The sequence below is a fragment of the Archocentrus centrarchus genome, unplaced genomic scaffold (assembly GCF_007364275.1).
Source record: "Archocentrus centrarchus isolate MPI-CPG fArcCen1 unplaced genomic scaffold, fArcCen1 scaffold_89_ctg1, whole genome shotgun sequence".
In the NCBI taxonomy this organism is placed as follows: domain Eukaryota; kingdom Metazoa; phylum Chordata; class Actinopteri; order Cichliformes; family Cichlidae; genus Archocentrus; species Archocentrus centrarchus.
In genome coordinates, this window is record NW_022060298.1 from 12,840 (window position 1) to 65,129 (window position 52,290).

General features: G+C 44.1%; 2 protein-coding genes across 2 annotated transcripts in view; one reads left to right on the forward strand and one right to left on the reverse strand.

Moving 5' to 3' along the window:
* Positions 1-7,524, forward strand: part of LOC115777964 (butyrophilin subfamily 3 member A2-like) — an 11,989-nt gene extending 4,465 nt beyond the window's left edge. The window contains exons 2-5 of the mRNA XM_030725990.1: positions 569-919; positions 5,423-5,701; positions 5,795-5,896; positions 6,784-7,524. Coding sequence (XP_030581850.1) covers positions 569-919; positions 5,423-5,701; positions 5,795-5,896; positions 6,784-7,121 — 1,070 coding nt within the window. The 3' untranslated portion in view covers positions 7,122-7,524. The remainder of the gene's footprint in view (positions 1-568; positions 920-5,422; positions 5,702-5,794; positions 5,897-6,783) is intronic.
* Positions 7,525-24,255: 16,731 nt separating this feature from the next.
* LOC115777963 (uncharacterized) lies at positions 24,256-45,636 on the reverse strand. Its single transcript, XM_030725989.1, has 9 exons — positions 45,520-45,636; positions 40,720-41,070; positions 39,648-39,977; positions 39,469-39,570; positions 37,356-37,682; positions 31,610-31,939; positions 28,939-29,241; positions 27,816-28,166; positions 24,256-27,663 (listed from the first exon to the last, which is right to left on the reverse strand). The coding sequence occupies exons 1-9, from the start codon at positions 45,554-45,556 to the stop codon at positions 27,602-27,604; spliced, it is 2,193 nt and encodes a 730-aa protein (XP_030581849.1). The 5' UTR covers positions 45,557-45,636; the 3' UTR covers positions 24,256-27,601.
* Between the last annotated feature and the right edge of the window lie 6,654 nt (positions 45,637-52,290).

Consider the following 52,290-nt stretch of genomic DNA (forward strand, 5'->3'; position numbering starts at 1 on the left):
TACAGGGATTAAATCCCGGAAAAGAATTTGGAAACCGAGTTTTCCAGACGTCTGTTTCCAGTGATTGTGGTTCCGTTAAACTGCGCTTTGATCACCTCAGTTATTTTTCTGTTGCTTCTTCCTTCACCTGAACTTGACCTCTGTGTCACAGCGTTTACACCCGCACAGACGAACGCTCGTTATTTCGCTATTGACGTCTATAATAAATGCGCGTCTGCATTCTGTTGTACGGTTAATAATGATAATAATAGTAATAATAATTGAATTAGTGTAACATTTTTACACTTAAAAATATTGAGTTTATTTGAATGCCCTCAAATTGGTTACAACAAAACAGCAGAAATAAGTAAATGTGATATTTTCAGTTACATCTGAATGAACTATTTCAGCAGAAATACTACATAAATTGAGTAACTGTAAATAAAAATACTATGTGAAGTAGACTGAAAACCTGAGTAGAAGGTATTACAGGAAATAAGTAAATATTATTCAAAACATCTGTAGAAAATGACTGCAAATTTACCTATGACTTACTAATAATAGGGCGTAACAACTGATTTCCTCACAGTTTCCCAGCATGCCCTGGCTGTGGTGATGGAGGTGTATGCAGGAGAAAAGTCCATCCTGCTGCCCTGTCGGTTCCCAGGTCATATACCTGAGGACGATCCTGCAGTGATGTGGACTCGCAGTGATCTCGACCCCAAATCTGTCCACCTGCTCCAAAAAGGAGGAGATGATCTTAGAGGACAAAACCAGCGTTACAGCGGACGCACATCAGTGAGGTCTGATGCTCTAAAAACTGGAAACTTCAGCCTCACTCTGAGGAACCCACAACTGACTGACAGCGGCAGCTACACCTGCTCCATCAGTGATGGAAGACAAGAACAGAGACTGACAGACATACAGCTGCAGGTCAAAGGTCAGCAACAAACCCCAACACCTTCTGTATTTACAGGTCAAAGTCAGTGTTGCCAAGTCCGCTTATTATAAGTGACTTTGGGATTGTTTTTTTCTAAAGCCGCCTGCAAATCTCGTGAGTCGCGGGTTGTGGTTTTTTGGGCTTGTTTTTGAACGTGGAGTTGCTTATTTGGGCTTGACTTTCTTTCCGAGTGAAACTCATTGCTTATCTCTCGGGGCCCCATAATAAAGCAAAGGACGAGTGGTAGGTAGTTTGTCCCTTCTAAGCCCCCGTTTCCTGGTTATCGCTCCTGCCCAAGCTGACCGGGCGCACACCCAAACAAACATTCATAACAGCCCAGAGTGAGGAGGCAGCGCAAGAATGAGCTCCAGTAAGTGGGAGAAATATAGAAAAAAATATAATAAAGAGTGTGAGAAATAGAGGCACTTACAGAATGGATCCGAGCTCAGATAGGAGCATAGGCGTAGGAACCGGGGGGGACGGAGGGGACGTGCCCCCCCCAATATTGGAGACAGGTGCATTTGTTCCAACCAAAAATTACACAGTGGAGGAGAAATATACTTGATTTTGAAATCTTTAACTCGCATGCTTTTATTTTGAAGGCAAAACATGCGCTCCTCCGCCTCCCTCTGAACGGCTCTGAGTGTTTGGGAGGCAAGAGACAGCGGCAGGAGTGAGAAACTCTTGAATGAGGTAAAACGGTCTGTCAGGATCGTTGCCATTAACAGAGCCGGACCGAGGCATAGGCGACATATGCGGCTGCGGGCCCCCAAACTCACATTTGTAATGAAACTTTTTTTTAATATGCTAGTACACTGGTAACAATTATCTGTGCACTGGTAACAATTATCTGTGCACTGGTAACATTTATCTCTTCACTGGTAACATTTATCTGTGCACTGGTAACATTTATCTATGAATTGGTAACATTTATCTGTTCACTGGTAACATTTATCTGTGCACTGGTTGTCACGGTGAGGGGCTGTGTGTGGAGGGAAGGACCCAAGTGCCGACATAAACTAAAACTTGTTTATTTGCAGGGACTTGAAAAATACAAAATACAAAAATCTCAACCAGGGCAAAAAACAAACAGAAGCCTGGGAGAAAACCAAAAGCCAAAACACACAGCTAGGAGGGAAACACTGGGGAGGACAATGACTACGACACGACAACTAACAAAGGCAGACTAAGGGTTTAAATACACACAGGGGAATTAGGGCAAGTGGAAACAACAGGGGACGACAGGTGAACCAAATGAACCTAATAACAAAGGGGAAGCACAACTAGATACAAAACAAAGGGAACACGAGACTGTCAAAATAAAACAGGAACTGACTACAACAGACAGACGCAGACCTAACACTGAAAACTTGACAAAGGGAACATACACAAAAAACAACAAGGGAACCTAAACAGCATACTCAAACAATATATAACTATAAGAAACACTAAGGAACATAACCTAAAAAGTATAACAAAGGCGGCCACACACAAGAAACTCAAAATGCTGGGCCACCGGCCCAGGACCATTACAGTGGTAACATTTATCTATGAATTGGTAACATTTATCTGTGCACTGGTAACATTTATCTGTGAATTGGTAACATTTATCTGTGGCCTGGTAACATTTATCTATGAATTGGTAACATTTATCAGTGCACTGGTAACAATTATCTGTGCACTGGTAACATTTATCTGTGCATTGGTAACATTTATCTGTTCACTGGTAACATTTATCTGTGCACTGGTAACATTTATCTGTGCACTGGTAACATTTATCTGTGGACTGGTAACATTTATCTGTGCATTGGTAACATTTATCTGTGAATTGGTAACGTTTATCTGTTCACTGTAACATTTATCTGTACATTGGTAACATTTACCTGTGGACTGGTAATATTTATCTGTGCACTTGTAACATTTATCTGTGGACTGGTAACATTTATCTGTGAATTGGTAACATTTATCTGTGAATTGGTAACATTTGTCTGTGAATTGGTAACATTTATCTGTGCACTGATAACATTTATCTGTGAATTGGTAACATTTGTCTGTGAATTGGTAACATTTATCTGTGCTCTGATAACATTTATCTGTGCACTGATAACATTTATCTGTGAATTGGTAACATTTGTCTGTGAATTGGTAACATTTATCTGTGCTCTGATAACATTTATCTGTGCACTGATAACATTTATCTGTGCACTGGTAACATTTATCTGTGCATTGGTAACATTTATCTGTGCATTGGTAACATTTATCTGTGCACTGGTAACATTTATCTGTGCATTGGTAACATTTATCTGTGCACTGGTAACATTTATCTGTGCATTGGTAACATTTATCTGTGCATTGGTAACATTTATCTGTGCACTGGTAACATTTATCTGTGCATTGGTAACATTTATCTGTGCACTGGTAACATTTATCTGTGCACTGGTAACATTTATCTGTGCATTGGTAACATTTATCTGTGCACTGGTAACATTTATCTGTGCATTGGTAACATTGTCTGTGCATTGGTAACATTTATCTGTGCACTGGTAACATTTATCTGTGCACTGGTAACATTTATCTGTGCACTGGTAACAATTATCTGTGCACTGGTAACATTTATCTGTGCTCAAGCCAGTTTGCCCACGTCCTATGATTATAAATCATATACATATTTAAATTATACATGCAATAATATACGTGTACACAACACTGTTTTTCCAAAAAACATTTGAAAAAGAAGAAAGTAAAAGATTAAATAGCATTTTTTTAATGCTTTGCTTAGAGTATTTATGGATCTGTCAGGTTTCTGATATCTGTCCCCCCCAATAGGAAACTCATTCCTATGCCCCTGGATGGGAGAGAGTGGTGCTAAAAGTGGGTTTGCACTATATGCAATGCATAGGGGCGCCGCACAAGAGGGCTGCGCTAAAACGATGCGACGAAATTATTTCTCTAGGCGTATTTTCTGTATTTAACAGCTGTGCATATGAAATGATCAGTAACAGAGGAATGGTGCTGATTAGTCACCCCCTGTGCTCCTTCACCTCCCCTCCTCCTGGCCCCCCTTCAAAAAAAAAAAAGAAATTCTGTCTGCATACATCTCTGAAAGTAGCTGCGGTCCTAATGGGAGACGTGCCAAAGGCATTCCCCAGATGTTGCAAGTGTGAAATATGTGCTCACCATGCTGATTTAGTTCAACATGCTGATACAGAGAAGCACACACACACAAAAACTGTGCACCCTTCTCTTCTATGAGGCTAAGAACCATGGGTTTGACTGCTCCAAAACACAATGAGATAAAACAAAGAAGTGAGCTATACTACTATAGAGATATACTGTTTAAAAGCGGCCTCAGGTTTACACAATGTTGTGGGTTGGCAGTTGGGCTTCTTTTGGGCTTGTTTTCATAGAGCTCGTTGCTTGTTTCTGTCGCAAGATCTGGCAACACTGGTCAAAGTCAGTACTGTAGACAAAGGTCAGAGGTCAAACTGAAGGGAACATTTCCTGCAGAACTCAGCAGCAACATTTAGCACAGACTGAACCTCAGTGGAAAGAAGAAAGCAGCAGAAAATCAGATGTGACTGCTACAACTTGTGCAGTCTTTGCTCCATGTGGAGGATCAGAGTCCTGACATTTACAGACTGTATACAGAGTCAAACATGGAGCTCTGTGAGAAGAACTGCAGCTCAGAGACATCAGCAGCAGGAAGTGTTTGGATGTTCAGACTCGAGGAGCTGCTGTGAAGCTGATCTCTGTGAACAGAGACGCAGCTTTAACTTCTAGAAGCTGCAGCAGAGCTTCATCCAGGTGGTCCTGATGTGAAGGAGACTCTCAGGTTTGGATGTGTCCACGTCAGGATTACTGTGGTGTGTCAGTCAGAGAGCAGTGCAGGTAACAGGAGGAGGACTGCAGGCTGACAGCAGAGATGATGTTTGCATGAGATTTTTCTGCTGTGGAGAACTGAAGTTTTCAGGTTTTATTATCAAAGATGATCACAAACAGCTGATCACACACACAAACTGTTCAAACACAGACCGACACATTTAGGAGCTAACAAGCTTTCCTGCTGCTGGATAAGCTAACCACAGGCTGCTGTCCACACACAGGTGGAGCTAACACTGCTGTACTAGCCCCACCTGTTGCTCCATTCAGAGGCTGCAAAGCATCCTTCACCTGATTCATTTAATCCTTCAGTTTGTTGGTTTAAACAAAACTGATCCATGAAGGTGATCGTTTTTTCCTTTTTGCAGAGCATGCACAGAGGTGTGTGTGCTGCACTCAGGGAGGCTCAGCACACACACATCTGTTGATTTATTTACAGTTGATGGTTTTCTGTCAGCCAGTAACATCAAACTGTCAGGATGGTTTTTATAGAAGTCTGTGTTTTTATTCTAACAGGGTCAGAGGTCAGAGGTCAGGAGAGTAGATCCTCAGCTGGGCTCCAGTTCCCATCAGTGTGACTGCTGCTGCTTCTACAGCTCATATTGTGGTTTATTGTCCTCTCAGACCAGCAGGTGGAGGTGAAGGTGGAGGAAGGCTCAGAGTCTGTCATCCTGCCCTGCAAAACAACACCTGACCTGCCCGAGGACACCAGGGTGGAGTGGACTCGCTCTGATCCAGACCTCGTGTACATAATCCAAATGAAGATGAATGAAGACCTGCTGAGAACTGGAGACCGCAGTCTGACCCTGAAACAGCCCACACAGAGAGACTGTGGAGAATACATCTGCACCATCTACAGGGACAAAGACATCCTGAAACAGAAAGTAGTGCTGCAGGTCAAAGGTCAGTGAATCCAATCCAGACCAGAGGTCAGTGTAGGAGAGTAAGATCCACAGTTCAAAGGTCACATTGTTATTGTTTTATGTTTCTCCACAGAACCATTTCTATCCTGGGCCACAGCTTTCCTGGTTTTACTGGTTCTTGTTCTAGTTGTTTCTGGAGGTCTTTTATTTTGTTTCTGGCACAATTTCATGTCACGTGAGTCTCTCCTACTACATTACCCATAATGCCGATGGTTAACAGGTATCCTGTACTGTGCTGATGTTTGCAAATCTCATAAACAAATATTCACAGAAAACATCACATTAAACTGAGAAAATGCTTCATCCATCCATCCATCATCATCCATCCATCCATCCATCCTGTATTTCCATGAAATATTAAGAAGCCTCATTTTAAACATAAATAAAATATAAAATGAATAAAATATTTATGAGATCCAAACAACCTCAGCTTTTTAATTGGGGTTGTGTAGCGAGGAAATGATGTGAAACAGGAAGAAAGACAAAGACCACACAAACTGTATGAAAAGCTGCAGCATAACAGCTCAGTTGATGTCTGACACACACACATACAAACACACACACACACATGTCAGCATTACAGCAGCTGGATTTTTGCCCCTCCCCCTCTGCCTTTAAACTCCAACCAGCAGGTGGCCTTTGCCTCGTTAGCGTTCCTGCTGGTGACGTGAATCCAAACAGAAGAGAGCTCCAGTTCCCCCCAGAGAGCCTCCAGGACTGAGAAGAACAAGTCAGCTTCAGCTTTGGAGGCTACAACAGCAACAAAACACCAGTGAACACAATGTTCACACATGTAGTCATAAATGTGTATGCTGCTGTAATTAATGTATAGGCAGTGCCGACCTCTGCTATTCAGAGTCTTCAGCCTTTCACTGTTACTACTAAAAGCTGAACACTTGTGTTGTTGCTGCTCTTGTGAAGTGCGGCCATATTGAAAGTGAGTCGTGACCCCACAGCTGACCTCCTACATCTCTGTCCCTGTTACCTTCTGCTCTGATCTGCTTCTGTCCTCCAGCTGCTGCTGCTGTCTGTACAGCTCATGTTGTGTTTGTACTCTCTCAGTCTTTCAGGGGAAGGTGGAGGTGGAGGAGGGAGCAGAGTCTGTCCGGCTGCCCTTCAAAACCACAAAAAACCTGCCTGCTGATGCAAAAGTGATGTGGGAACGTTATGATGAAAGAATGATGGTCTACGTGTTCTGCAGGGAGCCTGATGAGACAGAACAGCACGAGGATTACAGAGACCGAACAGAGATGAATGAAGACCCGCTGACAACCGGAGACCTCACTCTGACCCTGAAACAGCCAAGACAGGAAGACAGTGGAGAATACAAATGTTTAGTCTGGAGGAGGGGAGACTTCATCAGGAAGAAATCAGTGCTGCTCACAGTCAGAGGTTTGTAACAGGTGGAGGAGGGAGGAGAGGAAGCACAGGTGGATCCTCTGCAGATGAGGAGCTTTTATTGATGTCACTGCAATCATCAAGATCACATGATGGTGTTAAATTGTTATTTTTTCTTGTAAATATGGATTTAATTTATAACCTGAGTTTTCCTTCACCCGACCTTTGAACCTGTTCCTACCTTTAGTCCTGATGGCTCATCATAGTAATAAAGGAGCAGTCCACATATTCTGCCTATCAGTACCATCCCCTCCTGTTTGCAAGTCCAGTCGGTCTTTGCTGTATAAATAGTCCTGCCCTCCACTCTGTATGGTCCTCCATGTAATTATCCACATTTCTCATCTCTGTCTCACCATCTGTGCAGTCGGTACTTTTTAAATAAAGCTCACTTTGTTTTATTGATCATTTGGTTCTTTGATCTCTGGGTTTTCTTTTTGTATAGTGGATGGAGTCGTGATAATTAATTCACTGAGACTTTGTTTAACCTCTTATCACACGGGGACATTACATTTGGTCCCCTAATACTTCTGATAAAGTCTTTCACACTTTGTTAAACAACATTTTTGTGTTATGCTGTAAAATAAACCCACTGTCCCAAAATAAGGACAAACTTTTTGTTATTGATGATGATAATCATGGTGAGTTTTTATACTAATCATAAAAAGCTCAGAGAAATTAAAGATACATGAAGACGAGAGCTTGGGTCTGAGGAGGATCATCACTCCTCCACGTTCAGCACCGAGGTGAAAACTGTGGGCTGTAAACAGTCTTTCTGTCACGGATCAGTTTCCCGTCACACACAGAGACTTCCTGCTGAGGTCAGAAGTTCAACAGTGAGGTTTTCGCTGTGCATCAGCAGCAGGTGTTCATCACACTGCACCCATCAGCAGTGGCTGCTGGAGGCCTGTAGACACATAATGATCAAAACTAGCACCATTGTACACACACACACACACACACACACACACACACAGACTAGTCCTTCAGCAGGGAAGGAGCAAAGCAAGTTTAAGGGCGTCCCAACAACATCTCACTGCAGCTGCATGTGATGAAGTGAACAGCTGGCAGCTCTGGAGCCTCTGGAACTCATCTTTGATCATGACAGTGAAACAGAGGAGGATGAGTCTGAAGATGAAGACCATCCTGAGTCTGAACCAAACCAGAGAACTGATATCCATTTTTCCTCTGAGACATTCACATCTAAAATGGTGAAATATGGTGGTCTTCATCCCCAAATATACACCAGGCAAAACTGCAGAAAACATAATAAAGACAGTCCCGGGGCCCACGGGGACGACAGTGACTCTTGTGACAGACATCAAGTCAGTGTTTGAGCTGGTCGGGCCCAATTCAATACTGAAAATCATACTTGAAATGAATAATCTAGAAGGGAGGCGGGCTTTAGGGGAGAAGTGAAGCTGGATAAAACATGAGTATGAGTACTCTGAGAGAAAGATGGAGATTTTAGTCCAGCACATCCAGTTATCGCTGTCTCTGTCCTCACAGTGATACTGATGATGTCACCATAAATAATGTCAGTGTTTATGCAGATGAACGCTCTGCTATGAGTTTTGATGTTGATATTGTATGAATGAGGAAAGGAAACAGAGTCAGGTAGCTGCTTCAGGAGGAGGCAGAGAGGAGATGAGGTTCAGAGTCCTCGGTCACAGAGTTGAGCTCTTCACAAACTCAGTTTGTTCAGGATCAGGTTTAAGCTGCCAGCAGCTGCAAACTGCAGATTTACTGACTGACTCTGTGGGAAAGTATCAAAGCTGAACTGAATATTACTGTGAGGGAAAACTTTATAGCGGAGAACTTTTTGTTTGTGTGACGAGACCAAAATATTCAGGAATTTGTTTCATGTCTGTTCAGAGAGTCACAGCAGCCATTTATAGACGCATGTTTACATCAGGTCTGTCACATTTGCAGAAATAACAATAAAATAACAATAAACCTGAACTCATTATGACGCGTTACAGGAGTTCACAACAATTCAGCGTAGCATGAGGACAAGATGCTGCCTGTCCAGCAGATGGTGCTCATGTTGCATGAAACACACCAGGCCCAGAGGGGAAGGATTCATGCACAGATCACACATTAGGGAAAAATCAGTCCTGTTGTGTTGTTTCTGCAGATTACAGCACGCACACATGTCCACACTCATCTACATTGAAACCTTACTGATGTCTACTCTCTATGAGTTGTGTTAACTTTAACTGGTTCAACAAATCACTTTACTGAACTGCTGAAAGCAGCCAGTGCTGCCCTTCATGCCCATTTGTCTGTGTGTGTGTTTTCATCCATCTCTGTCCTGTTCATATGTCTCAGTCTCAGGTTTGTTTTATTTTGGCGGTCTTTGTCCCGTGTGTGCGCTTGGTGTCAGTTTCAGCTGTTATCTCTCTGAGTCCCTTGTGTGTGTAACTTCCTCTCTCTTTATCGTGTCAGCCCCACCTGCTGGTGTGTTTTCCCTCTTCCACGTCCTCCTCTGATTCCACCAATAATATTATTATTATTATCAGCTCATAACTGTATTTTTGATGGAGTTTCAGCTCAGTTAGATTCTGTCTCAGGAGTCCTGAGTTTGGCTCCTAATCCTGTTTATGACACGTTAATAACCAAAATATATAAAATAATAAAGACTTTGGTTCTGTTCTTCATATTATGGATTTGTTTGCATTTTTTTTGTTTTTTATGTGTTCCAAATAAAGTGTTTAAAATGTTAAAAGAAGGCTTTTTTTAAATGCACAAAATAAAGCAGGTATAAAGATTATCATAAAAGGGTCAATATCAGTATAAAGTACCTTTTGGTGTCCTCATCAGAATCAATAAATTATTACTAACATGTTACAAAATAATGAAAAATTTAGGTATTATTATAAATGTGGATACACTGACACACACACATCAGTAGAACAAGTTTCTTAAAATTATTTTCACTAATTTTATACCATTTTCTTTGGTTGGATGGATCTGTTTTTGCTATGTCCCACACGCTGCTCTGCTCCTTTCAAGCAGTGTAATAAAGTATTAAATGGCACAAAATGAAAATACTTTTTAAATGTTCTTATTACTCTTACCAAATTCTTGGGTTAAACAAACCATTTTGATTTTTTTGTCTCCATTTTTATTATTTTATTTAACATTTTGTGCCCGTCCCTAAAACTACTGTCCACCCTGTCATCATGGAGTAACTGCCCCTTTAAGAAACCAACTAATGAAATCAGTAACATCAACAGCCTGAATCTGTCTTTCTTCAGTGGAGGTTCAAACAGCTGCTGCAGCTACAGTGAGCAGCTCCACTTATATTTCCTAATTTTCATGTGATTATGTTGGTAGTTAGATGTGGTCAACCTTAACATGTCCACCCTGTCAGAGGAAAAGCTGATTAATAGAAAAGGTTTTCAGAAAGTTTAAATATATTTTGAAAACAGCATGTGGTCTCCTTCAATAATCAATAACTTTGGTAGCTGATGGTCCACCATGTGTTTCTTAGCAGGGTTTAATCCCGGGATCCGGGATTCCCGGGAAATGCGATCAGAACCATTTCCCGTTTTCCGGGAAACATTGAGACGGGAAAGCGGGAAAAAAGTCGCGCGAAAGACAAGAAAGAAAAGAAAAGAAAGCTTCAGAATGTTAAATTTAAGGAAATATTGAGAGAAGGGTTCGTTTAATGCGAAAAGCATTTCTCTTCATTTCAGGCACGTTCAGCCTTCATCTCAAGCGTTTTAATAGAGGTATTACACAGTTGTACTTTTTTCCTCTTTAATTTGTTGAAATCTTAGGCAATGTGTTTACCCTAAGGTATTTTATATTATTATATATTGTTATATTGCATTATATAGCCTATAAAATATGCCTGCCCTGAACAATAAAGAAATATCTGTTTAACTTCGAGTGTTTCTTTTCCTCGTTTGCAGCCGCTTACTAACAATCATGAATTAGGATACGGGCCTAATGTGTGAAGAAAGTATCATGAAATAGATACTTTAACATATTTCGCTTTTAAAATGGAGTTGAGTAAAATGTATATTTTTTAGGCTATAAGGATTGGCCAGTTTTTCAAAAGACGATTCACAGCGAACCTACTTTAACCCTCAGACACGGCGATATATATTTGCTGTTGCCAGAATGGCAATGACCAAGTCGTAGTGCATTACTCAAGGCCCTGTGTTATGTCATATTATAGTGTAGTACGGTAGTTAACTTTTCAATGACTGTTACAGCGTTCCACTGGTGGAACGGTGTGCATTGTGGACAGCACAAGTGGCTGAGCCTTTATCAATGCTGTGGAGATGAACCGTATTGCTTTGCACCAGCAGTTGTAAAATATCTTGGTATAATTCCATGTACAATGCAGGAATATTTGAATTATATTTGTTAAGGGAGTGTTGAGGAACGATACAACACCGCATAGCTCAAGCACTCGAATGCCGAGATATTGCATTAATCAAGCCAACGTTGCCCCCTACTGGGCATAACAGGACATAGCTGGAAAGCTACCTCTACAATATCAAAATAGGTTAAGCCTGACACAGGCTACAGAACTGTTCAAAATAAAACAGGAAGTGATCAAATAGAGGGCAAACAGACAGGGAGGCACAGAAACACTGAAGCAAAACCACATCAGAGAGCAAGAAAAGACTCTTAGAACTGTTCAGACCAGCAGAGGGTTCAAACTGTGAGGAAGAACTACAACAGCAATGCTCTAGTCTGACCTCAGGGTGGCAGTGCTGTGTCGGTGCTGTAATGGCTTCACTCAGACTGCAGGAGATACTAATGAGCGTTACAGTAAACGAGCCTCAAACTCCAAATCCTCTCAACTCTGCCTGATTACTACAACGAAACTAGTTGTGATATATGTAGGAGAGTATAATGGAGACAAAGATGTTGCAGGATGTGTGACAGAATGATGCTGATGCTATTAAACAATCAATACCAACATCCTGACACACTTAGAACAATGTGAGAACCATCAGCAGAACACAGAAACAGGCTCTGAGAGATGGAGCTCATGTAATTCAGATTTAGCTGTTACAAACCAAGATGTTATTTCCCTTTGAGATAAAAACCAAACACAAGTTATGAACCCACAAAGTCCCTGAAGGAACCTACAGAACAGGAGCTCAGAACTAAAGGCATGAAACAGCAGCAGAAAGAACTCGGTATCAGGAACTGCAGACCCAGAAACAGCTAAATATCACTGCAGAATACAGAAGCACAATCCAAAGAGAACCAGAACACAACATTAGAGAAATCCCCACAGACCAAAGCAGAGGTCTCTGTTTGTTAACATAAAATATCCCCACAGGCTTAAAGTGTGTTCATCACTCTGCTGGAATTTCCTGTTTATCTCTGTGGATGTTGGAGCCCCAGTGAGCTTCAGCAAACACACCCACAAGTGTAATAATGAGAGGGATGCTCTCTCTGCCAGGTTATGTTCACTGATCAGATCCAAAAGAACTGATCAGCCGACAAAGTAAATAATTAGGACCATAATGTCCCCATGATGGCACGGTCCACTCAGACTTCCTGTACACAGGTGAGCTGCTCTCTGAGGCCCCTCCCTGCTCATTGATCAGCCTCAGATCTCCTCTAATCCATAAAACCTCATCACAGAGTCAGAGAGCAGCTGTCTCTGTCAGTTCAAGAGGAAACTTTAAATGTGTATTTATGCCATAAACATGTGTCCCAGCCTCATAAACATGAGTGGATAATGTTAAAGCCTCCCCCAGACAGACTGTCAGGGCTCCTCAGTCTCCACATGCATACTCCTCCTCCTCCATCCTTTCCTGACTTTTATGGTAATAATGTGAGTGAAGCTCCCCCTTGGTCTCACAGATGCAGTTCCAGTAGGTTTCTCTGTTTCATTGTCACAGACAGACTCACAGACAGAGAGGTCAGTGAGCAGGATCCTATCAGGATTCATTTCAGGAGTTCTCTGATTATTTTGCTTTGGATTCCATCATGAGGAGCAGATACTCTGAGGAGCCTCTTGGATTCCTGACAACAGTAATTGATCTGAGACCTTCTGTTTTACACTGTTTGAACTACTCAGTAATAGATGTTCATGTTAACCAGGTCACAAGTATACAGTGAGATAATTTTGAAGTCCTTTGATGGTGATGATGCTCTTTAGTGATGATTGATGATCAGAGAGGTTATGTTGGTGTTGTTCTGTGGAGATCATTCAAGAAATGAATCTTTTACACACTCAGAGCAGCTGCAGAGTCTCCGCTTTTCTAATGACGCACTTTATGATGGTGCTGCAGTCCAAACGTAACACATCGCTACGTAACACGTCTTTACATAACACGTGGCTACGTGACACGTCATTTCGATGCGATTCGATCAGATGTGGACACTTCGAGCATTGCTGTTCTAGAATGTTCTAGTGTTGGATCAGCAGAATTCAAGAACACAGAAATGGCTGCTGGAGTGTGGCGGCGCTGCACTCCGCTGTTACTCCCCATGTTCGCCTCTGCAGGTGAGCTTTACCTGTTGAGACCAAACGCTGTTTCTCTGTGAGATACAGAGTAAGAAGTACAGTAGAATTAATTTCATGTTGATTCAGTTTGTGCACGTGTGTGTGTCAGTGTGTGTGTGTGTGTGTGTGCGTGTGTGTGTGCATGCGTGTGTGTGTGTGTGTGTGTGTGCGTGTGTGTCAGTGTGTGTGTGCATGTGTGTGTCAGTGTGTGTGTGTGTGTGTGTGTGTGTGTGTGTGTGCGAGCGTGTGTGTGTGTGTAGCTGCTTGAGAAGTGAACAGTTGTACTTTGACCTTTAACCTCTCTGCTCTGTGATGTTTCCTCTTTCAGAGAAGAAAAGCATCACAGCTGATCCTGGAGAGAACGTCACTCTGACATGTCGAGGGCCAAACAACTGCATGATTGTAGAATGGAGCAGAGCTGACCTGAGAGATAAATTAGTCGTTGTTTATCGGGATGGTCAGTTTGTTCCAGATGAGCAGCATCCATCCTTTAAGAACCGGATGGATCTGCAGGACAGACAGATGAAGGATGGAGACGTGTCTGTGATCCTGAACAATGTGACTGCAGCAGATAGTGGAACATACGAGTGTCGTGTCCAGAGGGATGGGTACGGTAGCATGCAGCTCATGGATATTATCACCCTGAGTGTTGTTGCTCCTCCAGGTGAGTGAGCAGTGTTCAGTGTGCCTGTGATCAGAGGTGAAGCTGCTTCCTGGTTGTTGATGTTTGTTTCTAAAGATGTTGTTGATGAGACTTTGCAGAAAGCAGCTGGTCTGAGTGATGTGATCAGAGTGCAGTAGATAATGTCTGACAGCAGTTTGAAGAGGACATGGATTCTGTTCTGTTCTTCACTCATCACCTACCTGACAGCTGTTTCTACCTGCAGGTCCAACAGGAGGAACCACAGAGGATGGAGTCAGCAGAGGACTGATAGTGTGTCTGTCACTTTTTCTGATTGTTGTTGTTGCTGTTGTTGTCTACTGCCTGTTTAACATGTTTCACCTTGTGAGTGTCCTGCTGCTGTCACTGAATGTGGGGAACATGTGAATACATTTTTGTCCTGAATTAGATTTCATATTTTACACTCACCTCCTCCATGCTGCCAGTGAAGAAGCTCCAGTGTGTGTTTACCTTCAGTAGTTTTAATGAATACAAGTAGAACCATAAAACATTTGGATTTGTGTGTCTGGCCTTAAACATATTTGCTGATTTTTATGTCCATTCTGTTTTTTTCCCTTCAGTCCGAATAAATTCATCTCAAAGTCTGAGCCCATTCTGTATTAAAAATCTCAGGTGATTAGCGTGCATTGATCGGCGCTTTGCAGTGAAATGATTTAGCCCATCATCTACGCAATAACACAGTGATGCACGGAGGAGGCAGCATCGTGCTGTGGGTGTTCTTCAGCAGCAGGGACTGCTCAGGGGGGAGTAAAGTACAGAGCTCTCCTCAAACCTGTGCTGCAGTGTTCAGATCCTCAGACTGGCCAAAGGTTCACCTTCCAACATGACATGACTGTCCACTGAGAGGCGCCATCCAAGCGTGAGAGGGTTGGAAAGAAGAAAATCCCCAAAATGCAGCATCATAAATCAAAGACTCGAGCCTGTATTTACATCTAAGTTCAGAGTAAAGGGTCAGAATACGTATGGAAATATGATGACTCTGGTTCATTTGTTAATATAAGTAAAAAAAACTCCTAAAATTCACTTTTAAATTTGTCATTATGGGGTGTAGTGGAGTGTAGATTAATGATAAAAAATAATTATAGATGTATATGGAATAGGGTTTAATCCCCGGATTCCCGGGATTCCCGGGAAATGCGATCAGAACCATTTCCCGTTTCCCGGGAAACGTTAAGACGGGAAACCGGGAAAAAAGTTGTGCGAAAGACAACAAAGAAAAGAAAAGAAAGCTTCAGAATGTTAAATTTAAGGAAATATTGAGAGAAGGGTTCGTTTAATGCGAAAAGCATTACTCTTCATTTCAGGCACGTTCAGCCTCCGTTTAAGGCTTCAGCCTTCATCTCAAGCGTTTTAATAGAGGTATTACACAGTTGTACTTTTTTCCTCTTTAATTTGTTGAAATCGTAGGCAATGTGTTTACCCTAAGGTATTTTGTATTATATAATTTTATATTATTATATATTGTTATATTGCATTATATAGCCTATAAAATATGCCTGCCCTGAACAATAAAGAAATATCTGTTTAACTTCGAGTGTTTCTTTTCCTCGTTTGCAGCCGCTTACTAACAACCATGAATTAGGATACGGGCCTAATGTGTGAAGAAATTATCATGAAATAGATTGCTTTAACATATTTCGCTTTTAAAATGGAGTTGAGTAAAATGTATATGTTTTAGGCTATAAGGATTGGCCAGTTTTTCAAAAGACGATTCACAGCGAACCTACTTTAACCCTCAGACACGGTGTTATAAATTTGCTGTTGCCAGAACAGCAATGACCAAGTCGTAGTTCATTACTCAAGGCCCTGTGTTATGTCATATTATAGTGCAGTACGGTAGTTAACTTTTCAATGACTGTTACAGCGTTCCACTGGTGGAGATATAGTGCAACAGATGTCCCCACGACAGCGTGGCTGAGCCTTTATCAATGCTGTGTGGATGTCCTGGCCTCGCTAAGCACTGTGACTTTTAGCAGTAACTCAGCTATACAAGCTAAACACTTTCCCATCCATCCACCAAGAAGCACTCCATTTGGTTCTTTAGCAGGGTTTAATGAGAATCGTGTAAAACTGTAACACACAAAGGTACAGAAAATGAATGCCAGCTAGGCTAACACATTGGGCTAACACAAGTAAAAATGTCTATCTTCCCATAAACATGACAACGAGTTACAAATTATGATTTATATGACAAGCAAATTAGAATAGTACTTACAGCCGATGCCGTTTCTTCTTTTTTTGCACTTAGATTAAAGAAAACACAACAAAAAAGGCTTCTTTCAGAGCACACGGATCAACCGGCCCTCTTCCTCTCTGGTAAACAAGCCACAGCAATAAAGGTAACCACAAGATGGCGTCAGCGAACTAGCAATAGACAAAACTACAACATTTGCCACTAGGTGGCCCCAGCAGATGAACCCAATACTGAACAACATTAAATTAAACAGGTTTCACTACACTCCCCGCCTGGCGTCTTTAAGAGATGCCACTAAATCAAATGTCCACCTTACTAGGTGTCAACAGAAGAATCAATTCTGAGATTGGTCGGCTGAATGTCTTTACACCCTGATGTCTTGCAACTTTAACATCCACTTTCCTCACAAGCCCGTCCTTGCTGGGGTATGTCTTATCAACAAGTCCCATGGGCCACTCGTTGCACTTTGCAGTGGAGTCCTTCAGGAGGACAACATCTCCTTCCTTGAGATTTGTTTTCTTTACGAGCCACTTTTGACGACCTTGAAGGGTGCAGAGATATTCTTTCCGCCACCTTGTCCAAAAGTTGTTGGCTAGTATCTGAACTCTCTTCCATTGACTCTTGAAGACGTCCTTCTCTGTCAGGTTGTCTGGAACTGGAGGAGGCGCTCCTATTTTCTGAGTAAGAAGCATAGCTGGAGTTAAGACCAGTGGAGCTTCAGGATCTGTGGAAACCGGCACAAGGGGTCTAGCATTAACAATAGCTGTGACCTCTGCCATGAAGGTCACCAAGACTTCGTGGGTGAGCTGAGGTTGCTTCACATCTAGGAGTAGAGCATCCAGAATGCGGCGAGAAACCCCAATCATTCTTTCCCAAGTCCCACCCATGTGGGACGCATGGGGCGGGTTGAATTTCCATGTGCACCTCTGTTCTGTTAGATAGTCTTTGATCGTGTTATTGGCATCTTGCGGTGATAGTTTCAGCTCATTACAGGCGCCAATAAAGTTGGTCCCTCTGTCAGACCTGAGTTGCTTGGCTGGTCCGCGGAGTGAAAAGAATCTCCGGAGAGCATTGATGAAGCTTGAGGCAGTCATTGTTTCCACAACCTCAATGTGGATGGCCCTGGTAGACATGCATGAGAACAACACTGCCCACCTCTTGGTGTTTACCTGGCCTCCTCTTGTACGTTTTGTCACAATCTCCCATGGGCCAAAGACATTCAGGCCCACATATGAGAATGGTGGGTCCACTTTGAGCCTTTCTTCAGGTAGGTCAGACATAAGCTGTTGTTCTGACAGTCCACGTAGTTTTCTGCAAAACACACACTTGTGAATGATGGTGCTTATGAGCCGCTTACCTCCAACCAACCACAGTCCACTGGTGCGAACAGCTCCTTCTGTTAGATGCCTTCCCTGGTGTTTCACTCTCTCGTGATGATGACGCACTAGCAGAGTTGCAATGTGGTGTTTGTTGGGTATTATGACCGGATTTGTCTCGTTTCCTTGTAACATAGAATGCTGCAAACGTCCTCCAACTCTCAGGAGCCCCTCATTGTCGATGAATGGATTGAGTCTGAGAATAGGGCTGTTCTTTGATAGACTTTGATCTTTCCTGACTGCAGAGATTTCCCGTGAGAAGCACTGTTGTTGCACTGTGTGAATGATCAGTCGCTCCGCTTTATCCATTTCTGAAGATGAGATGTTGTTGCAGTAATGCCAACCTCGACAGCTGTTACTGTTTTTGTTTGAGAAGCTTTGAGTGATGTGAATGAGTCTGGCAACCGCTTTCAGGAGAGATTTCCAATTGGAAAAATCTTCAAAACGACTTGAAAATGGTTTGTGAGCTGATGACTCTGTTACCACATTGGCGACGTTCACCCTGACCTCTGTGTCATCATCTGGATTGATAAGCAAGTATTGTTCGTCTGAACCAATCTTTGTCGAGTCCGTGTCTGTGAGGAATCTTGGTCCAGTTAACCAGAGGGTGTTGACAAGCTCTTCTGCTGCAACTGATCTCGAGCCACAATCTGCTGGATTGAGTTCAGTGGGCACAAATCTCCACTGATTAGGCTGAGACACTTGTCTGATGCGCTGCACTCTGTTACTGACAAAAACGTAAAATCTTCTTCTCTCATTGTGAATGTAGCCTAAAACTACCTTGCTATCTGAGAAGTACCTGACAGCATCCAGTTTTACATCTACCTCATGCATAATAGTTTCCGCAACTTCTACTGCTAGGACAGCTGCACAGAGCTCTAATCTTGGGACTGTTAGCTCAGGCTGGGGGGCGAGTTTTGATTTGCCAAAGATGAACCCCACTTCATGATGACCATCATCATGGGTGACTCTCAAGTATGCGACAGCTGAGATAGCCTGTACTGATGCGTCAGAAAAAACACAAAGCTCAATTGTCTTGGCTTGACTCACTGGAAATGTGACGTATGTTCTTGGAATATGAAGGTTTTTCAAAACTGAGAGGGACTCTTGCCAGCGTCTCCACTCTTCGTATTTACTTTGAGGCAGAGGAGCATCCCACTCAATATTGTCTGTAGTAATGTCTCTGAGAATCATTCTTCCTCTTATTGTGATAGGTGCTAGAAAGCCCAACGGGTCAAACAAGCTATTTACCGTAGACAGCACACCGCGTCTGGTGAATGGTTTCTGATTCTCTGGGACCTTGAACGTAAAAGTGTCTGTCATGAGGTTCCAGATAACCCCCAGGCTGCGCTGTATGGGGAGATCATCTGTGAACAGGTCTAGATCTTTTATATCCTTGGCTCTGTCTTCACCTGGGAAGTGGTTGATGACATCGACACTGTTTGACGCTACCTTGTGAAGTCGCAGGTTGGAAACGGATAGCATTTCTTGAAGCTGCTCTACTGTCTTTGTGGCCTCAGCTTCTGATGTGAAAGACAGCAGTGCATCATCCATGTAAAAATGTCTCTCCACTAACTCTGTTGTTTTGCTGCCATAGACTTGCTCCATTTCCTTTGCTGCCCTCCGTAGGCCATAAATGGCGATTGCAGGTGATGGACTGTTCCCAAATATGTGAACTCTCATGCGGTATTCGACCACTTCGTTTCCTGGCTGATTGTCGCGGTACCACAAAAACCTGAGCATGTCTCTGCACTCTTCTTGAACCACAAAGCAGTGGAACATCTGCTCTATATCTGCTAAAACTCCGATTGGGCCCACTCTGAATTTCATCAGAACTCCAAGTAGACTGTTATTTAGGTCTGGACCCTGCAGCAAAACGTCATTCAGTGAGACGCCGTCAAACTGTGCAGATGAATCAAACACAACACGTATTTGGCTGGGCTTTTGCGGATGATAAACTCCAAAAGTGGGTAAGTACCACCTTTCCTTTTCTTCTTCGAGTGGTGGAGCAAGCTCGGCGTGATGATTATTAAACAGCCTTTGCATAAACTCGAAAAAGTGCCTTTTCATTTCAGGTTTCTTCTGAAGATTGCGTTCTAGAGAGGCAAAACGTTTCTCTGCATATTCTCTGTTATTAGGCAGCTTGCGACGAGGATGTCGGAATGGGAGAGGGGCGACCCAGCTATTTGAATCATCTTGGAGAAAGCCTTTTTTCATTATTTCCAAGAAGCGTTTGTCTTCAATAGAGGGAGCTAACTGGTGATCATGAATTGTTCTGGAAAACACTGAAAGTGTGTCTGATGTTCCTGTGTACAAGTCTCTTACTTTTATTTTGTTCTCACACCCTAAAAATGTAGAAGGTCTGCCACTGTCTGCCACTGTATGTCTTCATGCTACTCACTGTTGGAGGCCCATGCATTCCATTGACACAGACATCACCTACTACCACCCAGCCGAGATCCAATTTTTGTGCAAATGGTTCATTATTCAGTCCGTTTATCTGCTTCCGTACTTCGTGCACTCTCAACAGGTCTCTTCCTATCAGCAGGAGAATCTCAGCATTGGGGTCGAGAGGAGGGATCTCTGAAGCTATTTTGTTCAGGTGCTTGTGGTGATAGGCCACTTCCGGTGTCGGGATTTCTTTCCTGTTGTTAGGGAGATTGTCACATTCAATCAATGTGGGAAGCTGCAGACATGTTTCCTTGTCTAGAGACTCTATGACATAACCATGGGCTCTTCTTCCATAGGCTTGTGTTGCACCCATACACGTTGTGATGCTGTAAGAAGCCTCAGTGCCATGTATGTCAAACTTATCAAAAAACTCACTTCTTGCCAGGGAGAGATTGCTCTGGTCATCCAGAACTGCATACATCCTCATACTCCTCTGCTGTTGGCCTGAGGGATACACATTAACCAGAATAATCTTGGAACACGATTTACCACTTTGTCCTATGCCACAGACTTTAGTGCAGTTTGAGCTTATTTCCTGTTTCGTCTCTTCCTCCCCGCCGTCCTCTGCACACGGTGGGGCCTGACTTGAGGATTGAACAGTGCTTGTTCCACTGAAATGCATGGCACTAACATGTTTGTCACTAGCACATTCCAAACATTTGATTGGAGCTTGACAGTTTTTGGCCGTATGACTTGTAGAAGCACAGCAGCGATAGCAGATCATGTGTTCTTTGAGAAGTTTTTTGCGTTCATCAAGAGTCATTTTAACAAATCCTCTGCACTTACTCAATGGGTGCGGTTTGTTATGGATAGGGCATTGTTTTTCTGGGTTAACAGGGATTTTCTCTGTTGATTTGACAGGAGTGCTTATTTGATCTTGTGTGACATTTGTTTTATTGACAGCAACTGGGTGTCTGACTGGTGTACATTTTTCCTTTCTCTGAGGAGCACACGCGGATGAGAGAGTCTTAAAACTTGGATCATTCCTTATTTCAGCTTCTGCGCACACAAATTCTTGGAAGAAGGAGAATGGTGGGAAAGACACGTTATGTTCTCTTTTAAATCTAGAACCTTGTGACATCCAGCGTTCCTGTAGAGGGTAGGGGAGCTTCTCTACAATTGGCTGGACACCTCTAGCCATGTCCAAATAGGCTAAACCACAAAACTTATCACTTTGCTTTGCAATCTGGAGCTCTTGTAGAAGATCTGCTAGCTCTAGAAGTTTGCGGTTATCTTTGGATTGGATTTTAGGAAAGGCTTCAAGTCTTGAGAAAAGACCATTTTCAATTGCCTCTGGTGAGCCATATATTTTGTCCAGTCTTGCCCATATTGCTTTTAGTCCATCCATAGGCCGGTTAACATTAACTGCTCTTATTCTGGCCGCATGCTCACTTGACTCCTTGCCAAGCCATTTCACCATCAGATCGACTTCTTCACTAGGTGTCAGCCCTAGTGGTTCTATAGCACTGATGAATGAAGCTCGCCATGCTTGATAATGTTCTGCAGTGTCATCAAATTTGCCCAGACCAGATGTTATGACTTGGTTGCGTGCTAAAAACCTTGCCAGATCAAATGTGGGATTTCCTGAGTTTACATTAGAGGTAGGGACAGCAGTTTTCACATTAACATTGTGGATTGTGTCACCTCCATGGTTGGAGTTGAAGTTGGGGGATTGTTCGATGTGTCCTCCTGTCATGTTTAGCTGATGAATGGGAAGAGACTTGAATTCATCTGATGCTGCGTATTGTTGCGTAGTTACAGCAACGGGCATAGGTACTGTATATTGTTGCATGTTAACAGCACTGGGCATAGTGTTAGGTGGGTGTGAGTGAGTCCCCTCATCCTTGTAGTTGTACTGACTGAAGTAAGATGACTGCTCTTTTACATAGTCTTCTGTCCTTTTCAGTGTTTGTATGGCTACAGGGCTGCGCTCGGATGTCTCACTGTATTTTCCTTGTTCTATGTCTGCTGCTACTGCCTCAAATACTTTTGCTTCAGCATTAGCAGCTGTAACTTCCCTTTGGAGAGTGAGTGCACGCAGTGATGCCTCAAGTTTTACCTTCTCAATCTGAATATGTGTCTCTTTTTCATGAAACTCCAATTTAGCTTTAGCTGCTTCAGCCTTAGCTCTTGCTTTAGCTGCGGCCAAGCCGACTGAGGAGCATGTAGATGACCGTGAGGCTACGGAACGGACGTGGTACACTGTATTTTGATACATGTCCTTATTTGATTGCCCATCACTTGCCTTCTCTTCATTATCTTTGTTGTCCATGGCTCAGAAGTTGTCTTTTTCCTTTGTCTATTCTGCATGGGACGGCTTTTTACTGTCCTGGCCTCGCTAAGCACTGTGACTTTTAGCAGTAACTCAGCTATACAGGTAGCTAAACACTTTCCCATCCGTCCACCAAGAAGCACTCCATTTGGTTCTTTAGCAGGGTTTAATGAGAATCGTGTAAAACTGTAACACACAAAGGTACAGAAAATGAATGCCAGCTAGGCTAACACATTGGGCTAACACAAGTAAAAATGTCTATCTTCCCATAAACATGACAACGAGTTACAAATTATGATTTATATGACAAGCAAATTAGAACAGTACTTACAGCCGATGCCGTTTCTTCTTTTTTTGCACTTAGATTAAAGAAAACACAACAAAAAAGGCTTCTTTCAGAGCACACGGATCAACCGGCCCTCTTCCTCTCTGGTAAACAAGCCACAGCAATAAAGGTAACCACAAGATGGCGTCAGCGAACTAGCAATAGACAAAACTACAACATTTGCCACTAGGTGGCCCCAGCAGATGAACCCAATACTGAACAACATTAAATTAAACAGGTTTCACTACAGTGGAGATGAACCGTATTGTTTTGCACCAGCAGTTGTAAAATATCTTGGTATAATTCCATGTACAATGGAGGAATATTCGAATTATATTTGTTAAGGGAGTGTTGAGGAACGATACAACACCGCTTAGGTCGAGCACTCGAATGCTGAGATGTAGGTTTTATTGCATTAATCAAGCCAACGTTGCCCCCTACTGGGCATAACAGGACATAGCTGGAAAGCTACCTCTACAATATGAAAATAGGTTAAGGCCGACACAGGCTACAGAAGGCCTAATTAAAATCAAATTAAAAAAAACTTTTTCCCGGGGTTCCCGGGAAATGGCTCGTCTTTTCCCGGGATTTGATTCATGTCATTTTTGGGAAAAATATTAAACCCTAGTTCTTAGATACTAAATTAATCCAAAAATGTCCACCCTGTCACCAAACCCTGCAAGACAGGTTGGACTCTGTATTGTATAGTTGGGATTTTATTTTATTTTATTACATATTTTGATTAGATGGTGATAATTTAAGAGTTCTTTGAACTTTTTTTTCTCACATAAGTCTCATACTTCTATAAAGGTCAATCATTGGTGAGTTTTGTGTTGTCTTTTTAGAGCAATGAGTCCAGGTGGAGCAGAGACAGCACGGCAATGTTGGGAACACCAAGATGCCCCAGACAGAGGAAGAGATGAAGACAGAAACACTGGAAAGAAGAAGAAGAAGAAGAAGAAAGGTATCCCTCAGCCCAGTGAGACGGGAAGGGGACACACACACACACACACACAAAACAGTGGCCCTCCACTGAGATGACTGAACCAGCAGTGGTTTGAGTTTGAGACCGCTGCTTCAAAGACTGTTTGTACCAAAGTGGTGGATCCAGTGTGAAAATGCCACAGTAGCTAGTAATTAGTGTGTCCTTCAACTTTGGGTCAAAACTTATTAATACAACCTCTACTTGATGAAATGGTCTGGCACACACACGCATGCTCAGATGTGTCATCAAAGACAAACTCGCTTTGGTTAATTGGACACATTAATTTGGAGTTCTGGTGACAATTTTTATACTTTATTCTTTTAAAAAATACAATTCATAGAAAACAGTAAAAAAAACAAAACAGGGGAATATCACAGTGTACTCAAATACACATAAACATACACAAACACAGTACGAGGCATTTCAGAGAGTTTGGATCTTTGCATTTGTATAAATGAAGTCCAGTTTTGGTTCTTTATCCATCACAGCTTTAATATACAAACAGTCCACAGAAAGGTGGTTTTAATGGCACAGCTGTTATTTTCTATATGCAAACCTGTTTATTTCCAATAACGCCTCCATGCTGCTCATTGTGTGCTTCTTTTATTTATTATTTCATAAATTTCCATTCAGTAAATATGATATAGTCATATATCAGGATCATCATAAGTACAGTGGAAGGCTTTTCAAATATATCGCCCAGCTTTAAACGCCTCTGTTAGCAGAGCTCTGACCAAACTGTGGTTACTGCTGCTGGAGAAAGAGGGACAAAAGTTTTGGCAATCAGTTGTTCAAATTTTCTGATCTTTCTCGTGTGTGTAAGTAAGTAAACTTTGATTATTTAAGGCTTTTCAGAGACAGTCACAAAGCGCTGTACATGCTAAATGCAAAACAAAACAAAAACAGTAATAAAACACCATAATAGCTAAAAACTAATAATTCAAGTTAGGGAGCACAAGTGGCACAGCCTTGGTGCCACTGACTGAAAGCCCCCCCGCCAGTCCTTAGTGGTCTGCGGGGAACAACTAACAAATTCTAAGCCTGCGAACAAAGACAGTGAGAAGCAGTATATTTTACGAGAAGCTGGAGCCTGGCTGTTTAATGTTCTGTATGTGAAAATGAAAGTTTTAAAATGAATCCTAAAATTAAGTGGGACTCAATGTAAGGAATGTAAAATCGGAGTAATGTGCGCTTGCTTGCTGGAATGTGTTAATAATCTGGCTGCAGCGTTTTGTATTGCTTAGAGACATTAAAGAGATGATTTGTCCAAGCCAGTAAACAGGACATTACAATAATCTTAACACAAAGACACAAATACATGAATTATTTTTTCCAGATCAGCCTTGGAGACCATATGTCGTAACTTAGAGATGTTCCTTAAATGAAAGAAGCAGGACGGAGACAGAGATCTGACATGAGTCAAAGCTCAAAGAGGAATCGATTATTACACCAAGATTACGGATGCTGGACTTAGTGGTGGGACAAAAAGAGGCAAGAGCCTGACTGATTTGCAGCTATAGATCAGGAGGGGCTATCATCATAGTCTCAGTCTTATTGGCATTTAAAACAAGGTAATTACTGTAGAGCCACTCACTGATCCGGGTTAAACACTGGACTAGGGTGGACAACCTATCCAGCTACTGGGGCTTTAAAGACATATAGAGCTGAATGTCATCAGTGTATAAATGGTAAGAAATTAACTTAAAAGTTTGAATGAAGCCAGCTAAAGGGAGCATGTAAAAAGAAAAATAATGGACCCAGGACTGAACCCTGTGGGACCCCACAGTTTAGGGAGGCAATGGTGGAACTAAATTTGCTGGTCCTAACAGAGAACGTCCTATCTGATAAATACGAGGAAAACCAGTCTAGTGCTGAGCCAGAGATAGCAGCCAAAACCCTAAGCCTGTTAAATGTTATGATCCATGGTATCAAAGGCTGCACTGACAGAGCAATGACTAGTTTTCAAAGGAGCAACATGATTGAGAATGGTGTTCATTAAAAGAGTTAACAAGGAGCTCAACATTATCTCCAGGATGAGCTAAAAATTGAAAAGAGAAGAAAACTCAGATAAAATAGAATCATCAATAAAACGTCTACGCTTAAGTTTCTATTATTTAATATCTTAACACTGGTCAGAATGCAGATAGAACCTTATAATTCTAAGGGGACAGTTTTCAGGACTAGCTTGGTAACTTCACCTCCAGCCAAACATGCTGCAGCTGCTTTATGTTATTAAGCAGCAGAAACACAGGGACTGATAAACCAACTATATCTGCAGCTGGATTAGATGGGGAAAAGATTCCGGATTAAAGGAAACATTAAAAGAAACTGATTTATGGTCCCTGAAGACAACTTCACTTATGTGCAGATGGTCACAGGTAACACCATAACTAAAGACCAAGTCCAAAGTATGTCCAGCAGTGTGGGCAGACCCAGATACATGAACAAAGTTAAAAGAGTCCATAACATGTTAATTACCATCATTTAGATGGAGGGAGCCTCCGGGTCATGTGCAGCAGGGCTGGGAACAGCGTCCGTCCAGCAGAGTAAGCTGTGCAGCAAAACTGGGTTCCTGCCACATTGAGCTGCAGGTTTCCACACTTTCAGATGGCAGCCCAGGCGGTAAACACGAGGAAGCATGGGGACAAGTCCAGCCCCGAACAGTCTCATACAAATCTGCCTGCTAGTGGCCCACAAACAAAGATCCTGTATATTCTTATCCTTCTCTCCAACACTGACAAAGCTGCACAAGAAAACCAGCTTTATCCTGAGGAGCTGTCAATGAGTCCACAAACAGATGGATCAGCTCTCTTTTCAGGCCTCTCACTTCTCCTTTTGTCCTGCACTTTGCTCCCTTTGCTTTTTCAGTTTGCTCAGATCTGCACTCTGTGCTGAGAAATCTCAGGCTTTCAGCTGACAGCTCTTTGGGCTTTTTTTTATGCTTGAATGAGTCATACGTCAGAGTGAAGTGGCTTAAACAAAAAACATTCCTCTGAAAGTGGTCAGAAGGAGTGGACTGAAAATGAGTGAAAAAGCAGCCAATGTCCAAAGAAGGACTCCAGAAAGCTGCACAACTGTCACTGAAGACCACTTAAGAATTAAAAGATGGTAATGAAGATTTCTTGTTCCATCTAATCCAGCTGCAGATGTGGTTGGTTTATCAGTCCCTGTGTTTCTGCTGCTTAATAACATAAAGCAGCTGCAGCATGTTTGGCTGGAGGTGACATCACCCTGAAAACACTGACACACAGATGCTCCACTGCCTCGTATTACATTATAATAACAGTTTACTGTGTGCAGGTGGTATTTATCACTCAGCCCATCAGTAACCTGAGTAAATATATTTAATCTAAAACACCAATGACATTTCATTTTTGTCCACACAGTTCAGATTGTATTGCTATATTTATTTATTATTTATTGCTATATTCCCATCCAATTTGGTCCCATCTTTACATGACAGGTCAGCTGCCTTCTCTCCTCCACCTGTCCCTCCTCTCCTCTTTCCCTTACCTTCCCACAGTGAGGAACGTCCTCCATGATGGAGGAGCTGCTGGAAAGTGCTCAGAGTTTCCTCCAGAGTGAGACCTCTGTCATAGCTCAGAGGATCTACGGCAGCAGAGAACTTCATGGACACTAAAAGGCTCAAACACACAACAACAACATCACACTGACTCCACTCTGACATCACTGATCAATAATCAAAGAACAGATCAAACTGATTGGAGTTGGATGAATGGAGCTTCTTCTGTTTGATCCTGGACCTGAGCTCTCCCTGCAGAGGAGACACAAGACAGTCAGAGACATACACACACACACACACACACACACACACACACACACACACACACACACACACACACACACATGCATGCACACACACACACACACACACACACACACCAGAAACCAAGGAAACAAACAAACCTTTAACTGTAAGAACAACTGTTTTGTATCTGTAGGCCAACCAGATGTTTTCCTCACTGCTGCTGACTTTACAGCTGTATTCTCCACTGTCTCCCTCTTTGGGCTGATCCAGGGTCAGTCTGAGGTCTCCAGTTGTCAGAGGGTCTTCATTCATCTTCGTTCGGTTCGTGTAATCTTGGTGCTGTTCTTCATGCTCTTCAGGACCTTCCTGATACACGTGGACCTTCTTTGATGGTTTGGGGTCTTTACGCCACCACTCCACTTTAGTGCCTTCAGGCAGGTTTTCTGTGGTTTGAAAGGGCAGCTGAACAGACTCCGCCCCCTCCTCCACCTCCACCTCCACCTGACAGACTGAGAAGACAACAAACACAACATGAGCTGTAAAGACAGCAGCAGGTTTGTAGGATTGTAAAGAAATTCTATTTTAACAACAAATCGCAGCAGACAGTCATCTCAATATGCTTTACACTGTAGACTCTACATTAATACAGAGAAACCCAGCAGTCAAAATGACCCCCTATGAGCAGCACTTGGTGACAGTGGGAAGGAAAAACTCCCTTTTAACAAAACCAGGCTCAGGAAGGGGCAGTCATCTGGTTGGGGGTGAATAAAAAGAAACCCTCAGTGCATCATGGGAACCCCTCAGCAGCCTAGGCCTATAGCAGCATAACTACGAGGTGGTTCAGGGTCACCTGATCCAGCCCTAACTATAAGCTTGATTAAAAAGGAAAGTTTTAAGCCTAATCTTAAAAACAGAGAGGGTGTCTGTCTCCTGAATCCAAGCTGGGAGCTGGTTCCACAGAAGAGGGGCCTGAAAGCTGAAGGCTCTGCCTCCCATTCTACTCTTAAGTATCTGAGGAACCACAAGTAAGCCAGCAGTCTGAGAGTGAAGTGCTCTGTTGGGGTGATATGGGACTATGAGGTCTTTGAGATAAGATGGGGCCTGATTATTGAAGACCTTGTAGGTGAGGAGAAGGATTTTAAATTTTAAACTTTTCTTTTGCTTTCATTTCCAAACCCAGCTGTGGTGATGCATGGCCCTAATTCTTAGCAGAACTGAGACAGGATGTTTTTGCTGTGTGTGTGTCTGTGTGTTGGTGCTGCATGTATTTACAGCACTGACCTTTGACCTTCAGCTCCACTTGTTTCTTCAGCAGGATGTTTCCCTCCCTGCTGTAGACGGTGCAGGTGTAGGTGCCATCATCGTTGTCTGTGGGGTATTTCAGGGTCAGACAGTCGTCATCAATCTCTGTTCGGTCGCTGTAATGTTTGTCCTGTTGTCCAGCTTGGTCAGCAGCATCTGGATATATGTGGACCATCCTATGTACATTGGTCCACTCCATTTTAGCTCCTTCAGGCAGACTAATGGTGGTTGTGAAGGGCAGCTTGATAGACTCCGCCCCTGACTCCACCTCCACCTGGGGGACTGAGAGGACAACATAGCACAACATGACTGATATGATAATATTTGCAGGGAAACATGTTTGATTCCTTCCAGTCTGAAATATGTTCTGTTGCTCCACTGAACAGTGACCACAAGCTAGTTCTGCTGAAACCACAGAGTGTTTCTCTCAGTAACAGCGTGACACCCTCCATCAGACAAGTTGTTAGGAGGTGCACAGATGAGGCTCTGCAGAACTGCTTAGTCTACAGACTAGACCAGACCAGACCATCTTACCAGCCAGGACAGTAAGCTGCTTTGAGGACAATAAACCTTGAATCACCAGTGACCTGAGAGAACTGCTTAGTAACATGAAGAAAGCCTTCAGGGAGGAGGGGAGGAGGCTGCAGCATGACCTGAGACTGAGGAAATGTGAGGATTCCTACAGAAGGAAGCTGGACACCAAACTCAGGCAGAACACACTGTGTGCACTGCAGTGAAGAACATCACCGGGTTTAAGGTGGAAGTCCGCAGAAAGAAAACAAGCTGAATAAATTCTTTGTTTTACTTCCTCCTCCCCACTTCTCCCCCTTTTCACCCCCAAGTGAATTCTGTGGATCGGCCCCCTCCACATCTGAGAAACACCCCCTGTGACTTCTGGAGCCTATCCCAGCTGCCATAGAGGTGAGAGGTGAGGTACACCTTGGACAAGCACCAAATATGGTTTGTTGTAAAGGTCTGACTGTGCTGAGTCCATCAGTATCTGATGTGTGGCTGCATCAGGTATAGTCATAGTTTTACATTAAAAAGTGTACGACATGGTCCAAGTAAAATACACTGGTGTGTGAAACACACTGACTCAGCTGATGCAGATTTTCAGTTCCTGTTGTCATCAGTATAAAGAAGCCAGTAAACCTTCAGGGATATGGACCTGTCCAGTTAGGGAGCGTAAACATTCACCTGCTTTGGTGATAAATGAAGTAGCAAGAGGTGCACTGGACAGGCAAAACCAAGACAGCCTCTAACAGGGAGGGTTTTGGAGGCAGTGCTCTCTAGATGGTCCATTCAGGTTGTGCAGCTCCTCCAGGGTGGCACATCCACGCATATTTCTCAAGAGAGTGGAGGACATACCAGTGTCTGCTCTTTTGTGAAGGAGAAACAGGAGGAAAGGTCGGACCTTGTGTTTGTGCAGTGGGCTCTGCCTGGTGTGAGATAACACCCAGCCACATGTGGCCAATGTGTGCAGGCAGTTCCTGGGTGATGAAGACAGAGATGCTGCTGACTGGAACTCATATCCTCCAGACCAGAATCAATCCAGTACCTCTGGGATGTTACGCATCAGTGTGTCCAAAGCAACCACACAGCACCACCGACTGTCCAGGAGCTCTCTGATCCTTGTTCCAGGAAAGGGAGGAGATCCCCTGAACACCATCACTTGTGTCATCAGCAGCATGCCCAGATGTTATCAGGAGTGCATACGAGCATACTGGGGCCAGGCACATTACCAAGCCACACTGTGACACCAACTGGGTCACCTCGAGATTTCAGTGTTTACTTGTTATTTTTATTTTAAAAACAAACTAATGAATCTGGCCTGGACAAAAATGATGGACCCTTAACCTGTCCACAGGTGTTCTGGCCCACCCCTCCTGATCAAACTGCTTCAGCTGTCTCAGGTCTGCAGGTTCATTCTCCAGACTGCAGGTTTCAGCTGCTTCCACAGATGCTCAGCAGCACTCAGCACTCAGGGCTTCAGAACAGTTTAATGTTTCGTTCTGAGTCATTCCTGTTTTCAGCTGCGTTTGTTGGAGGATCGATGACCTGAGACTGACACAAAGCTTTCTGACACTGGGCAGCACATTTCACTCCAGAGTTCCTGACGCTGAAGTTTGTTGTAGAGTTTAGTGGATTTGGGAGTTCATGTTTTTCTTTGTTTCTCCCTGTTGATGTTCATGTGAGTCCTTAATATTACACACATTAGCACATAGTGCTGCTGTCTGTGAACAGTTGGTTGTTGAATAAAATTTTTAAACTGTATCTTTTTTATTACACAATAGTCACTCTTACACCTGACAAAGTATGAAAAACTAAAACTAAACAAAAACTAAGCAAGAAATAAAAAATAAAAAAAATAATAAAAACCACTCTGAAATCTAATTGTAAAATTAAAAACTATTATAACACTGATCAATATCTTGCCCTGTGACACATCAGCATTGTGACTGGGTGAGTCAGGGATCAAACCGCTGACCTCCTGATTGGTAGATGTACTGCTCCACTTCCTGTGGCACAGCTGAAATGCTCTGCTTTTCTTTACAAATATCTAGTTTACAAATAATGGTGTTATTGAAGACTAAGGTGACTAATGGTTAGAAAACCTTCATCTAAGTATCTCTATATACAGAGGACTGACCTTTGACATTCAGCGCCACTTGCTTCCTCATCAGGATGTTTCCCCCCCTCCCACTGTAAACGGTGCAGGTGTAGGTGTCTCTGTCTGTGTTTACGGGGTGTTTCAGGGTCAGACTGAGGTCACCAGTTCTCAGCAGGCCATTATTCACTGCTGTTCGGTCTTTATATGACTGGTCCTGCTCCTCAGGCTGATCATGGTAGTTCTGAGACACATGGACTGTCCTGTATGAATTATTCTTCCACTCCACTTTGGCATCTTCAGGCAGAAGAACTGTGGATTTGAAGGGTAGCTGGAAGGACTCCACCCCTGAATCCACCTTCACCGGTAAGACTGAGAAGACAACAAAGCACAACATGAGCTGTACAGACATCAGCAGCACTCAGCACATTTTCTTTGACTGGATAAAGTGAAATATTTGCAGTGAAAATATATACTATATTTACTCGTCTGCCTTCACACACATGAACCTGAGTAACATCTATTCTTAATCCAGGGGGTTTAATATGATGTGGGCCCACGCTTTGCTGCTGTAACAGCTTCAGCTCTTCTGGGAAGTCTTTCCACAGGTTTAGGAGTGTTTATGGGAATTTCTGACCATTCTTCCAGAAGCACATCTGTGAGGTCAGACACTGATGTTGGAGAGAAGGCCTGGCTCACAGGCTCTGCTCTGATTCATCAGGCTGAGATCAGGACTCTGTGCAGGCCAGTCAAGTTCTTCCACACCAAACTGGCTCATCCATGTCTTTATGGAGCTGCTTTGTGCTCTGGCGTGCAGTCATGTTGGAACAGGAAGGGGCCATCCCCAAACCGTTCCCACAGAGTTGGGAGCATCAAATCATCCAAAGCATCTTGGTATGCTGAAGCATTAAGAGCTCCTTTCACTGGAACTAAGGCTTCTTTTCCATTAGTACCTAGTCAACGTGGGTCGACACCTGGGTTATTATAGTTAATGAAAACAAATGCAATAATGAAAATTGAAATTGAAAAAACATTGTTGTTAACTGAAATAAATAAAAACTATGATTAAAAGGAAAAAACAATAACTAACTAAAACTAACTGAAATTAGAGATAAACTGATTTTCATTTTCTTGTTTGTCATTTTTTTAAAGCCTTGTAGCTCTCCGAGTTTAAGCTGGGAGCGCCACTGGGCAGCTGTGTGCGTGCTGGTCCTCCAAGTAATGGCAGCGGTCTGCAGAGGAAGCGGCAGAGTCCCATATGGAGTTTTTTTGAGTATGATAGCACAGACAGAATCGAGAGTCTTGTTGTGGATGAAGAAAAATGTGTGGAACACGTCTCAGTCAGGAAAAACCACCAACATCAAAGTCCACCTGAGAAGCGCACAGCGGCTACAGAAACCGCTCTGATCCTACGAGATAACCTGATGTTCACCTCTGGAGAAACGTGACTACTCGTCGGGTCCACTCAGCCCGCAACATTGTGATTAACCTGTTCAGTCCTTGTGCATTTCTGGCTGCTTTATAAAGTCAGAGAATAACAATCAGGAATAATAATCAAAGCATCAATATAAGGACTCACAAATGTCAGCAAATTCCTGGAGGGAGACTGCTGAAACTATCAGAATGGTCGTGAGGGAATGAAGGAAGTGAACAAACAGGGACAAATATGTTTGCAGCCAAAAAACTGAGCACAAAGAGCGAGGACCAAAAAAAGTCCCAGCCGGCACCGCATATAAAACACCAGCACGCAACCACAAGGTAATTAACACACAATCCAGCTACACAAGCAGAAATGTGGACATGAGGTCGGACACTTTGTAGGTTGTGTACAGAGGCCGAAAAGACCCTACAAGTCTAATTAGAGCATCTAACCAAGCTAGCTCCAAAAAGCCTGGAAAAGATTGTGCACATGGGAAGTTCATTCTTTGGTCAGATGAGATAAAACTTTAGCTGTTTGGCCACAGAGACGCTGCTCATGTTTGGAGAAACAACACCCTCCCCACAGTGGAGGTGGAGTCAGAGTCTGTTGGATAAAACCTGCCAGGTTAGGGTCACAGAGTCTGTTACCATGGTAACTGACTCAGAGTTGGAGTTAGCTCTTTCTGGAACCGAAAACCTGAGTTTCCTCATTTTCCTGGAACAGGACCCTGGTGAAGAGCGACCTCCAGAAGACCAAAGTGAAGGTTACTGACTGGCTTGCAAATACTTGAATCTCACTGGAAACCTGTGGAGTGACCTGAAGACCAAGAAGACCATCAGATCTGGAGGAGCTGGAGAGAATTCCTGAAGAAGAATGAGCTGGGATTGCTCAGGTGTGGAGTGGAAAACTACAGCAAAGGACTGCAGGCTGTTATCCAACAAAACTGATACACAACTGAAAATTAGCAACAGGGTAGCTAATTATTCCAAACCTGGTTGTTTTTGTTTCTGAGTGCAAAGTAAAAAATGTAAACATCCAAAACTAAACTAGGATTTTGGAAACATCCATCCATCCATCCATCCATCCATTTTCTTCCGCTTATCCGGGGCCGGGTCGCGGGGGCAGAAGCCTAAGCAGAGAAGCCCAGGCTTCCCTCTCCCAAGCCACTTCCTCCAGCTCATCTGGAGGGACCCCAAGGCGTTCCCAGGCCAGCCGAGATATATAATCTCTCCAGCGTGTCCTGGGTCTACCACGGGGCCTCTTCCCGGTGGGACATGCCCGGAACACCTCACCCAGGAGGCGGCCAGGAGGCATCCTAATCAGATACCCAAGCCACCTCAACTGGCTCCTTTCGATGTGGAGGAGCAGCGGCTCTACTCTGAGCCCCTCCTGGATGGCCGCACTCCTCACCTTATCTCTAAGGGAGAGGCCAGCCACCCTTCGAAGGAAACTCATTTCTGCCGCTTGTATTCGCGATCTTATTCTTTCGGTCACTACCCAAAGCTCGTGACCATAGGTGAGGGTAGGAATGTAGATCGACCGGTAAATCGAGAGCTTCGCTTTTACGCTAAGCTCCCTCTTCACCACGACTGACCGGTGCAGCGTCCGCATCACTGCAGAAGCAGCCCCGATCCGCCTGTCGATCTCCCGTTCCCTTCTCCCATCACTCGTGAACAAGACCCCGAGATACTTAAACTCCTCCACTTGAGGCATGAACTCGTTCCTGAGCCGGAGATGGCACTCCACCCTTTTCCGGCTGAGGACCATGGCCTCAGACTTAGAGGTGCTGATTCTCATGCCAGCCGCTTCACACTCGGCTGCGAACCGTACCACTGCGAGCTGGAGGCCCCCCCCTGATGAAGCCAACAGAACCGCATCATCTGCAAAAAGCAGAGATGAGACTCTGCCTTCCGCCACCTGGCTACGCCTAGAAATTCTGTCCATAAAAATTATGAACAGAATCGGTGACAAAGGGCAGCCCTGATGGAGTCCAACACCCACAGGAAACGAATCCGATTTATTACCGGCTATACAGACCAAGCTCTCACTGTGGTTGTACAAGGACTGAATGGCCCGCAACAATGGGCCAGACACCCCATACTCCCGCAGAACCTCCCAAAGAACACCCCGAGGGACACGGTCGAATGCCTTCTCCAAGTCCACAAACTGGTTGGGCAAACTCCCACGCACACTCGAATATCCTTGAGAGGATAAAGAGCTGGTCCAGCGTTCCACGACCAGGACGAAAACCGCATTGTTCCTCCTGAATCCGAGGTTCGACTAACGGATGCACCCTCCTTTCCAACACCCTGGCATAGACCTTACCGGGGAGGCTGAGTAGTGTGATCCCCTGAAAGTTGGAGCACACCCTCCGGTCTCCCTTCTTAAAGATGGGGACCACACCCCGGTCTGCCAATCCAATGGCACTGCCCCAGATCTCCACGCGATGTTGCAGAGGCGTGTCAACCAAGACAGCCCTTCAACATCCAGAGCCTTCAGGAACTCAGGGCGAATCTCGTCCACCCCAGGGGCTCTGCCACCAAGGAGTTGTTTAACTACCTCAGTGACCTCACCCCCAGTGATGGTCAAGTCATCCCCCTCATCCCCAGACTCTGCTTCCACTACAGAAGGCATGTCAGTGGGATTCAGAAGGTCCTCGAAGTATTCCTTCCACCGTCCGACTATAGCCTCAGTTGAAGTCAGCAGCACCCCCCCCCCCCCCCCCCCCCCCCCCGCACTATAAACAGTGTGAGTGAAGCACTGCTTTCCCCTCCTGAGTCGCCTGACGGTTTGCCAGAATCGCTTCGATGCCGTCCGAAAGTCTTTTTCCATAGCCTCACCGAACTCCTCCCACACCCGAGTTTTTGCTTTGGCCACTACCCGAGCTGCATTCCGCTTGGCCTGTCGATACCTGTCAGCTGCCTCCGAAGTCCCACAGGCTAACCAAGCCCGATAGGACTCTTTCTTCAGCTTGATGGCTCCCTTCACCTCCGGTGACCACCATGTGGTTCGGGGGTTACCACCACGACAGGCACCAACCACCTTGCAGCCACAGCTCTGAGCAGCAGCCTCAACAATGGAGGTGCGGAACATGGTCCATTCGGACTCAATGTCCTCAGCCTCCCTCGGAATGCTGTCGAAGTTCTGCCGGAGGTGGGAGTTGAAGATCTCCCGGACTGGGGCTTCTGCCAGGCGTTCCCAGCGCACCCTCACAATACGTTTAGGTGTGCCAGGTCTGTCCAGCATCTTCCCCCGCCACCTGATCCAACTCACCACCAGGTGGTGATCAGTTGACAGCTCAGCTCCTCTCTTCACCCGAGTGTCCAGAACATACGGCCGCAGATCTGATGATACGATTACAAAATCGATCATCGACCTGCGACCTAGGGTGTCCTGGTGCCATGTGCACTTATGGACATCCTTATGTTCAAACACGGTGCTTGTTATGGACAAACTGTGGTTTGCACAGAAGTCCAATAACAAAACACCATTCGGGTTCAGATCGGGCAGGCCGTTCCTCCCAATCACGCCCCTCCAGGTCTCACTGTCATTGCCCACGTGAGCATTGAAGTCTCCCAGCAAGACTATGGAGTCACCAGATGGAGCACTCTCCAGCACCCCGCCCAGCAACTCCAAAAAGGGTGGGTACCCTGAACTGTCATTCGGCACATAAGCGCAAACAACAGTCAGGACCCGTTCCCCAGCCCGAAGGCGCAGGGAAACTACCCTCTCGTCCACCGGTGAAAACTCCGACGTACAGGCAGCAAGCCGGGGGGATACAAGAATACCCACCCCAGCTCGCCGCCTCTCACCGAGGGCAACTCCAGACTGGAACAGAGTCCAGCCCTTCTCCAGGAGACTGGTTCCAGAGCCCAGGCCATGCGTTGAGGTGAGCCCAACTATATCTAGCTGGTATCTCTCAACCTCACGCACCAGCTCAGGCTCCTTCCCCACCAGAGAGGTGACATTCCATGTCCCAATAGCCAGTTTCGATAGCCGGGGATCAGTCCGCCAGGGCCTCCGCCCTCGGCCACCGCCCGACACACACTGCACCCGACCCCTACAACACCTCCTGCGGGTGGTGGGCCTGCAGGAGGGCGGGCCCATGTAACCTCTTCGGGCACCACGGGCTAATGCCTGGCCACCAGACGCTCTCCCTCGAGCTCCCTCCCCAGGCCTGGCTCCAGGGTGGGGCCCCGGTAACCCTATCCCGGGCAGGGTAAACTGTTCCCTTGTTTTTTCACTCATAAGGGTCTTCTGAATTTTGGAAACACTGTTAAAAATTGCTTGTTTTGTTTAACTGCATTGGGAAACATTTTTCATATTTAAAGGGGGGGGTGACTCTGTCCTCATATGTGTAGCACTGACCTCTGACATGGAGCAAAACCTGTTTCTTCATCAGGATCTTTCCATCCTTGTTGTAGACGGTGCAGGTGTAGACGTTTCTGTCCCAGGATGAGGGGTGTTTCAGGGTCAGACTGAAGTCTCCAGGTTTCAGCAGTTTTCTCTTCATCTTCGTTCGTCCTTTGTATTCCTGGTCCTGTTCTTCAGGCTGGTCAGAGCCGCTCTGATACACGTGGACTTTCCTGTTCTTTCTGTCCTTCCACTCCACTTTAGCATCTTTCAGCAGGCGAACTCTGGTCTTGCAGGGCAGCTGGACAGACTCCACCCCTGAGTCCACCTCCACCTTGTAAACTGAGAAGACAACAAATCACAACATGATGACATCAGCAGCAGGTCTGATGGTCACATGACCTCCCTGTCCCCTCCTCCTAGTCTCAGATTGTGTGTCAGTTTGTTCCTGATGTGTTCCTGACTCGTTCTTTGGTAACTAGTCACAGCATCCTGTAAAGAGCTGCAGACATGTTGGATGAAGAGCAGAAGAACAGACACACTGAGCCTCCACAGTTGGCCACGTCTCACACACATCAGCACAGAAACCATGAAGATCTCATGTGTCTCCTCTGAACATCTGAAGCTCTCCACCACATGACTGAGCACAACTCAAGGAGGAACATTTACTGAAGCTGCTGCAACACTTCCTGTCAGCACATGTTTCCATGGCAGCCTGCTGTTTACCACTACAGAAGAAGAACAGGGCCAATTCCAGGAAGCAGGTTCAACAAACTCTGGGTTTATTTAATAAAAACTGTATTTTAATGGAGAATTTCATTATTTCTGCTGTTACTGGATAAAAAAGAGATTTACAGAAAAACTGCTTTAATGTTTCCAGTTTAACCATTTTAATCTGATCTGAGATCAGCTTCACTGATAGATGACGGCTCTCTGACAGCCACAGCAGAGATGTTTCACTGAGTTACTGTTAAAGGTCAAAGGTCAGTCACAGTTTCATGTTATAATGAATGTCTCAGCTTTATAGGTTTTAAATATTTCAGTCCAGTTTGGGAGGATGAGAAATTTTAATTAAAGAATGCAGATCGTGTCAGGAAAATGAATCCATTTTGAACGGATCCAGACTGGATGAGCTGGAAAATGACTGGAGTCTGAACTGGATCTGGACCTTATCCGATCTGAATCCCTGATCCTGATCCGTTTGGATCCTCCTGCTGTGCAGGTGGGCTCGGACACGGTTTGCTGATCCGTTATAGAGCCGATGATCAATGATTTAGGTGATTTTCAGTGAAAATATGTGGAGATTCATACTCTGAATTTCAGACTGCAGATCTTTCAAAATGTTGATTTCAGTCACTTTAAATCCATTTAGTTCAGTTTGAAGTCTTCAAATCATTTCAGCCTCATCTTCACTCAAACATTCTCATCATCTCCAGTATCCAGACATTTTTTCATCAGTAAGTTTTTCCAACACGACCAATCATTAATCATTGATCATTGATCAGTGTGTTCTGTGTCAGCAGCTTCATCCAGATCAGTGTGATGTAACAGTGATGCTACAGTAACTACAGTAAATGTTTCAGAGGAACTGACTGACAGTCTGACAGCTGCAGCTGCCTCATTATAAATGCGTGACATCATCGCTGTCTCCGTCCTTACGACGACTGTAAAAGCTTCATGTTACAAAATAACAAACTAACGTCTAACTGGGATTTCAGAGCTTGTAGAAACACAAACGTCTGCAGATGAATTCGCTCCTCTGACGCTCTGACAGCCACTTTATGAAGGAGGAAATGAATGGGAGTGTCAGACAGGTGGTTCAGGTGCAGCAGGAGGGGCGGAGTCAGAGAGACACTCAGAGGTTGTTGGATAAATCCTGCCAGGTTAGGGTCACAGAGTCTGTTACCATGGTGACTGACTCAGAGTTGGAGTCTGTTACCGTGGTAACTGACTCAGAGTTGGAGTTAGCTCTTTCTGGAACTGAAAACCAGAGTTTCTTCATTTTAGGGTCAACAAACCAGAGTTGGAGCTAAACCTGCTTCCTGGAAGAGGGCCCTGGGAGCTCTGTTCTGAACAATAGACACAGTGACCCCTCCCCCATAAGAGTAGTGTAGTAGGAGAGACTCACCTGACATGAAATACTGACGAAAATTAAATAAAAGACCTCCAAAAACCACAAGAAAAAGAACCAGGAGAACCAGGAGAGCTATGGCCCAGGATGGAAATTGTTCTGTGGAGACACATAAAAAACATGACTTTGACCCACCTCTATAGCACTGACCTCTGACCTGTAATCACCACACTGACCTTTGACCTGCAGCACTACTTTCTGTCTCAGGATGTCTTTGTCCCTGTAGATGGTGCAGATGTATCCTCCTGTGTCTCTCTGTGTGGGCTGTTTCAGGGTCAGACTGAGGTCTCCAGTTCTCAGCAGGTCGTTCATCTTTGTGCGTTCGAAGTAATGGCAGTGCTGATTTTCAGGGTTGTTACTGCTGTTTGAATACACATGGACCACCATGAGTTCTGGGTCATAGCGAGTCCACACCACCCTGGTGTCCTCGGGCAGGTCAGGTGGTGTTTTGCAGGGCAGGATGACAGACTCTGAGCCTTCCTCCACCTTCACCTTCACCTGCTGGTCTGAGAGGACAATAAACCACAATATGAGCTGTAGAAGCAGCAGCAGTCACACTGATGGGAACTGGAGCAGTGACACACACTCAGGTCTGAGTATCTACATACTAAATGTATTCACTGCAGGAAGGAATAAACAAGTTCCCATCTGAGAGAAACCATCATGCTGAAGGACTACAAAAAATGATCAGATGAAGGATGCTCAGCACCCTCTGAACTGATGGGATAACACTGTAGGCACACAACCTGTGGTGGACATCCAGCAACAAGTGGCTAACCCAGCACTGGCAACAGGGTCGTTCATTAGGTCCAGAAAAGGCATGAGATCCTCACAGTTTAATCTTTACTGATCATTCAGGAGCAGCAGAACACCTTTAACCAGGTGAGAAGGAGTCAGGAACACAGCAGGAACAGAGCTTTATCAAAAAGCAAAGTCTGAGGTTTCATCTTAGAAGTACAGAGATCAGTGATCTACACACAGCTGCTGCTCAGCTTCCTGTCTCTGATGTAACTGGTTGCAGGTTTACTGTGTATGCAGAAAACTATGAGATGTTATTTCTTCTGCTTTGTTGTCTCCTGTTTGGTGCTTCCATTAAGGTTACAGAACATCTGTGAAAGGTTACTGTTGATTTAATCAGGTCTGTCACCATGTTGAGGAAATACAGCCCTTTAGTTTGACCTCTGACCTTTGCCTAGAGTACTGACTTTTGACTTGTATTTACAGCAGGTGTTGGTGTTTGTTGCTGACCTTTGACCTGCAACTGTAAGTCTCTCAGTATCTTTTCTTGTCTTCCATCAGTGATGGAGCAGGTGTAGCTGCCGCTGTCAGTCAGTTGTGGGTTCCTCAGAGTGAGGCTGTAATTTCCAGTTTTAAGAGCATCAGACCTCACTGATGTGCGTCCGCTGTAATGCTGGTTCTGTCCTCTAAGATCATCTCCTCCTTTTTGGAGCAGGTGGACAGATTTGGGATCGAGATCACTGCGAGTCCACATCACTGCAGGATCGTCCTCAGGTGGAAACCCTGAGAACTGACAGGGCAGCAGGATGGACTTTTCTCCTGCATACACCTCCATCACCACAGCCAGGGCATGCTGGGAAACTGTGAGGACACACAAACAGATACACAAATGAACTGCAAGCTGTGGGTTTGAGTCCACATTTATCTGCAGGTTTATGTTCAGTAAAAAACATTTTTAAAAATTGTTCAAACATTTTACTATGCACACACACCTTACAATGGATATTTCTCGTGTAACTCCGAGGTTATAGCAGAGCTGAGTGAACGTTATCAAATGTAATATTTTAGCACATAAATGGAATATTCCTAAAGTGTTACATTCACTATGCTTCACTGGGAATCTTTCTGGGAAAAATCAAGTCTCATTAGGAGAGACAGCATCCATGTCACTTTGGGTGGAGCAGCTGTCACTTCAACAAATATGACTGAAGTTATTAAACTATGACAAACAGTTTCAATAGCAACAATTAGAAAAACAATGAAATATGAGACATTAGGCTGCTCTCTTCTGAATCTGGCTGCAGCAGGAAGATTACATTAGTCTCTGTAAATGAACCAGGCTGTCAGAATCCTCAAAGTGCAGCCGAGGAGGAGGAGTGGCAGCAATCTTTCAGAGACCCAAACACAATTATAATTTATTGGTCTCTCACAGTTAACTGGAAAATATAAAAAACTATTTTATTTGTTGTCTATTGTTGGGCTGCTCCTTACTCAGACTGATGTTTCAGAATTTTTATCTGATTTATTGCTCAGTTCAGACAATTTAAAGACATTTTAGGGGCTGATTTTTACATGTAGATGCTGAAAGCAACCTCCACACTGTATTTAACTGGAGAAAAAACCTAAAAGTCTATAAAAAGTTCTCCGTCGCTGCAATGGATTCCCTTTAACACTAAGTGGATCATTGCTGACATGTTTTTCCACGCCTCCACCGCTCTCTACCGTGTTTGTGTGTTGTGCTCGCTGTGCTGAGAATTTCAGCTGTTATTTTTTTCTCTATTTCAGCTCCCAGAGGGGATCACTATAACCGCAGTTTGCTAGCAAGCACTGCTATTAGCACTAGCGATCATCCAGTACCGGAATAACCCCTTCCCCGTCAAAATATTTTTTATACTTTAATCCCTGGTCAGTGACTAAATATAGACCTGCAGTAGAAACGTATTTAGGAGAATGCTTGTGAATATAAAGCATTACTAGATTACAATCTTGCAGCCCCCAGCTTTTCAACATAAACACTGATAACACAACAGCAGCAGTCAGCTGTTTTACGTGCAGTCTGTCTGCACAAGCGCAAAGAGGCGGAGCTGTTATAGAGATGGTGAGCTCAGGTGGAGCGTAAAGAAATGTTTTTCTAGCATCCAAACGAAGCTTTTTTCCCCTGTAACCTCCATTAAACCTTTACTGGGAAACAGCTGGAGGTCCTTCATCAACCACCTGATCAGTAAGTGAAGAAAAGAGAACTTTGTAGCTGCTCCATCCACCCTGTTTGTTTCACACAAGGAAAAACTGCAGTACAGAAGTTAAAATATGCAGATGAACTGTTAATATGAAAAAAGTATATATATATTAGTAATTCATGAGTCACTCAGTTCAGAACAATACTCTGGTGCAGAAAGTGTTAATATGTAAATTACAAATATAGATTTCCAAAGTATGATTATTGATTTGGCATTTTTTAAGCTAGAATCTGTTTCTTCCCCTTAAAGAACCACACATCACACAGAGCTCAGGTGAATATTGTTGATACTATGCTGAGGAGAGAGGTGAAGATCAGTGAGCAGCAGTGTGGCTTCATGTTGACAAGGAGCACTACAGATGTGATGTTTGCTTTGAGAGTGATGATGAAGAAGGTAGAGAAGGTCAGACGGAGCTTCACTGTGTCTTTGTGGATCCAGAGAAAGCAGATGATGGAGTGCTGACAGAGGAACTGTGGGACTGCAAGAGGAAGTCAGGAGTGATGTAGTACTATGTGAGGGTGGTGCAGGACATGTATGAGAACAGCAAAACAGTAGGGAGGTGGAAAGGTGAACATTCAAGGAGCAGAGATAATGAAGGTGGATGTGTTTAAACACCTGCAGCCAATTATCTAAAGCTATGGACAGCGCACAGGAGAGGTGAAGAAGAGAGTGTTGACAGGGTGGAGACGAGTGTCAGGAGTGATCTCCGACAGAAGGAGAGCAGCCAGAGTGAAAGTGAAAGGTTTACAGGATGTAGTGAGACCTGCTATGATGGATGGTTTGAAGATGGTGGCACTGACACTGATAGATGACGCCTCTCTGACAGCCACAGAGTGTGAGTTACTGTCAAAGGTCAGAGGTCGTCTCACAGTAAGTTCAAACTGCAGGGCAGCTCTCCAAGTCTGTAATAAATGTAAAGTTTTCTCAGTACAGCAACAACGTGCCTCAGCATTAGAAACATGTCGGTCTGTTTTGGGAGGATGAGCTGTTTTAAATGGAAACACGGCGCTGCTGCAGACCCACTTTCCTGATCTGTTACGAGCCTGTGACTCCCTCAGGCGGGTCCTGAGACTGTGTGACGTCATTTATTCTGTGAACACATGAACTCCTTTAATCCCCTTTTAAAGTCTTAAAGTCATTCCAGCCTCATCTTCTCTTAAAGGTTCACATCATGTCCAGATCCACCTGTGGCAGACATTTATCCATCAGAGTGACCACTGACTGATCCCTGATCAGGTGGCCTGAGTCTGCAGATCAGTTTGGTTTAAACTGACAGTCAGCAGCTGCATTACTGCGCAGAGTCAGAGGAACAAAGATGGACAGGACAGATCACGAGAACGATCCAGTGGAACCGGGATCGTTTTTCTGTTTCTGAAATGTAACAAGTTCACACAAAATGTTTTACAAATCTTCGCCGTTTACAGTGAACATGTGTCCCTGATCCAACTCACCTGAGTCAAATACATAAGTCATTAGCAGGACTCCGGCTTGACTGCATACTGAGGAGGTAACTCAGCCATTTGTTTCAGGTGATCAGGGACACCTCTAAAACCTGCAGGACACAGTCCTCGAGGCCTGGAGTTGAATACCCCTGGTCTATAGTCTGGCTGTAGTGTTGCAGTAATGATTCAGAGCTCAGCATGAATCCCAGACGTCTGTCCTTACGTCATGGATCTGACTGGTTGTGTTTGACACTAAAATAGCGACTTCCTGTGCTGATTTTTAATGAATTTTTCAATGTATTTTTCATACTGTATTACCTTTGGTGAATATGAGTGTTTTACACTTTCAATCTCTGTGGAATCCTAGAGTAAATTGTAATGGCACTCTGCACACATGCAGAGGGGGTCAGCCTGAAGCAAAATCTGTTGAGATTTCCATGTCAACTTCCAATGCTGATTTTTTTATGAATTTTTAAATATTTATTTTCATACTGTACTACCTTTGGTAAATATGAGTATATTACACTTTCAATTTCTGTGGATTCCTGCAGTTATTTGTGATGAAACTGGGTCCACATGCAGAGGGGGTCAGCCAGAGTGATAATCTGTTGAGATTTCCACGTCCTTGGTGAATTTTGTTCAGATTTGTTCTGTAATTTAAGTGGAGTCCTTAACTAGCCTTAGATGAAATTTCACACCCAGGTAGAGTGGATAAGGCAGAAGCTGAATATATAGAAAATTTTTATGTCAGCTATCAATAATAAGCTTTAATGGCCTTATAAAAAAATATAACCACACTGGACTGAGTTCATTAAATAGGCTCAGAATTATCCATTTATAATTACAATTGTGCAGTCCTATAACTTGACCCTGGGTTTATTTCTCATGATTTTCTGCATGAATATTAGCCACATCCATCCATCCATCCATCCTATTGCGCTTATTGTGTTAAGCATCGTGGGTGGAGGGCTGTCAGGCTGGAGCCTGTCGCAGATGTCTGCAAAATCAGCTGTGCAGGCCATGATGAAGACTTGAATAAATTTGTAATGAGAGCGAATCAAATTTCACACGACTAAAGGAACACATCTTTATTGAGGAAAAAAAATAGGACGTCTGGGGCTGTACTTCTCTTAATTTCGCCAAAAGAACACACACACACCACAACTTTGTCTAAAATCCATAATTTAATAAATGTGATTGTTATATGTCATAGTGTTTTACAGAACGCGAACACATATATAAATCAAAACAACTACAGGTTATTTTTGTTCCGCTGTACAGAAATTGGCAACGAAAGACGAGCATTACCATAAAGCTGAGGCTAGAAGCGCAAGAAAATTTAAGCGGCGGCTGTCTTGACCGCGGCTCAGAATTGACGGCTCACGTGACCGCGGTGATGTACACGCTGTGACACAGAGGACAAGTTCAGGTGAAGGATGAAGCAACAGAAAAATAACTGATTTGATCAGTTTAATAGAACCACAATCACTGGAAGCAGACTTCCGTTTTCAAATTCTTTTCCAGGTTTTATTCCCTGTACGACAGCAACGATCACGTAAACACACCACGGTTAGATTGCGTGTGTGTGATAATCAAACTGCGGTGTGAGAGCAGATTAAAAAGTTTCTGACCGTTGATGAAGAGCAGCAGCAGCAGCAGAGTCTTCATCCTCCTGCAGAAGAACTAGAACCGGCACAGAGTCCCGTTAAAACCGAACACACGAACAAAAACCACTCGTTACTTTCCTGCTTCCAACGCCCAAAGAAAAATGCTTTCGGTTTCACAGGAAGTTTCAGTGCACAGGAAACTGCAACAGATTCATGTGTGTGTGTGTGTGTTTCCCATATGGATCAGCAGGAGATCTCTCTTCCATACTCCTCTGTCTGCTAACAGGCTCTGATTGGAATCAGTGACAAACACAGAGCAGGGAGACATCTAGTGGTCGCGTAGAGATGTTCAGTCAACCCTCTGCTGTGAGATCACTGATGGAGCTCTCCCGGTACACTCCTGTTGTACCGGGAAACACACCAACGATCACTGCTGCTGTTCAGCAGGGCGAGATCACCACTGCATGAGACCTCCTCACAGGCTGAAGATGTACCTACTGCTGCTGTGCAGAGGGAACAACTCAGTGTGTGTGTGTGTGTGTGTGTGTGTGTGTGTGTATCATGTTCACTTTCTATTCAATAAAAATATTTTCTTATGAGATGATCTACTTAAAGCAGGTATGTCCAAAGCCTGGCCTGTGGACCAATCAGGGCCCGAGTTCAGATTTAATAAAGCCTGCAGGCTGTTTCTATTAATGTGTTATCTTGGATCAGCTGGCACAAACAATGAATACAACTCAGCGTGCAGCTCCTTGCTGCATTTGGAAAAATTACCCCTTACAGGGCACATATCATGCTTTTAAATCCTTCCTTTTCATATGTAAATCATTCACTTGTGGTCTTTATAAAGTAGAACTGCTTTGGTCTGAGATCCTCATTATTGCAGCTCCACAGACCCCTATTTACCCCTGTTCTGTCTCGTTTTGGTGCGGTCTCTTTAAATGTGAATGAGACATTTCACGCCCCACCCCCCTCCAGGTCGCAGACTGTTCCACTCCGCCCCGTTCGGCCATTTTTGTAGTTTAATAGCAGTGATACGATTATCTACCAGCAGAAAAACAAGCACTTTGAAGTGGCTCTGATACCAGGGGCGATGTGAGGAATCATGTCGGTTAATACACCAACAACCGAACATTTTGACTTGTCTACTTGCAACTTCAGCATAACTGAACTTGGACTCCAAAAATCACTGTGAGAAAAAAAAAATGGCAGATTGATGAGATTGGTTAGCTGGAAGTCCATGACCTTGTTTAGAAGTTCTACAGCAAATACTGTGACTTAAGAGATAAGAAAATGTAACAGGGAGCAGAGAAAACTGAACAGACTGAAAATTTAAAAAACTCCAACTTGGTAGTTAGATACTTAGTACTCATACACCATCTGTTCATACATCACCAAGTGTATTGACGATGTACCTGACCTCAAGTCCATCACTGTTTGGGCAAATCAGAAGCCATGGCTGACAGGAAAGGTATACAGACTCCTGAGAGCCAGGAACTCCACCTTCACAGCAGGAGATCAGGTGGGCCTGAGGATAGATAGAAACAACCTTTCCCGGGGCATCAGGAAGGCCAAGAAGCAGTATTCCAGGAAGATAGCTCATTGCTTCAGTGACAGCAAAGATACACGGAGTCTGTGGCAGGGAATACAGACCATCACAGACTACAAGCCAGCTCCACAGACCTGTGACAGCACAACCTCTATGCTGAATGAGCTGAACGACTTCTTTGCTCGGTTCGAGGCATACAACAGCACACCTCTCCCCCCCTCTCCCAGTGACAAAGTGCTGACTTTGACTGAAAACATTCACAGAGTGGTGTTAGAGCAGCTGCAGGAATGCTTCATTGGAAGGGTTTCAGTAAGAAATGCATGTTAAACACCATCAGTGATGGAAAATATTTATTAATGAGACCTCTGCCTGTGAGGACAGAGGCAATGATGGTGGCACAAACTGAAGCACTCAGGTGTGAAACTATGAGGAAACTGATCTGTGGCAGTCTGCATTCAATGAGAGCTGAAGCAGGAACACTCTGACTCACTGACAGGGTCAGCTCTGCTCCTGCTGCTCACACTGCTTCATAACGGGACTGAGGATGCTGATGTGGGTCTGCTGGGCTGAAACTACAACATCCTGAAGATGGACTACAACAAGGTCATTTTGGATGTATGTTTTAGTGCAGGCTGAATAAAACAAACACTTCATCACAGAGGGTCAGTGATGGTGCTGCTGGAGCACTCAGGTGTGAAACTATGAGGAAACTGAAGCTCCTCCTCTTTCCTAAGAAGTGCTGTGTGGCCGGCTGGACTTCATTCCACAGATGAGCTCTAACAGAGTGTGAAGCTGAACTGTGAGCAGTGTGAGGAGAGGAGATTTCCATCAAACACTGGATTCTGATTCACATCAAACTAACAACCCAAAGCAGCTCACTCTGAAATCACTGCGTTCTTCTTCAGAGGAGCTCATGTTCCACTCAGCTGCTGTGTGTGTGTGTGTGTGTGTGTGTGTGTGTGTGTGTGTGTGTGTGTGTGTGTGTGTGTGTGTGTGTGTGTGTGTGTGTGTGTGCGCGTCATGTTTACTTACTAAAAATGTGTTATTTGGCACAATCAGTGTCATTTCTGATTTCTGTCATTTGGAACAATGACCCTTTAACACCGAGCGTATCATTGTCGACACGTTTTTCCGCGTCTCCACTGCTCTCCGCATACAAAGGATTGAACCACCACCCCTCTGATTAGTAGCTGAGCTGCTCTGCCTCCAGAGCTGCAGCCACCCTGGAGCCTTACAGCAGACAGAAACATTTAGAAACTAACAGCAGATCGCTGAGCTTTGCTTTACTGCTACAACAAAATAACAGCTGGTTTATGATTGCCCAGTTTTGTGTAAACTTTCATTAAAATTCTGAAAAAAAAACATAAACCAAATGCATTTGTGTTTCTGTTTGTGTGTCCTCACAGTTTCCCAGCATGCCCTGGCTGTGGTGGTGGAGGTGAATGAGGGGGCGGAGTCTGTCCTGCTGCCTTGCCAGTACTTAGGTTTTATACCTGAGGATGACCCCACAGTAATGTGGACCCGCAGTGATCTCAGTCCCAGATCTGTGCACCTGCTCCATGAAACCAGAGCTGATCCCAGAGGACAAAACCAGCGTTACAGCGGACGCACATCAGTGAGGTCTGACGCTCTGGACTCTGGAGACTTCAGCCTCACTCTAACAAAACCCACAATGGCTGACAGCGGCAGCTACACCTGCTCCATCAGTAACAGAAGAGAAGAAGAGAAAGTGATAGATGTACAGCTGCAGGTCAAAGGTCAGCAGCAGGTTTGTCCTGATGGCTCGAGTCAGGAACTGCAGGAGTTCCTAACAACAGGATGCTCAAAATAAAAGATCTTTGAGTATTTCAATATTCTTCATCATTATCTAGCTGTAATTTGTATGCTGATCACATATTTATGGAGATAGTTTGGATCCCCTACCATAAATTACTGTATAACCAAAGTTAGCAATATTCCATCTTCTTGACCTCCACTGTCCTGCTCAGTGTGCCAGATGTTCAGTTATCCCCCTCCTTCAATGATGCAGCCTTTTTGTAGCACTGGAGGCCAGGCTCAGCACATTGGATGCAGGCTCTACCCCTAAAAGCTAACTTCCTCTTACCCAGCATGGGTGAAAGCAGCTTAGCATGTCAGCCGTCCCCCAGCAGGTCCTCCTGAGCAGTCAGGAAACCTGAGTGACTGTAACATATGTCAAAAGGTGGAACTATGCACTGCAGCAACCAAAGGTGATGCACAGCAGAGAGTCTGGATCAAATCTAAAAGTGCTGGCTAAGAGTTTCATTCACAACGGCAGCAAAAGGAAAACACTCTAGAATAACTGTTGCTCTCATGAGAAGCAGAAACTTCCCATCCATCCATGTACAGTACTGATGCAGTTACTCAAAGTATTGTGAATTCCATAGCTTCCATAACTTTTTTTTGTTTGAATTGTAAATGACTCTTGTGTGTGTGTCACTGCTTCAGTTCCCATCAGTGTGACTGCTGCTGCTTCTACAGCTCATGTTGTGGTTCAGACCAGCAGGTGGAGGTGAAGGTGGCGGAAGGCTCAGAGTCTGTCATCCTGCCCTGCAAAACAACACCTGACCTGCCCGAGGACACCAGGGTGGAGTGGACTCGCTCTGACCTAGGACTCATGGTGGTCCATCTGTATCCAAATAACAGTAAAAAACAGGACAGCCTTTACTGCGGCCGCACAACCATGAATGTCCACAAAAAAGATAAATTGATAATTGGCAGAGTTTCTGGGGAAAACCTGGTCTTGTTAGGAGCATCCATCCCACTTTGGATGGAGCAGCTCTCATTTCTAGAAATCTGGCCAAATTTATTAACCCTCCTAAAAACTGACTACCCAGGGTTGAGACCAGGAAGCAGAGCTGCAGTCTTACACGCCTCTCTGCAGCTTCTCTCCTCCTGCCATCCCCCCAAAACCCCATCCCCATAGAGTCGGTGCCTGCTCCCAGACCACCAAAAAACAAAGCTAAAATCAGCAAAAAACTATTTAAGCATAAAAATTCAAAAACAATAAATAATACAGCTTCATCAACTGCACCAAAGAATAAAACAATGAAATGTGGATTATTAAACATTAGGTCTCTCTCTTCCAAGTCCCTGTTAGTAAATGATTTAATAATTGATCAACATATTGATTTATTCTCCCTTACAGAAACTGTCATAGGTCAGCTGTTTACAACACAGATAATCAATCATGAGACAAGGTGAGACTCCAGATGCTGACGCCCGGATCCACAGAACAGGTAACGATGGGACTGCTGTGCAGAGAAATCCAGGACGTCTTTTATGAAGCTTGCATCAAGGTGAAGGTTTCTCTGTATGGCACTGAGCTGAGCTCTCCTGTGAGGCTTTACACATAATACACCCATATATGATCAGATGTGTTACTACTGTAATATTCACTCCTCTGTTTAACTAGCTGCAGCCAAATGAGCTGATGGCTCAGAGGTGTGCTCATCACCTCCAGGTGCCCCGAGCAGAAAAGCGGGAACCCCAGGAGGACAAAGGCAGGGTAATACACACACACACACTCAGAGAGCAGAACGAGGCTCTGTGAAACACTGAAGCCTTTGGACCATTTGTGCTCCACAGCGACACCTGCTGGACCGTTTGGTTATTCCACATCTCTTTAAAGCTGTTCAGTGAAACAGCAACACAGGCAAGTCCCAACAAAGCTGCTGATTACACCTGAGTATCAGTGATTATGATCCACACATGTGAAACTAGGAGCTTGTTAAAGGCAGCGAGCTGTGACTGCAGTGAACAGCTGTCTTTGCGCTCAGTCAGCTTTATTTTTGTCAGTCTTTGGGGGGGGGGAAGAAAAGTTTGGTGGTTGACTTTATTCTTTCTGGGAGTTCATGTCATCAGGTTTGGTTTACACACTGTCAAACAGCGAGTACAGAGCTCAGAAACAGCAGCAAAAATATGAGGACTAAGAGCCCGAATAAACTAATGGGATTAACTCAACAATCAGGTGTTGAATGAAGGATCGTCTCCAACTTAAATAGTGACCAGACATTAACAGGTGGGATCACTGCCCTCAGGTGTGTGGGCCCAGAGGGCGAGAGTCCAGAAACACGGATGAACTCATTCACAAAGAGAGGAGAGGGAGCAGGGAGACAGACTCACGACACTTCCTGTGAAACCGAAACTAAACTCTCTAAACGGTGCGTCAGCAGCTGGAGGCTGAGGAGGAGGAGTGTGGGAGGACTGTGGTTGTTAAAGAGGATGAAGATGCTGCTGATGCTGATGCTGCTCATCATTAACGGTAAGAAACTCTGAACAGCTGCGCAGTGAGAGCGCAGAGGCGGAAAATAGCGATTTGATGATGAGACGGTCTGAGAAAGCCCAGGACCCGGACTTAGACTCTGTACAGACAGAGGATGCTGCAGTGATGCTACAGTAGCTGCGTCACGGACAGCAGCTCTCAGCCTGCAGATGAACAGCTCTGTTTCTAACCGGACCGTCCCTGCTGTTCCTAACATCGAATCACAAAATATTCAGTGATAATCATTTCATCTAAAAATAATATTCGATAAATTATTAGGAAAATCTGCAGATCCAGCTCAGGATCTTAGTCCAAATTTTCCACACCTGCTGCAGAGCAGGTATCATCCTCAGCTTTATTAATAATCCAGAGAGCGGCAGGTTAGTCCGACCACAGTAGCGGAACAGCTGTTGTGTGAATTTATGACAAGTCAAACCATAATTCCCGTCCGCGGGAGCGCACGTAGCTCCACGCTGCAGCGTCCTGTTCACAGAGCTGCTCATTCCAGGATCAAACTGACACAATGGAAATAACCACAAATATATGCCCTGTTATCAGGCAGAGGTGTGCATTTATGGACTTTTAGCATTTCTTGTAACGGTTGCTGTCTAAAGTTTGCAGTTTATAGCACAGTTATGACTGACTGTAAGCATCACAATATTCTAATTTATGATGTCTATATGTTTAATAAGTTTACCATCTTTGTTTATCTCAGTTAAAGACTGCAGTAGTTTTTGTTAAAGAAATAAAGACCCGCTGCTCCATCATCATTATGACTTTTTATTCTTTTTGGATAACAGTTGGAAACATGGAGTTTTCAAACTTTCACAAAGCAATTTCAGCTCATAACCTGTGACTATAATGTTTATCCTTCAGATTTACTTGATAATGTTCAATAGAATAAAATGAGACTGATTTTACTGTAAGCTGAGTCCCTTATAACAGCTGAAATTCATTTAAAGGA

Bases quoted from the DNA above. Each gene is read 5' to 3' on its own strand.
- LOC115777963 (XM_030725989.1), bottom strand. From the start codon at position 45,556: ATGAAGACTCTGCTGCTGCTGCTGCTCTTCATCAACG. The intron at 37,683-39,468 runs GTGAGTCTCTCC...TTGTCTTCTCAG, and splicing joins TCGTCAGTATTTCATGTCAG to TTTACAAGGTGGAGGTGGAC. The intron at 29,242-31,609 runs GTCAGTCCTCTG...TTGTCCTCTCAG, and splicing joins AGTGGCGCTGAATGTCAAAG to TCCCCCAGGTGGAGGTGGAG.